This window comes from Chelonoidis abingdonii, chromosome 12 (assembly GCF_003597395.2).
Source record: "Chelonoidis abingdonii isolate Lonesome George chromosome 12, CheloAbing_2.0, whole genome shotgun sequence".
Classification (NCBI taxonomy): domain Eukaryota; kingdom Metazoa; phylum Chordata; order Testudines; family Testudinidae; genus Chelonoidis; species Chelonoidis abingdonii.
In genome coordinates, this window is record NC_133780.1 from 4,534,306 (window position 1) to 4,603,888 (window position 69,583).

The 69,583-nt window shown below is 49.6% G+C and overlaps 3 protein-coding genes, 1 long non-coding RNA gene and 1 pseudogene across 12 annotated transcripts in view; 3 read left to right on the top strand and 2 right to left on the bottom strand.

The window, feature by feature from the left end:
• Positions 1-3,682: 3,682 nt before the first annotated feature.
• On the top strand, positions 3,683-14,316 carry LOC116829189 (C-type lectin domain family 2 member D-like). Of its 6 annotated transcripts, none has more exons than XM_075071678.1 (6): positions 3,683-3,924; positions 5,266-6,112; positions 8,743-8,835; positions 9,258-9,433; positions 11,490-11,593; positions 13,176-14,316. In XM_075071678.1, exons 2-6 carry the CDS (start codon positions 6,076-6,078, stop codon positions 13,324-13,326), a joined length of 561 nt encoding a protein of 186 aa, XP_074927779.1. In that variant the 5' UTR covers positions 3,683-3,924; positions 5,266-6,075; the 3' UTR covers positions 13,327-14,316. The 6 variants fall into 6 exon arrangements, with proteins under 6 accessions (XP_074927779.1, XP_032643780.1, XP_074927780.1 ...); XM_032787889.2 differs by having other exon boundaries at positions 5,494-6,112; XM_075071679.1 differs by having other exon boundaries at positions 5,521-6,112.
• A 2,832-nt stretch (positions 14,317-17,148) lies between these two features.
• Positions 17,149-26,724, top strand: LOC116829176 (killer cell lectin-like receptor subfamily B member 1B allele C). Its single transcript, XM_032787864.2, has 6 exons — positions 17,149-17,832; positions 22,455-22,553; positions 23,929-24,087; positions 25,193-25,347; positions 25,714-25,826; positions 26,556-26,724. Exons 1-6 carry the CDS (start codon positions 17,652-17,654, stop codon positions 26,677-26,679), a joined length of 831 nt encoding a protein of 276 aa, XP_032643755.1. The 5' UTR covers positions 17,149-17,651; the 3' UTR covers positions 26,680-26,724.
• Positions 26,725-29,575: 2,851 nt separating this feature from the next.
• Positions 29,576-36,241, top strand: LOC116829191 (killer cell lectin-like receptor subfamily F member 1; annotated as a pseudogene).
• A 17,622-nt stretch (positions 36,242-53,863) lies between these two features.
• Positions 53,864-55,900, bottom strand: LOC116829170 (uncharacterized). Its single transcript, XR_004374691.2, has 3 exons — positions 55,845-55,900; positions 54,114-54,309; positions 53,864-53,973 (listed from the first exon to the last, which is right to left on the bottom strand). It is a non-coding gene; the product is annotated as an uncharacterized LOC116829170 (long non-coding RNA).
• An 8,147-nt stretch (positions 55,901-64,047) lies between these two features.
• GTF2H4 (general transcription factor IIH subunit 4) overlaps positions 64,048-69,583 on the bottom strand; it is an 11,650-nt gene continuing 6,114 nt past the window's right edge. For 3 of the 4 annotated variants that reach the window (XM_075071635.1, XM_075071633.1, XM_032787846.2), the window contains 9 exons: positions 69,238-69,326; positions 68,865-68,976; positions 68,568-68,636; positions 67,714-67,797; positions 67,323-67,455; positions 66,670-66,800; positions 66,207-66,254; positions 65,724-65,802; positions 64,048-65,210 (listed from right to left, as the gene is read on the bottom strand). In XM_075071635.1, coding sequence (XP_074927736.1) covers positions 65,038-65,210; positions 65,724-65,802; positions 66,207-66,254; positions 66,670-66,800; positions 67,323-67,455; positions 67,714-67,797; positions 68,568-68,636; positions 68,865-68,976; positions 69,238-69,326 — 918 coding nt within the window. In that variant the 3' untranslated portion in view covers positions 64,048-65,037. The remainder of the gene's footprint in view (positions 65,211-65,723; positions 65,803-66,206; positions 66,255-66,669; positions 66,801-67,322; positions 67,456-67,713; positions 67,798-68,567; positions 68,637-68,864; positions 68,977-69,237; positions 69,327-69,583) is intronic. The other variant, XM_075071634.1, reaches the window with a different exon arrangement.

Genomic DNA, 69,583 nt, shown 5'->3' on the forward strand with positions numbered 1-69,583 from the left:
TGGGAGTTGGGAAGGAATCTGCTATTAATAACCGCAGCGTCTGAGCCTCCCACTGAAACGCTTTTTTCCCAGCACAGGGATCTTCACCGTGTTACAGAGACACCATGTTACAGAGACACCCAGCAGGGTTGTCTGTGGCAGAGCTGCCGCACCCGGAGTCCAACAGGCCAAGGGTTTTGTAGAATCCCGCCGGAGCTTCAGTCCATCTTCAGGCTCCCATCCAGGCTCATCTTCTCCTCTTGGCACCAGCCCAGAGACCCTGTCAGAAGCACATAAGGTGTGTATGTTCAGACCCTCTGTGGTATCCCTCGGCTGCTTCCCACCGTAGCCCAGAGCTGGGCCTTTCTCACAGTCTCTTCCCGGGTCCTCTTCTGTTCATCCTAAAAAAGGGGGAACCAAACTAGTTCTGGGAAGCAAAAGGACCCAGCCAAGGAGGCTCTGACATTTCGGCGTCCGTCCTTCGTCCACGGGGCTAGCTCAAGAGATCCACCTCTGAGCCGGGCTTTCCCCCATTTAACTCCTCTCTCCAGGCACTGATGTAATGGGTGGGGCTGACTGGGCTTCCCGACTCATACAACCCCCTTCCTGGGGAGCGTGGGGTCTGTACAGCCCATCACAGTGTCTGTTACAGACCCGTCCCTGCAGGGCCGTCCCTAGACATTTTGGTGCCCTAAACAGCCTCCCGCGAGGACGGGGGGTGGGGTTGGACGGGACGTCCCCAGGCATCTGTGGGGGAGGGGGCCTGGCCCCAGGCCTCTGCTGGGGAGGGGGCTTTAGGAGCAGGTGAAAACTGCCCCCCAGCACGAACTGGTGGAACAGAGGGGGCTGGGGCCAGGTGGCTCCACTTCCTGCCACCCAGTGAGTGCAGGGTGCCTGACCCCTGCTGCAGTCCCCTGGGATGTTGCTCAGGGGAAGGGGTAGAGTGGGAGGAGATGAGGCAGAGCAGGGGCAGGAAGAGGCAGGGTGGGGCAGAGCAGGGGCGTGGACTTTGGGGAAAGAGTGGAGTGGGGGCAGGGCTGGGGAGGAGCAGGGACAGGAGCTTTGGGGAAGGAGTGGAGTGGGGCAGGGCTGGGGCAGAGCAGGGGCAGGGGCTTTGGGGAAGGAGTGGAGTGGGGCAGGGCTGGGGCAGAGCAGGGGTAGGAAGAGGNCAGAGGGGAACCGCCCCCCGCACTCACTGGCAGCGTGGCTGGGACTGGGTCACTGTACTTCTCACTGCCGGTGAGCGTAGGCCTCGCCCTGCTGTAGTCCTCAGGGGCGGGAAGACAGGGCTGGGGCAGAGCAGGGGTGGGGGCTTTGGGGAAGGAGTGGAGTGGGGGTGGGGCTGGGACAGAGCAGGGGTGGGAAGAGGCAGAGAGGGGGCCATGTGGAAGAGGCGGAGCAGGGGTGGGAGCCCCTCTCCTGAGCAGCTCAGCCAGCTGGGGGATCAGGCTGGCCGCTGGAGCAGCACATAGTTGCCTAGAGCACCAGGAAAGTTGGGGCAATTTGGTGCCCCAAATTTCCTGGTGCCCTACACAGCTGCGTACTTTGCATATGGGTAAGGACGACCCTGCGTCTCTGCTGCCAAATGGGAGTGTGTGTGTCCACAAATGTGTGTGTTCCTTCACGCCCCCTCAGTGTGTGCATCCTAATCCCCACACTCACACAACGCTCCAAGACACGTGTCAGATTTCCACCCAGTCTGGTGTGTCTGAGTTGTTCCATAGTGCGGGTGTGCACCCGTTGCACCCCCCGATCTCTGTGCCTGTTTTCTTGCCTGGGTGCCTATTATAATGTGACCTCATGCTGGGAAGAGGCTTAGGTTTCAGGAGAGACCTATATGTGAATGTGTAAGATGAGGGACAATAGATGACCCCTTGCGTGTGTATGTGTGTCTATTCTACTCTGCACTCCATTCCTTCGAATGATAAATAATGTCCACTGTTTAACTATCCGTCTAACACGCTGTGTGCTGGCAAGGTCTTCACTCGCTCCGAGACCTGCCGCCGAAATGCCCCAAAGACCTGGAGCACAAGGACCCCTGCCTCTGAAGCCCCCAGGCTCTCTGAATCCTCTGGGCGGCCCTGTCCACAGTGGAGGTGGGGTTGCTGCCGAGTATCACATCCAGCTCTTTGTAGAACCAGCAGCTCGTGGGTGCAGCACCAGAGCGGCGGTTTGCCTTGTGGTAGGCGTTCTGCAGCTCCTTCACTCTGACCCTGCACTGCACCATGTCATGGCCCCTTTCTGTCATGCATTGTGAAATCTGTCCATAGGTAGCGTAATTCCTATGGCTGGAGCCCAGCTGGGACTGCACTGCCTCCTCTCCCTAAATGCTGATGAGGTCCAGCAGCTCGGCATTGCTCCAAATAGGGGATGGCCTGAGCATGGAGCAGGCATGGCCACCTGGAAAGATGTGCTGAAATCACTGCACGCATCACTGAGCAAACAGGAAGGGGACTTTCAAAATTCCCAAGGAATGTACGGATGACGGTTGGTCACCTGAGGGCAGGGCAGTAGAGTTCAAACCAATGGCCAGAGAGGTGAGAACAGTGAAGTGAGAACAGTCATTATGGGACACCTCCCCGAGGCCAATCTCAGTGCTGTAATCACCACGGTGTCTACACCGGCACTGCAGCCCTGTAGCCCCGGTGTAGAAAGCCGTACACCTCTCGTTGGGGTGGTTTTTTTAAAGTGCTGTGACGACACAGTTTCTGTGCACTGAGTGGCTTGGCAGTGTGTACGCACCTCGGGAGTTACAGTGCAGAAAGCTGCTTTACTGTGCAGAAACTTGTCAGTGCAGCCAAGGCCTTGGCCTAAGATTTCGAAAGGGGTCTGCACCGCCATTCAAAATTGCTTAGGGGTCTGCAAATGAAAAAAGGGTGAAAACCACTGCTGTAGGCCAATGCATTTGCTGCTGCCCCATATTGGTGGGAGAAGCCAACAAAGTCCCTTGTACGTTGGGGTGGAAGGATTAGATTTTTGTCCTTACATGCCAGGAAAGTTTAGCTTCACCGCACATACACTCAAAAGGAGCAAAACATATTTCCATTGATAAGAATTTGAAATTGACACAGGGGCAGTGGAAGCGCCCTAAAAAGGGGGGGGGGGGCGGTCACTGGTGCCCAAACTGTAGCCCTGCCCCCACACCTCCCCTTCCCTCTGCAGCCGCACCCCCGCACAACCACTTCTCTCTAAGGCCCCTCCTCTCCCCTGAGAGCAGGGCCTTGTTGGAGGAGGCGCAAAAAGAGTGGGGCCTCAGGGGAGAGGACGGAGTGAGGGTAGGAAGAGGCAGGATGAGCGTGGGACCTCAGGGGAAGAGGGCAGAGTGGGGGTGGGAAGAGGTGGGGTGAGGGCGGGGCCTTGGGGTGGAGAACGCCTGGGGAAAATGACAAGTCGGTGCCTATGTGCCCAGGCCACCACGGCTCAGTCACTCGGGAGCTCATTTACACCCAGTGCAAAACACAGCACAAAGCTCTGGTGCAGCAGCTGTTGCGGTTCCAGGGTCGGGCTAACAATGAATCAGGCCCATCGGTGCTAAAGGAGGTTGAGGCAGAGCCAGCAGTGATCAGAAGAGATCTGGGGAAGAATTTTCTCCAGTGTGTTAGCTCCTGCTTTTCAGTTTAGGAACTAATATTTTCCTGCTTGCGCTGAGTCATGCCTGTCCTACCCCCTTATCTCCCATATCCAGCCTATGCCTGCAGAGGTGAACGGGCTTGTGAGATAGTCATACTAGGCACCACAGCCTGGGAAACCTGCAGTCAGGAGGGAGAGACGCAGGTGTCTCTGCTCAGGGGAGCTGACGGCGAGGGAGTCAGAAGCCGTGATGGACTCTAGAGAGGAAACATGGGTGCAGTTGCCCTGAACTGTGACAGTGGGGGAAAATACATCTGCTGATCTCAAACCTATAAACCTGTCTCCCATCTGCATGTACAGGCAGCCCAACAGGCGGTGAGTGAAACCTCTTGTTCTCCCCAGGACCACATTCATTTAGAGGCTCTTTTTACTGGTGGTAGGATTCTGGGTTCTAGGGGGCCCTGATCTCAGCTGGGACAGGGACTGTCTCTCGCTGTGTGTCTGTGCAGTGCCCGGCACAACGGGTCCCTGATCTCAGTGGGGGCAGGGACTATCTCCTCCTGTGTGTCTGTGCAGCACTCTGAACAGCAGGGCCCTGATCTCAGCAGGAGCAGGGACTGTCACTCGTGTGTCTGTGCACCGCCTGGCACAACGGGGCCCTGATCTCTGCTGCAGTCTCTGGATTATGTTGTAACACAACCAACTGTTATTAACTGATACATTTGCAATGGGGGCAAAGGAGGTGCTCAAATATTATAGCCACAGGAGCCTAGATCGATAGAATTTGTAGCAGCAAGAGGTGCTAAGGGCTTGAGTGAGGGACAGGGATTCAGACCGCAACGATCTTCATTCCCAGGTGCCTGTGCAAGGAGGAAAATCTCATTGACACAGCTGAACAGCCCCCTACCCCCATAGCCACCGTGGGAAGGGAAATATGTGGTAACCGCTACATGAAGGATACGTCTCCAGAGGAGATCACATGGCTCAGATACTTAAAAGGAGCCTGTGGAGGTTGAATGTGGTGGGAGAAGAGCCCACTTTAGCTTTACCCTATCTGGCAGCAGTAGTAAGCTGTTATCCTCTGGGTGGCCAAATTGCTGGAGGGGGATGTGACACGCACTCTGCCAGTACGCTGCATGCTCCTGGCCCAGGCTCAGGAAAAGACTGGGCTGTTCAGGGCCACCCAGAGGGGAATACAAGTGGGGCAATTTGCCTTGTCCCCACAGGGGCCCCCACGAGAATATAATATTCTATAGTATTGCAACTTTTTTCATGGAAGGGGCCCCCAAATTTGCTTTGCCCCAGGCCCCTCAATCCTCTGGGTGGCCCTGGGGCTGTTTTCTCAGCCTGGGGGTGGGGGGCAGGTGGTCGTGGTGGACAAAGCAATGCACCATGTGCTCTCACTGTGATGCTGTGTCAGCTATGATGCTTGGCCATGCGGGCAGGGGAGCAGCGAGTACAGAGATGATTTATGTGTGCCAACGGTGTGGGGACTGTCAGGCATTGGATGCTGTTAAGGCCGGGGTAGCAATGACTATGGGAATTGCATGGCAATACATGCATTTAAAACACCCATCTGGATGGGGAGAGGGTTCGGATGGGGCGATGCATGTTGCATTAAGTCTATCACACAACCCACTCCTGATGGATTTAAAGGGAAAGTGCACAATTAAAATAACTGCCCTTGAGTGGCACTCTCTTTTGCTTCCTGGTAAGTGGAGAGACAACCATGCCACTGCTGATTCGCCACAAGATGACATAAGAGAGGCCACAAGCAACTAGAGATCCTGGTAAATATTTTGGTTTTGGTTAAGAGAGGTTTCAGAGTGACCTGGTGAAGTGATTTGTAGAGGGACCAAAAAGGGGGGGTGACCCCCTTTTTGATGAGCTAAAGGACTGAAAAGAGTTTGGTGTGTTTGTTTCATGCTTGTTTTTTTACATTAGCGAATCAGATCTTTTCTACTCTGGAAGGCTCTGTGACCAACTGAAGAACTCTGTGACCAACTGAAGGCCATCAATCTGGAAAACTGTGTGCAGTATCCGTCAGTCCCTCTCAAAAATGAATATGGGAGAACCAGACTGGCTCAGTGAGGGTGAAGGCCTGGGAAAAGCCTCCTACGAAGAGTAACTGAAAAGATTAGGGTTGTTAGCGAGGAGACTGATAAGAGGGGACAGGATAAAAGGCTATCCAAAAAGAGGTGGGCTAGAGAAGGCAAATCAGGACTGTCTGTTCTTCCTGTCTGCTAGTACAACAAGGGGATGTTCAGTGAAATTAAAAGGTGGCAAATTCAAGGCTGATCAGAGGAAATACTTTTTCAGACAATGGGTGATTAAACTGGGGAACTCACTGCCACAGGAAGTTATTGAGGTCAAAGACTAGAAAGCATTCAAGGAGGGATTGGATGTTTATATGGCTAACAAGAATATCAGCAGTTATCTCAATTAATGATAAAGATTTTGGAAGAGATATAAACCCTCTCTCATTTCACTTCTCCTAGCCCTTGGAGTTTTCCAACCAGGCAAAGTATGGACTGGCACAGTGTGTGCGGGTTGAAGATGCCAGGTATGTGGGAAGCCAGTCACTTGGAGACTTGGAAGGGAGAGAAGCAATGATGGTTGTATTAAAAACAGCTCTGCAGACATGGAGGGAGCGGGATGGGTGCTTGGGCATCTCACAGGGTGTTAAGCCCTGCATGGAGCAGAAGGGAAGATACTTGGCTGTAGAACGGAGGTTGCCTTGCAGTAAGTGGAGAGGTGATTGTCCACATGCTGTCTGTCCCGAGAGCAGTGGAAGATAGGATAACAGACACAAGTAAATAATTCTGTGGATTACAGTAGCAACCTAAGTTGAGCTCCATTGTGCCAGACGCTGCACAGACACAGAGGGAGATACAGTCCCTGCCCCAGCTGAGATCAGGGCCCCGCTGTGCCGGGCGCTGCACACACGGTCCCTACCCCACAGAACTTGCAATCTAAATAAACAAAAGGTGGGAAGGAAAGCAAAGACCAAGAAGGGAAGTGATTTTGCTACAGTGATAACACAGGTCATTAACAAAGTCAGGAACAGAAGCCACATCTCTTGAGTCTGAGGACAATGCACCATCCATGTTAGCCCTCTCTGGCTTAAATATGAGATTTCACAGATGCCTTGGAAAGGAGAAAATAAATTGAGGTTTTGCACTTTTATTTGCTTCGTTAATATATACTAAGAAGGAACTAATTTCTTTATGATGACTAAGAATTCAGGAGATTTTTCTACTCTGAAAATCTCTATGGAGAACTGGCAGGATTAAGACACCACAAATGCTAAGGAATTTGGTCCAAGATTTCCAAAATGACTAATGATCTTGGGTTTCTACTGGATGCTCCATGTAAGACTACAGCTAGCTGGGAAATGCTGGTCTTCTCCCCCTGCAGAAAAATTGACTGTGAACAAAAAAAAATTGTCATTAAAATTCCAGCTGAAAATTTTGATTTTACATCAAAAACTGAAAATTGTTGCCAAAACCCCAAACATTTTGGCCCCCAAACTGCCAAAACTCAAAACTTTGTTTTCCAGTTTTCTAACAATTCCCCACCTCCCGCTGCCCCAAGTAAAGCAGACACTGTGTGAAAATTTTCATTTTGGTCAAAACCCCAAACCTTCGATTTTCCTTTGAGAAAAAGGTTGGATGGAAATTTTCCCCCCAGTTTTGCATAGCTGAAACCCTGTAGAAGGTCTTGATTATCAGAAAGTGCTAAAAAATATACACACAACAGGCCACTTCAAGAGGTCTCCAAGTTGGAAGTCCAAAAATTGAGGTTCCCCAAGTAACTAGTCATTTTTAAAAGTCTTGGGCTTGAGCAATTAGACAGGAAGGGTGGCTGCTCCTGCTTTTAAATCTAAAAGTCCCAGGTTCAATCCTCATACATGATCCAACTGTGGATGCCTTTGAAAAATTGGCTAATTCATCATGTGCCTAAATGGGAGCTGAGCGATTGAAAATCTTGTCCCTGTGGTGATTTTATACCTTCTATAATAGAGCTGGTCAGAATTAGTCAATGGAACAGTCTGTGTTGGAAAATGCAGTTTCATTGAAATCAACAGATTTCACAAAACTCTCTCCATTTTCACAAAATGTGATGTGAAAGTTTGAAAATGCTTTGTTTTGCCTTTATTGTTCTATTTTTTGGTTTGGCTTTTATATTATAATAATTTCAATATTAATTAGATAATATATTAATTTATTATACATAATATTAAAACATTATATGACATTTTGATATTATCAAAAGAAAACATGGGAAATGTTGATATTGACGTTTCATCCCAATTCAGGAAGATTTTTTTTAAATACCAGAATTTCCCACGGAACGGAAATTCCTGTTTTTGAGCACTCTGCTCTTCTAAGACAAATCCTGGGCTGTCCTGGTAGCTCTCAACTAACTAAGGGTATGCCTATACTACGAAATTAGGTCGATTTTATAGAAGTAGATTTTTAGAAATCAATTTTATACAGTCAATTGCGTATGTCCAGACTAAGTGCATTGAGTTGGCGGAATGCATCCTCACTACCGTGGCTCGCATCGACTTACAGAGTGATGGCCATGAAAACCATTCTCCCCATCAATGACCATATGGCCCCAAAGTCTCCAATCTTCAAAAGGTAGTTAGTGGAGCTGGCTGAACGTTTTTTCATTGAAAAGTGGTCTTTTAAAAATAAATAAATTTTTTCACAAAAAGTTATCCAAATTCATCATTCGTTGTGTTTTCATTTTCAAATTTTTGCCTTTTTTTAATTAAAACCATTATCTAAAAAAACTGCAGGGGGGATGGGCTGTGAGTTTACCAAAAACCCAATTCTTTTTTTTTTTCAATAATCTTCAAAACAGAAAAAAAAGATTTCTTTAATTGAAAAAATAAAGTGGGTTTTCAAACTCTTCCAAAATGAAAGTAACTTCAAAATTGTTTGCAAAACTAGCTGTTGACGATTCACCCACCCTTAGCATCTGGCCCTAAAAGATAAGCAGGGTGTTTAAAGCTGTGACATTTGAACAGGAGACCAGTCAGTCTTTGCAGGAGAGGTGGTGAAATATACAGAGCTAGATTTAGCCTCTCCTGCCAAGAGGCACGTACCAATCATTACAATTCTCACCCTATGGCTATTACGTTTTCTGCCTGCGATAATCTCCTTCAATATTGTTATTTTTCAGCTCTCAGCCTACAGTGCATTCGAGATCAGAAGATTCCAATTGCTGTGTGTGTCATCATCGCAGTGCTGGTCTCCGTTATAATTGCACTGGCTGGTGAGTGCAGATCCCTGACCCCCCTGATCTCGGGGGCTAATTCTCAGTCACTCCATTTGTGGCCTCACTGCTAGACCACCCATTTCCCACAACCTCCTATCCCACGGTCTGACTCCTCCATTGAAGAAAAGTCTCTCCAGACTCTTTCCTTTTCTCCCATCTCAGACAGAGAGGAAGGGCCTGGATCTCCAGCACCTATAGTGCCAAGCAATGCCCACAGGACAGGCTGGGCACTGGGCCTCCCCAGGAGAGGACTGGGGACAGGGGTTGCAGAACCTAGGGGTCAGACAGAGGTTGAGGGGGATGTAGGGTGTGTGTCTCGGTCGGGTGGTCTGAGTCCCTTCTCTGGCAGGGACCCCCATTCAGACACAACTCCAGGAGCAGGACGATCTCTCACCACAGCACTACCTGCTTGTTTTCAGTGAGAACCCCCCAGACTTGCCCACCCCCCATCAACACCGCGTGCCCGGACGGCTGGATTGGAAACCGAGGCAAATGCTACTTCTTCTCCGAGACGGAAGGGAACTGGACATCCAGTCAAAACAACTGCTCTTTGCTCAGCGCCTCCCTGGCTGTGATTGACTCCCTGCAGGACCTGGTGAGGGAGAGACTCGTTTTTTGAGCGTTGCAAACACAGCTGAGGGGTCCAGACAATTCTTCAGTGCGAGCCACTGACCCACACTGCCCAGGGAGTGCAAAGCAAGAGGATGGCGGCCCTGAACGGCCAGCGTTCGGGGAATCTCTGCTATGTAGGTGGCATGGTCCCCATGAAACAAGAGTTCTGCTAACCCCAATGCATCATTGGCATGAAGTCACCCAGGGATACTAAGCCAGCAGCATAATTTAGAGCAACTGCCTTCACTTACTTCTAGGCTCAGCCAAACTCAATTTTTATTCTGACAGAGAATATCAATATTTTTAAGCATTGTTTTAGATGATCAATTTACATTTTCGCAGTAATGGGGAAGTGGCAGGAGGCTCAGACAGTAGAGGGTGTTAGCAATAATTCTTCAGTGACAGTAGAGTAGAAATAGTCAATTATCTTTTGTCAGGGTCCACACATCTTGGTCAAGGTCAAGGGCCAGACTCCAGAGAAAATAATAATTATCATTTAAAAGATTTCTGAGTACGTTCAAAAGTGTCTGGTAATCTGGATGGGCCCTCAGTCTGCAATATTGACCACTCCTGCAGTAGGGGTTGAGATTGAAAAAACTGAAGCTTTTTGACCTTTAAGAGTCTGGCTTCGGGGAACTTGCAGATGTAAAAATAGCTCAGCTGAATGTGTTCACGGGCTAAAACCACCAAAATACTTCTGGTCAATTCCTGCGGGACAGACAGACAAGTTCTCCCACAGCCCACTATGGACAACGCCCCAGAGGGTGCTAGGAACCCTAGAAAAGGATAGTAAATGCCCACAGAACCTGCAGTTCTGACTTCCGTTCAGGCCTGTGTATCGCCACAGGGACACACCCGCACCATTCAGATGTCTGGGTTTCCACTCCAGCACGGGCTTGGAAACACAAGTCCCAAAGACCTTCGCTTAGCGTGCGATGTAAACATTCCCAAATTGTCCACATCGTATTGCAAAGGACAAGGTTAATAGCTTTAAACCACCGCTAGTAAGTTCCCAAGCAGCATTTTTGTTATTTTGCTCAGTTGTAAATTTCAATTATTGATGGAAATATTTTTTCATCAGTCTGTGAGTGGGTGTTGATGAAACAGACATTTATTGACATTTACCTTTAAAAATCTAATCCTTCCAAGCCAACTTATTTAGCTGGCCCACATTCCCGGAGTACCTGAGCATTTAACCTCACAACTAGAGGTATGTGAATAATTGATTTGTTGGTTTGGTGGCCAAAATGAAAAATCCAAGGGGGGAAAACTTGGTTCATTTTGAACCAAAACTGATTTTTGGTGAGTTAACTCAACCAAATGAAAGACCACAAGACATTTAGTTTGGGGTCAAACTAAACATTTCCCATGTCAGTTCAAAAACCAAAGGTCAAAACGAGTTCATTTCAAGATTTTCACAATGAATCATTTTTGACATCTTGGTTTTCAGTGTTTTTTGGGCAAAAACTATTCACCAAATCCAACTTGATTATGGTATATAAATACTTTCATGGGGAGAAAATGCCAGGTAGTAAAGGGCCATTTAGCTTAGTGCCGAAAGTCATAACAAGAATGGCTGGGAGCTGAAGACAAATTCAAGTCGGAGATTAGGCACAAATGTTTAATGGTAGGGTTCTTAATCACTGGTACAAGCTACCGAAGGAAGTGACAGGTTCTCCATCTCTTGAGGGCTTTGAATCCAGATCAGGTGCCTGGCTGGAAGATCTGCATTAGCCAAACACCAGTTATTGGTCTCAATAGCAGGAGGAACTGGGTGAAGGTTAAGGCCTGCGTTAGACAGAAGGTCGGACTGGAAGGTAGAATGGTCCCTTCTGGCCCCAAACTTTATGAACCTATGACATTTCTCCTGCTTAATTTGGGGCAAGAGGGTAACTTTGAGGACATGCATCAGAGTTAAGAAGTGGATACCAAAGCATATGCTTCTAAGGGGGAGAGCGGCACTTGGGGAATCAAAGGTGGAGGGTAATTGAGGCCGGAGAATGAGGTGCATGGTAGATATTTTGCTTTGCTTTCCGTAGGTTTTCATGATGCGCTATAAAGGGCCCCCTCACTACTGGATTGGCCTACGGAAGGAGCAGAACCAGAGCTGGAAATGGCCCAATGGAACCGAATTCAACAACATGTGCGTCCTTTTCTCTCTCTTCACTCTCTGGGGTACTGAGAACTGTAACAATTCATTAGCAGGAACAGAATCTTGGACCTCGGTATCTAAAAAGCAAAACCTTCTGTTTACATCAGCTGAAGGGTTAAACCTACTAAGAAAGATGTAGGCACAATTCTTACATGATATCGCCACTAGAGGGGGACAGAGAGCAAGGTGACATCAGCATGGAGTATGCAAGGTTTAGAGATGAGCCCATAAGACATGACTCCCCCTAGAGGTGAGAGATTGCAGCTCCTATGTGGCCTCCAATTACAGAGAGGCAGGGCTAGACAGCTTGTGGGAGAAGCCACTTGATAGCCAAAGCTGGGACCTCACAAAGTACAGCCAGGTTACCATGCTTCTTCAAAAAAGAACTAAATTTCATGGAGGATAGATCCGTCAATGGCTATTAACCAGGATGGGCAGGAATGGTGTCCCTAGCCTCTGCCAGAAGCTGGGAATGGGCAACGGGATGGATCACTTGATGATTCCCTGTTCTGTTCATTCCCTGTGGGGCACCTGGCATTGGCCACTGTCGGAAGACAAGATACTGGGCTAGATGGACCTTTGGCCTGACCCAATATGGCCACTGTTATGGTCTTATGTTCATGCCTTGGGGAGCGGGCTTATAGCTGGTGCTGGGAAGAAGGGAATGTGTGGGAATAAATTGGGGGCTGAAAGAGGAAATGAATGGGAAAGGCTGGGAGGTAGGAAGGACCTGAGAGATGTGGCAGGGAAGAAATGAGAGGGGAAGACTAGGAGACCGAGAGGATGGGGGACAGAGAATAGGAAAGGCGAAGCGGGGGGAACTACAAGGAAGCCACGGGTAAAGGGGAGACAGTATGGAGATCCTGTGCTTTGAAACCACAGTCCACACTCCCCATGGACATCCCTAGACCCATGGATTCTCCCACCAAATGTTGAAACAGCTTCTAGTTGAGTGGTTTTTCCTTCCCACTCCCAGAGGTCGAACACGGTGCATCCCCATCAACCCATGGAAAGCCCTGCAAGAAACACCAAGAGGAATCTCCTGCCTTTTATGGGACAGCGGCTTAGGGTCCCACTGCAGAGTGAGCCCCACATCCACAAAAACAACATGTGGCTGGGTGCAGGATGGCTGGGCCTTCCCCATGGTCACTCCTCCTGTCGAGTTGCCCACATGGGTTTCCCATGGCCTAGCCCTCCAGGCTGGTTGTCCAAAAAGTTCAGTCCCCTTCCAGGGCATTGAAGTCTGGCTGTAAGTTGGGCAGAGCCCAAGCTGGCATCCCCCAGCTGGCCTCTTCAAGTCCCTTCAGCCAGCTCGCCCCTAGGCCGGCAGCAAAGTCCTTCCAAATCAAACGGAACCGCAGTCTCCTTTCACAGATTAGCAGGTCCCGTGGCTTCTGTGGAACTCATGGTCTATACAGACAAGACAAAGAATAAAAGGGGAAACAACCTTGTCAGAGCAACAGAGCCAGGATTAGAAAGCAGGTCTCCTGAGCCGCAGACCCGATGGCTTCTCTGTATGGACTAGGGAATGCCTGTTGGTTTCATTTACAGTCCTCCTTCCTGCCTGTTGCAGGTTTCCAGTGAGAGGGGAAGGGCAGTGCGCTTTCCTGAATGACGCCGGTGTCAGCAGCTCCAGATGCTACTCGGAGAGAGGTTCCATCTGCAGCCGGCCAGATGACTGCACTAGAAGGACGCCAGGCGCCGCCAGAGGGGACACTGTCTAAGCTTAAAGGACCGCTGCAAACTCTTCAGTGATGGCAGAGCTTGCACCATGGTCATTTTTAGGGGGCATCCTACCTCTGCAGCCATGGCTCTGCGCAGACGCCTGCAGAAAACCCAGTGATAAACACTAACCTCCTGCAAGATTACTCCATTACCACGCTGGGTTTTAAACCCTTTTGGTTTTTAAAAAAAGGTGAACGTTGGGGTCTCCTTGATATAATTCTGTGACCTTCATAATGAACTCAGATTCTGCAGAATCTCAGCTTTTATTTATTTTTTTTTAAAGTGTAAGTTTCTAGCCCTTGTGGTTTCGAAGATAACTGTTCTAATACGAACAGAGCTTGAGTCTGCAAAGACTCAGAAAAGTGCCTTATCATCAGGGCCGGTGTAACCACTAGGCAAACTAGGCAGCTGCCTAGGGCACCAAGATTTGGAGGCACCAAAAAGCAGTCCCCCAAATTTTTTTTTTTTTACACTATTGCTGGAAAATGAATGAAGAAAAGAGAAACATCCTTGAACTTGCATTTTAACTTGTCGCTCTTCTCTCGTACGTTATAGCTATAGCCTATGCCAGCTCTGCATTGCAGGCACAAGCGTACTGCTTCACTACAGTACAAAGTGGCAATGATGTCATTTTTCTCGTCACGTGCAGCCAGTACCCGTTGTGACAGGCTGTTTATAATGCTAAGTCTACTAGTGTTCGGAGGCTGTTGACTGAGGCTAACCATTTTTGTTGAGTTGTTTCAGATCTAAGACGCTGGCAAGTTGCTGCTCTATCATTTCGCTAATACTTTATGTCACTATGTTAAAGTATTTGGGTGTATATGTTTATCATATGCGAATATGCATGCATAGGTTGTTGAAATTTGTCATATTGATATTGTCAGTTGTTGTTTATGACAGAGTAGTTATTTTAAGATCCATGCTATGTTGTGCAAAGTGAAAACAATAACAGTGTCAACACCATCAGGTGTGACAAAGTTCCTCCTCTACCTTTGTGGGTCCTGCGCTTATTGGCAGATTTGCTCACTGCACAGATTCACCCTGTGGGTTGGGAGACAGCCCAGCGACCTTCCCCTCTGGTAGAAGCCACAGTCCAGGTCAATTCTTCCTGTGTCTGATCAGGAGTTGGGAGGTTTGGGGGGAACCCAGGCCCACCCTCTACTCTGGGTTCCAGCCCAGGGCCCTATGGACTGCAGCTGTCTATAGTGCCTCCTGTAACAGCTGCAGGATAGCTACAACTCCCTGGGCTACTTCTCCATGGCCTCCTTCAAACACCTTCTTTATCCTCACCACAGGACCTTCCTCCTGGTGTCTGATAACACTTGTACTCCTCAGTCCTCCAGCAGGACACCCTCTCACTCTCAGCTTCTTGCACACCCTTGCTCTCTCACCACTTCTGTCCTCTGGCTCCTCGACGCTCCCTGCCCTGACTGGGAGTGAGCCCTTTTATAGCATCAGAGGGACCTTAATTAGAGTCAAGTGCTTAACAGCCTACCTGACTCTTAGCAGGTTAATTGGCAGTCAGGTGTTCTCATGTAGCCTGGAGCAGCCCCTGCTCTGGTCATCGGGAAATCAGAACTGCTTCTCCGTGGCCCAGTAATATACTCGCCTTTCGACTACTCTGATCTCCAACTGGCCTGGGTCATCACACAGATTATGCATTTATTTTCATTAAATATGTAGACCCTAAATAATGAAAACAATTACATACATTGTCAAGCCAAAATGTGTATTAATTCCTAAGGAACAATGCCACATTACCAGTAGATATATAGGGTTTGTTATACAGTGATAGCTCGGCGGGCAGGGACGATTGGTCACCGGCAGTCGCCTCCAGCCGCGATGCTCCAAATGCTGGAGACTGCGCTCTCTTCACAAAGCAGAGTCAGGACTTAGCGGAGAGCCTCGCTACTCCCTTGGAGCAGACGTTGTTCAGGGCAAGAAGCTCACACATCTTCACCTCCTGGGTCTCTCCTTGGAGCATTCAGCATCCTCTCCCCCTCCGTGCGCTTCCCACCGCGGTCCTGGGGAAGCCAGAGGGTCCTGCACCCCCACTTTGCAGTCAGACGTGACTCTCAGCCAGCCAGTAAGACAGAGGTTTATTCGATGACAGGAACACGGTCTGAAACAGAGCTTGTAGGTTCAGCGAGCTGGACCCCTCAGCTGGGTCCATTGAGCCAGACCACCCACATCTGCACTTCACTCCTCATCCCCAGCCAGCTCCAGACTGAAACCCCCTCCAGCCCCCCTCCTCTGCTCAATTCCTTGCCCAGCCAGGAGGTCACCTGACCTCTTTGTTCTTCCCCCACCTTTAGCATCCTCTTGCAGGGGGGATGGGCCTGGCCATTAGTTGGTAGGTGACAGAGGGTCAGCCAGGAACTGAGGCCCCCCTACCCCACAGTATTCAGAGGGAACATTAAAAACAGCCCCACTTCATCACATCTCTCCCCCCTTCAAGACTGAACTGAGTGGGATCACTTCAGCCAGTGACCCGAGGAAGTTCAAACCCACCAACGTTCCCATATCTAGATTTACCTGAGTGGAATCATAGAATATTAGGGTTGGAAGGGACCTCAGGAGGTCATCTAGTCCAACCCCTTGCTCAAAGCAGGACCAATCCCCAGATTTTTACACCGGTTCCCCCAAATGGCCCCCTCAAGGATTGAACTTATAACCCTGGGTTTAGCAGGCCAATGTTCAAACCACTGAGCTATCCCTCCCCCTCTCTCATACCTTGCTGGATGCTTCACCCCAGTTCCCGTTAGGCTGAGAACCAGTGTGACCATGAACAACAGCAGAGGACAGAAACAGTGTGAGAACTTTCCGTTGAGTAGAGGTGTGATAACATCTTAGATGCAAGGTGTCTAGAGATCTGTTAACCACACACTTGTTTGCTCTCTGGTTTTGCTAAAACACTGGCCATGTTTCCCTTGCCCCACCCCTCCCAACACCATCTGGCTCACAAAACCCATTTTCATTGATCTCACAGATTTTATCCATATAACAGGGTCGGCTGCCCCCTGCATATTCTCTCACAGCCAGGTGTGGCGCCTCGGTGTCCTGCCTCAGTTTCCCCTCTTGGGCCCTCAATACATTCCAACAGTCCACAAGACCAATCAAAGCCCTTCTTGGGGGTACCATAAATTCCAAAACAAACAAGAAAAGGTCTTCCAGCCCAGCCTTAACTTGGTCTAGACCCTGGACCTCCTCCCTGACTGTTCTCTGGACAGCTGGCGGAGATGCAATGGTTGGTCTGCTTTCTTCCCAACAGAAACCAAAACTTTCAGCTGGGTTTTTCTACCCAACCACAAAACCCTTCCTCCGGGACCACTGCAGCAGCCTTCACTTCTTGTTCCTCTCTGGCGTTTTATACGGACCAGCTACCCTCTCTGGGTGCCTCTACCCTGCAATGAAAGCCCAGCAGCATAGCTGCGGCTGGCCCAGATCAGCTGACCTGTGTGTTTCTTTAATGCCTTTATTAATGATTCCTGGCAGCACCCACTACGTGCTTGGAATTTTCCAAGAAGCCAGGACAGGGAGTTCAGGATTAGAGATAATTTTTAAAAAACAAACAAACAGAATTTCCATCCATGAGAAATTCCCATATTTTGAGATTTTTGTTTCATCCCATGTGACATAATGTCAAAAGACTGATATTTTTCTAGGAGCAAAAAGTTCCAAACCATTTTTGGTTTGGGAAAATGTCTATGAAAAGTCCATTTTTTAAAAAAATTTTTGGTGACATTTTCAGTGGAAAACTTTGACTTGTTGAAAATCAAACATTTTCAGAGAAAATCGGGGGGGGGGGGTGGAGGTGGGAATCGGTGTTTGGGTTTCCGATGGAAAAATCAAATATTTCTGAGGCACGCGGAAACGTTCAGTGGAAATGGGCATTTAGCCAAAACACACGAATTGTCCCTCCAAAAAACATGGATGGAAAATTCCCCACCAGCCCTACTTTCTAAGTCCGTTTCTGAGCTGTTGGACACGAAACAACAAGACGAGCGTTGAGAGCTGACGGCTGTGGGTGGCCGTCTCACTGGGTCCGGTTTTATTACCATTTATTCCTATCATGCAGACTAAAGCCGTGGGAAACAAGTGGTGATCCCAGACACATTGGCTCTGTATGGTGCTCCAAGCTGGGTTCTACTACCTATCTGAGGTAGGATCCCCACAGATTTTCAGTAAAGTTGGGCACCTACCTCCATTAGAGGCCTCTGGAAGAGCAGCCTAGAGCACAGTTGTGTTGGGGGAGAAAGTACAATATATTCAAGCCATTCCTCTAAGCCCACACAGTAAGGAGGGGGATGGGACTTCAATCGAGATGACATTTCCTGGTATGGGGGGTGTTGGCCATTTTAGTTCACACATGAGCTGCCATTATACAGTACAACCCTGCTCACCTCCTCCGGTGACAGCCATGGATGGGGAAATAGTCTACGCTGATTTAAACATCGCTGGAGATCCTTCCTCCAGAGGCAAAGTGGCTCCATCTCAGCATCACGGTGAGTTTTGCTTTGTGGTGTTTTAACAGGGCTGGTGGATTTGGGGGGCTGGGATTTTGTTGGCTGTAGCAGGTTTTTAACCAGCAGCTAGAGCGATGCATGGGGGTCGGAGGGTCAGGCCCCCAGATGGTGGACATGGATATAGCTCCACTGAATTTAGTGGGGTCACTCTGGATGTATCCTGGTATAACTCAGATGAGAAGCTGGTCCTAACTCCAGCGATTTCACTGAGGTCACTCAATTTTCAGTTGGTAACAGGTCAGATCAGCATCAAGCCCTGACTCTGGGAGGGGGAGAAAATACCTAACATGTCGTTAAAATCAGTGTAACCTAACCTGGGACCAGTGAAATCTAACTCTGCATGTCCTGGGCTTGTTACGATTGGCTTTGGGATAACTACAGCCCCCCTGGAAGGTTTTGAACCATAAAAACCTCATACATGCTCTCAGCCTTTCCATCTTCATGTATGTTTTTGCCTTGAACTAAACAGAGGACTATGTGCTTAGCTTCGGGTTACCATCCGTCCGGGTTTTCCCAGAGATGACCTCTTTTTTGGTCCTCTGATCTCCGTCCGAGTGGGCTTCCGAAACATGAACAAGTGACTTCAGAACTGGGCAGCCAGAGAGCAGTGGGTGCTGGATGGCCACCCAGCTCTGAAGGCAGCGCTGCTGCTGGAAGCAGCGCAGCAGTAAAGGTGGCATGGCACCTGTGACATTGCACCTCATAATGCTCTATAGATATAAGCTTATGTGTGTAAATATGACATAACTGGAATACGTTGTATGCTACATAGGCCATGTAACATATTTCTGCAAAAGTTATGTTCTACTGAATATATTCATCCTATTTGTATGCATGTGTCATTTTTGTATTCGGAGTTATGAATAGTGGCTGTGTACTTGTTTGATTTTAAGTAGCCTCAGTGAAGCACTTGGTCAGCTGCTTGAGAAAAGACTATTCTCAATAAGTGCCCAATCAAGAAATACTTAATCTTGCAATAGACTTTGATAGGTGCCAGTCCACATCTGAGCTTTCCTGGGAACATTCCTGTAGAGAACTAAGTCATGCATGGACATGTGACTTGCCCAGGTGACACCAAAACTCCGTCTTGTAGAGGGGATTCTACACAGGGGGAGGGAGGAATTTCTACCCACAAAAGGGAAACAATATAAAGTCCTGGGAGACCCCTCCATTTTGTCTTCAGCTGGCTCAAGAGATAGCCTCTCCACCCCCAAAGGATAACTGAAAGAAACTGGAACAAAGGACAGTAACCACTGGGGTATGAGTGATTGCTGGATCCAGACTAGAAGGAGGCTAGTCTGTAAAAGAGGTTTACTGGAATGTCTCCGAGGGTGAGGTTTCATCTGTAATCACTTTCTTACTGTACTAGGCATAGATTTGTGTGTTTTATTTTATCTGGCTTGGTAACTCACATTGTTCTTTCTGTTATTACTTGGAACCACTTCAATCCTACTTTTTGTATTTAATAAAATCACTTTTTACTTCTTAATTAACCCAGAGTATGTATTAATAGCTGGGGGAGGGGCAAACAGCTGTGCATATCTCTCTATCAGTGTTATAGAGGGAGAACAATTTATGAATTTACCCTGCATAAGCTTTATACAGGGTAAAATGGATTTATTTGGGGTTCGGATCCCATTGGGAGCCGGGCATCTGAGTGCTGGAGACAGGAGCACTTCTTAAGCTGTTTTCAGTTAAGCCTGCAACTTTTGGGGGATGTGGTTCAGACCTGGGTTTGTAGCAGGCTAGCGTGTCTGGCTCAAACCAGGCAGGGCACTGACGTCCCAAGCTGCCAGGGAAAATGGGCTCAGAGGTAGTCTCAGCACACCAGGAGGCAGTTCCCAAGGGGGTTTCTGTGTCCAACCTGTCATAGTACCCCTCATCCCCTTCCAGTTCCCCTCCTCCTGGCAGTGTCCTGTTCTCTATTCGGGACCTTGAAAGATGGTAACCCTACCTCAGCTGGTATAAATTTGCATATTCTATGCACTTCAGTGGAGCTATGGCCGCTTACAGCAGCTGGGGAGGTGTCCCTAGGTTCCTCTAGCTCCTAAAGACCTGTCAGTATAACATGAAATGCTTTGACTTGCTTGTGAGAAAGCATCACTGACCTCATTACCTGTTACAGTCTGACTGCCAGATCCCCAGCAGGTGCACAGCACGGTAGCTCTCTTGCAACATACAGAGCTTTGCTGATTCACAGCCACTGAGGATCTGGCCTTGATGGCTCCATTTCCCAAGGTGCTCAGCACTCACAAGTGGCGCCAGGGCTTCGGAGGATCTCAGCTCTCATTTCGGCACCAAAATAAGAGCCTAGATTTTCAGGAGGGCCCAGCAGGTTGGGTGCTGAGTGAAATTGGCTGGGAATCTTCTACCAAAATGCCTTTCCACTGGAAAAAATGAAACAAAATGTCAAAGTCAGTTTGACTTGAAGCTATGCCTAGTTGAGCTGCTGCAGTGCCTCATGGGAGTTGTAGTTCACCTCCCTCCTGTCCCCATTCTCCTCTATGGACTGGAACAGACTACATCTCCCATGGTGCACAGCAGCCTCCCCTCTGGCTGAGTCACCACAGTGCACCAGGGGCGTGCAACACAGACATGACCACGTATGTCCAGGCATGCCCTGGCAGGTGTATTCCATCTGCGTCTGAGCACCATCTAGCTATTTCACCAAAGGGGGTGGCGTGGGTTTCTGAGTTATTGTGCAATGTTTGTGTAACACTGACAGACTCTGGTTGTCGGCGGGCAGGATTGAACCTGGGGCCTCTGCAGCTTAAGGCATGAGCTAAAATCAAACTGGCTGTTAGCCAAGGCTGTAGAGCAGACTAATTTTGTCTCTCTCTCTCTCTAAGTGGTCTTGGTGCTATTAGCAGGGACAGAACAGCCCACCCCAAGGTTGTGTGGGTTACATTTGCACAGGAAACAGTTCAAGAGTTATGTAACATTCACAATATTGGTTTCTAAAACTGGTGGAGAAGAAACTTTTCACCTGAGGCTGGGTGGGTGTCAAAACTGACTCAATCAACACTGAGAACAATCAACATCCACAAAGATGTAGACAAATTGAAAGCAACAAACGTGATTGAAGGTCTAGAAAACATGAACTATGAGGAAAGATTGAAAAAAACAGGCTCGTTTAGTCCGGAGAGGAGAAGACTGATGGAGGACATGATAATAGTTTTCACATACATAAAAGGTTGTTACAAGGAGGAGGGTAAAAAATTGTTCTCATTAACCTCTGAGGACAGGAGAAGTAATGGGCTTAAATTACAGCAAGGGAGGTTTAGGTTGGACCTCAGGAAAAAAACTTCCTAACTGTCAGGGTGGTTGAGCACTGGAATAAGTTGCCTAGGGAGGTTGTGGAATCTCCATCACTGGAGGTTTCCACAGACAACCTGTGGAACTCTTTGCGAGGGGATGTTGTAAAGGCCAAAACTATCACAGGATTCAAAAAAGAACAAGATAAATTCATGGAGGATAGGTCCATCGATGGCTATTACCAGGGTGGGCAGGGATGGTGTCCTTAGCCTCTGTTTGCCAGAAGCTGGGAATGGGCAACAGGGGGTGGATCACTTGATGATTCCCTGTTCTGTTCATTCCTTCTGGGGCATCTGGCACTGACCACTGTCGGAAGAGAGGACACTGGGCTAGATGGACCTTTGGTCTGACCCCATATGGCCGTTCTCATGTTAACAGGTTAGACAAACACCTATCAGGACTGGTCTAGTTATTACGTAGTCCTGCTGTGAGCACAGGGGACCGAACTAGATGACCTCTTGAGGTCCCTACCAGTCCTACACGTCTATGATTCCTTGTGTTTTCATTCTGGGGCAGATGCCAACTTGATTTTGACAAAGATAAAGCTCTGGAACTGTATAAGAGAAGGGAAGCAGGTACAAGTGTTACACGGCAGCAACAGTTCTGCCAGCAGGTGTCTCATGAAAAGTGAATCCCAGCTCTCTGGAAGAAAGGACCATTGTGTGAGAAATACCTTATTAGCCAGGAAAGGACCATATTAACAAGTACAGGCTGCAGACTAACATTTCTGATTTTCTTTTACCTATAACTGTATGTTTCCACATTATTTTACTGGCTTTAGTTTTGAATCTGTAGCTCATGCACCCTTAAAAGAAACTTCAATTTAGTTTACTAGAGACTCGTCTAAGTGCCGTGTGCAAATGAGAGTGCCAAAGTGACATGAAACCTGTAAACTGGGGTGCGGTGCTTTCCCAGAGCAGAGGATCGATGTGCATTGCAGGTGTCCAGAAGACAAGGGATGGGGCGCCCGAGTGTAACAAAATGGGGTCTATAAACTACATAAAGACAGGGCTCATGGAGCCCAGAGCAGAATGCTGCTGGTGTTGCCGACAGCTGGTAGCTTTGGGAGGGTTTTCCCTGGTGGGCACAGACAAGGCTTCCTCCTGCGTTTTACCCTGGACTCCTTGGGTTTCCCCGAAAAGTGTCACAGGGAGTCTCTTGTTTGAACTGGGAAGTGGAAACATGGAAGGCCAAATCGTCCGAGGGTAGAGACCCCCTTGTAAGCTCCAGAGGCCTGTGAGTGAAGCACATGGTATTAGCTCAACAGTGCACATTGACTTTTGCAGGTCACCCGAGGTGCCCACGCTGGCATCGGCTGGCTCTGGGCCTCACATTGGCTGGGAACGTCGTGCTGCTGGGAGTTGTGACGGCGCTGGCTGTTTGGGGTGAGTGTGCCAAGACCGTGTGTTTGGGCTGCACACCATGAATGCAGCACAAGTTGCTCAGTGCAGGAAGGGCGAAGTGGACTTCTCTGGCTGTGTGATACAGGAGGTCAGACTAGACCAGAGGTGGGCAAATCATGGCCCGGGGGGCTACATCTGGCCCACTAGACATTTTAATGAGGCCCTTGAGCTCCCACTGGGGAGCGGGGTCTGGGGCTTGCCCCACTCCACATGTGCCATGGCTCCGCACGGCTCCCAGAAGTGGCAGCACGTCCCTCATCCAGCTCCTAGACGTAGAGGCAGCCAGAGGGCTCCCACGCACTGCCTCTGCCCCAAGCGCTGCCCTGCAGCTCCCATTGGCCGGGAACTGAGGCCAATGGGCAGGGGTGGCTCCAGGCCCCAGCATGTCAAGCGCGTGCTTGGGGCAGCAAGCCACGGGGGGCGCTCTGCCAGTCGTCGCAAGGGCAGCGGGCAGGCTGCCTTCCGCAGTTTGCCTGCAGAGGGTCCTCTGGTCCCATTGCTTCGGCGGACCCTCCGCAGGCAAACCGCCGAAGGCAGCCTGCCTGCTGAGCTTGGGGCAGCAAAATGCCTAGAGCCGCCCCTGCCAATGGGAACTGCAGGGGCGGCGCCTGCGGATGGGCCAGTGTGCAGAGCCGCCTGGGCACGCCTCCACATAGGAGCCGGAGGGGGGACATGCTGCTGCTTCCAGGAGATGCTTGAGGTAAGTGCTGCCTGGAGCCTGCACCCCTGACCTCCTCCCATGCCCCAATCATCTGCCCCAGCCCTGATCCTCCTACCCTCCAGACCTCTTGGTCCCAGACCGGAGCACCTTCCTGCACCCCAAACCCCTCATCCCCAGTCCCACTCCAGAGCCCAGACCCCCAGATGAAGCTCTCACCACCACTCCCAGCACGCCTTCCCCAGCCCAGAGCCCCCTCCCACTCCTCATTTCTGGCCCCACCCCCAAGCCTACAACCCCAGCTAGAGCCCAGACCTCCTCCTGCACTCCAACCCCAATTTCATGAGCATTCGTAATCCACTGTACAATTTCCATACCCAGATGTGGCCCTTGGGCCAAAAAGTTTGCCCACCCCTGGACTAGACCATCATATTGCTGCCTTCTGACCTTGGAATGGATGAATCTATGACACTTCTGCATACCAGGCCACATTATAGCTGCTGCAACTAACTGGTCTTGCTCCATTCATTTGCGCCAGCTCGGAGTCTGCGCTCATTGACTCCAATGGGACTTTGGCCAATTCACACCAGGTGTAGATCTGGCCTATTGACACCAATGGAGCTCTGGCTGATTCACCCCAGCCCTGTTTTTTCCAATCTTTGGCTTGCAACAACCATCCACAAAACAATTTTCTCCAAGGTTCTCTGAACCCATCACTGACCGGAGCCATCCCCAAAATGATGGAGAACAAAACCTCAGCTCAGCCCAGTCCTAAAGGAAGAGGATCCAGCGACTTGGAGAAGTTCCGCTCTCACCTGTGGCACCATTTGTGTTATACACAAAACAACAAGTCAGCAGGTAACCTCAGCTCATGCTGCCTCCTGCAGTCACCATTACATGCACTGATGGTTCACAAAGCAGAGCCGCTCTCGCACCTCCGCTTCTATCCTGTCCCTCAGATCTGTTTAATATCTGCAGTGACAGTGAGTGGCCAGTGCAGGTAACTGCAGGCTTGAATCATTCAGGCAATTATAATAGAATCCTGTAGTTTAGCTGTCATGGGACCAAGAGATGCTGAGATGCTCCCTGCCCCAACAAGTTCATGGTGTTAATAGACAAGACACTCAGAAGGGGAAACTGAGGCACAGGGCAGGCCATGACAGAAAAGCTGTGTTCTATTCCAGGCCCTGATTCCTAGGTCAGGGTCTCAACCACAAGACCAACCTTCATTTCAATGACCACCAGAGTTCTGCACCTCTATTTTATCCTTCACCTGAAAGATGGCACCTTCTGGGGAACAGTATTTGGTATGGAATCAAGAGCCCCCCACTACTGAGTCATACACCACTCCTCCTGCTGCACAGCACCCCTTAATTCAGTGGAAGTGGGATCAGCCCTGACTGTCAGAGGAGAGCGCCCCCTACAGAGTCTCCCATCCCACTCCCTGCAGCACAGCTAGGCTCACCAGACAGCAAGTGTGAAAAATCAGGACAGTGGGTGGAGGGTAAAAGGAGCCTGTATAAGAAAAAGCCCCAAATATTGGGACTGTCCCTATAAAATCGGGACATCTGGTCACCCTAAGCACAGCATCCCCCAGTGCTAGGGCAGTGGGGTCAGCCCTGCGTGTGAGCAGCCACCAACCCCCATCTCATTCCCTACAGCGCCCTCTAGCCCCACACTGGGGCATTGGGGCCAGCATGGACTGCAGAGAGAGCCCCCATCCTGCTCCCTGCAGCACAGCGCCCCCTGCTGCTGGGACATTGGGGTCCAAACCAACTGAGGTTTTAGTCTCGCCCACATACTGATCCTGTCTTGCCCACATACTCACCCTGTCTCTGCCGCTGGGCCCCAGTCCCGGGCTGAGTAAAGCCCTGAGCACGAAGGCTCCATGCCTCTCTGTAAAGGTGGTCAGCCCTGTTCAGAATGATCATTAACGACACCTCTCTTCCATTTCCCCCTCCAGAGGGTTCCAGCTGCAAACTCTGCCCCAAGGACTGGCTGCTGCATGGGGACAAGTGTTACTGGGTTTCCAAAGGGATTAAAGGCTGGGAGTGGAGCCGTGAGGACTGTTTAATGAAGAGAGCACAACTGCTGGTGATTGATGACTGGAAGGAGATGGTAAAGAACATGCTATATTCAACAACAGGATGTGTGTTGCTATTAATTACAGCTGGTCCAAAATCACAGGTTTTCTCCTAGTAGCAAATGAAATAAACATTTTTGTATTTTTTGCAGAAAACTTTTGCTGTGCAAATGAAACCAACTTTTCATTTCAGTTGCCTAAAACTGAAAAATGTTGATTTTTTTTCTCATTCCCCTCACTTTTTCCCCCTACTGAATCCAACAGACTTAGTCATGTCCCTAGGAGATTTGACTGCCCCTTGACCTTGACCAGGGTGGAGATGAGGCCCTATGTGCACAGCAAGCAACGGAGCCAGCGAATCAGAGTATGTTCTGGTCACTGATGTGTCATCCATTTCACAGGCCTTCGTACGAAATAATACACAAAACCAACATCAGGTGTGGATTGGACTTAACATCACATCTCCAGGCAGGACGTGGACCTGGCAGGACGGATCCCCGTTAAATCAAACACAGTGAGTGATTCCTCTAGGATTTTTATCAATCTACAATAAATAAACCAGTTAACAAGCATTTTGTCATGGATTTCAATGGGGCCAGGATTTCACACACACGATCTTATGATATAGGCCCTAATCCTGAAAATGCTTCTAGACGTGCTTAACGTTAACTCTCCTTGAAGCCAATGGGATGACTCACGTGAGTCAAGTTAAGCGAACAGATAAGTCTTTGTGAGATTGGGGGCTCCATCTGCATGTCCCATCAATCCTTGGCAGAGCTGGCTGTGAAGCAGGAAAAATAAAAAAAATATCACCCCTCTCCCCATTTTTCATCAAAATTTGATATTTGATCCGTTTCAAAATTCAGAAGGTTCCAACCAACTCTACCATTGGTCAGATAAGATTAAAACAATTCACACAATTTAACTAATTTTGTGTGACCATTTTCCCCCAACATACAACAATGGCTGCAGTTTAAATGGAAATTGCAAAATTTGAAAAAATATTGAACCACTTTGATCTTTGGCCTCTCTGCTGAACTGTGCTTGTTTCTGTAGTATGGACACCCCCACACACACACACACAAACTGGCTTTAAACTTATCAACTCGTTCCATATACTTGACTAGAAAGGCTAGAAGTGCTGGATAAAACTGCAGCACACTCTGAGGAGACGCACAGCTACTATCGATCCTCTTCCCCAACTCTGAACACATGGACAGCGACTGTCCCCTTTACTCTTTAGGTTCCCAGTTTTCGATCCTGCTAAAGAGAACAACTGTGCCTCTGTGAAGAAGAACAAGATCCATTCTGAAATCTGCCAAACTGAGTTGAAATGGATTTGCTCAAAAGCAGCTGTCCTGGTTTAAGGAGATGGATTTGTGAGCTCTGTTTGCACAGGTGGAATGTAAAAAGCTCTGTGTGTTTCGTCTTTATTTCAGTTATTAAAAACGATGGTTGAGATACTCAGCTGGTGTAAATCAGAATAAACATCAATGGAACTACACCAATGAATGATTGATTGGGGGGCGGGAACCAGCAGGATGGTTGAGGGGAATCAAAACTATCCAATCCATGTGCAGTAGAAAACAAAATTTAGAAGTGAAAATGGCCTATAGAAGTGGCCATGAAAAATCTTAACAGAAATGGTTCCTTCAAAAAATGAAATGACTTTGGAATTCTCTTGCATATTTTGACCAGCTCCAGGCCTGCTACGTTGTGGGATAACGCCACCAGGCCGGGTTAATTGTGGGAAGAAGGGATCCAACTCCCATCATTCCCCCTGCTGTATCCCAGCAATCACCAGGCGTGTGGAAGATTCCCAGAGGGATTATATTACAATAGTAACTAGGCCGGGGGTCTCAACCTTTTTCTTTCGGAGGCCTTCCCAAGATACTATAAAGCTCCAGGGCCCAGTGGGGGCAGGGTTGTCCCTACCCATATGCAAAGTACGCGGCTGGATTAGGCACCAGGAAATTTGGGTCACCACATTTCCTGGTGCCCTACACAGCTGCGTGCGGCTCCAGCTCCTGCTCTGCCTCTTTCCCATGGACCTCCAGCTCTGCCCCAGCCTCGCCTCTTCCCACTCCTGGTCCTCCTCAGCCCTGCCCCCACTCCACACCTTCCCCAAAGCCGCCGCCCCTGCTCTGCCCAAATCCACCACTTCCCACCTCTACTTTGCCCCCAGCCCGCCCCTACTCCTGCCCTTCCCCTGAGGACTGCAGCAGGGGTCGGGCGCCCTGCACTCAGCAGGCGGCAGGAAATGGAGCGACCCGGGACCAACCCGCTCCGCTCCGCCCCTCCAGCTCGTGCTGGTGTGTAGGGCACCAAAATGGCTAGGAACGGCCCTGAGTGGGGGGGATGAGTGGAGGGGCTCCAGGCTTCAGCCGCTGGGCAGGGCGGGGGCAGGGCTCAGGCTTCTGCCCTGCAGGGCGCCCAAGCTCCAAAGGAGCCCTGGCCCGATGTGGCCTGCTCTGCTTGGGCTGCAATCCAAGGCCCCTCAGCTCTTCTCCACACCACACCCCATCCTGCACCCACTGGCAGCCAAGCTCCCCCATCCCCTGCCTGTTCTCCACCTCTTCCCCCAGCGTGCCATGTTCCCACAGCACTTCCCCCACTGCCAAGCAGTTGTTTGCTAGGGCTCCGGGAGGAGCAGGGTGGCAGCACGCCCGGGGGAGGAGGCTGAGAAGAGGCGAGGGGCCTTGGGGAAAGGGGTGGAATCAAAGCAGGGCAGAGCAAAGGCAGGGCCCCCACACTCCCCTTACACATACCCCCCCCCATGCCATGAGCCGCTCAGGGCAGGGGATGAGACAGGGGGCTGGGAGCACCCCCACAAGCCCAGCACCCACCCCCTACCCTGACTCCTGCACCTCCCTCACACACCTCCAAGACCCCAGCCCTGACTCCTACGCCCCACCACACATACTCAGCACCCCGCACCTCATGCCCTGACTCCTCTATCCCCCTTACATCCCCACCCCCACCCTGAGCACCAAATGGGAGCTCCTTCACCCACCCTCCCACATTCCCACCTGCACCCCTTGCACCAAATGGGAGCTGCCTCAGGTAAATGCTCCGCACCCCAACCTCCTGCCCCAAACATCGAGCCCCTTCCTGCATCCTAAGTCCTGGCCAGACCCTACACCCCAATCCTCAGCCTGCTTCTGCACCTAACTCCCTCCCAGGCCCTGTACCCCCAGCCCTGAGCTCCCTCCCACACCCTAAGTCCTGGCCAGACCCTACACCCCAATGTTTTTTTACATTTTTTTTTATAACGCGCTTTTATCCAATGCGCTTTCCAATAGTTAGCTAACAGTACAAACAATATTTGGAAAGATCATTAAGTGGTCTGCCGAGACCCTCATCAATTTTCAAGCGGTCTCTGGAAAAATAAGTTAGACTCAAGAACAATCAAGATACCTCACTTTATTTTCATGTATTTCCTATTACTTCTAGGAGGAGAATGAAAAAAAAAGAATGAAAAACGGGGGCTGGGGGGAGATAAGAGAGAATATTCTGAATTGTGACAAACAGTCAAAAGGCAGATATTTTTCTCAGAGCAAAAAGTTCCAAAATATTTTTGGTTTGGGAAAATGTCCATGAAAATTATATTATTTTTTAGATTTTTGGCAACATTTTCAGTGGAAAACTCTGACTTGTTGAAAACCAAACATTTTCAGACAAAACCTGGGTTGGGTGGGGTGAGGAGGGGATGGGGACATCAGTGTCTGGTTTTCCGATGGAAAAATCAAATATTTCTGAGGCAAGCAGAAATTTTCCGTGGAAACGGGCATTTAGCCAAAACACGCCAGTTGTCTCTCCAAAAAACATGGATGGAAAATTCCCCACCAGCCCTACTTTCAAGCTCTTTTCTGAGCTGCCTTGGACATGAAACAACAAGACGAACGTTGAGAGCTGACGGCTGTGGGTGGCCGTCTCACTGGGTCCGGTTTTATTACCATTTATTCCTATCATGCAGACTAAAGCCATGAGAAAAAAGCAGTGATCCCAGACACATTGGCTCTGTATGGTGCTCCAAGCTGGGTTCTACTGCCTAACTGAGGTAAGATCCCCATGGATTTTCATTAAAGTTGGGCACCTACCTCCAGCCTAGAGCACAAGTGTGTTGGGGGAGAAAGTACAATATATTTAAGCCATTCCTCTAAGCCACACAGTAAGGAGGGGGATGGGACTTCAGTCGAGATGACATTTCCTGGTATGGGGGGTGTTGGCCATTTTAGTTCACACACAGGCTGTCTTTACACAGTAAAACCTCGCTCACCTCCTCTGGTGACAGCCATGGCTGGGGAAATAGTCTATGCTGATTTAAACATCCCTGGAAAGCCTTCCTCCAGAGGCAAAGTGGCTCCATCTCAGCATCACGGTGAGTTTTGCTTTGTGGTGTTTTAACAGGGCTGGTGGATTTGGGGGGCTGAGATTTTGTCAGCTGTAATAGGTTCTTAACCAGCAGCTAGAGCGATGCAAGGGGGTCGGAGGGTCAGGCCCCCAGATGGTGGACATGGATACAGCTCCATTGAATTTAGTGGGGTCACTCTGGATGTACCCCGGTATAACTCAGATGAGAAGCTGGTTCTAACTCCAGCGATTTCACTGAGGTCACTCAATTTTCAATAGGGGGTAACAGGTCAGATGAGAATCTATCCCTGACTCCAGGAGGGGGAGAAAATACCTAACGTGCTTAAAATGAGTGTAACCTAACCTGGCACCAGTGAAATCTAACTCTGTGTGTCCTGGGTTTGCTATGCTTGGCATTGGATAATTATAGCCTCCCTAAAAGGTTTTGAACCATAAAAACCTGATACATGCTCTCAGCCTTTCCATCTTCATGTATATTTTTGCCTTGAACTAAACAGAGGACTGTGTGCTTAGCTTCGGGTTACCATCCGTTTGGGTTTCCTAGGGATGACCTCTTTTCTGATCCTCCAATCTCCATCCGGGTGGGCTTCCGAAATATGAACAAGTGTCTTCAGAACTGGGTAGCCGGAGAGCAGTGGGTCTGGATGGCAGCCCGGCTCTGAAGACAGCGCTGCTGCTGGCAGCAGCGCAGCAGTAAGGGTGGCATGGTACCCCTCCTCCCCTTCCAACTCCCCCTCCTCCCTTCCTCCTGGCAGTGTCCTCTATTCGGGACCTTGAAAGATGGTAACTCTACCTCAGCTGGTATAAATTTGCATAACTCTGTGCACTTCAGTGGAGCCAGAGCAGCTGGGGAGGTGTCCCTAGGTTTCTCTAGCCCCTAGGGACAGGTCAATGTAACGTGAAATGCTTTGACTTGCTTGTGAGAAAGCATCACTGACCTCATTACCTGTTACAGTCTGACTGCCAGATCCCCAGCAGGTGCACAGCACGGTAGCTCTCTTGCAACGTACAGAGCTTTGCTGATTCACAGCCACTGAGGATCTGGCCTTGATGGCTCCATTTCCCAAGGTGCTCAGCACACACAAGTGGCGCCAGGGCTTCGGAGGATCTCAGCTCTCATTTCGGCACCAAAATAAGAGCCTAGATTTTCAGGAGGGCCCAGCAGGTTGGGTGTTGAGTGAAATTGGCTGAGAATCTTCTACCAAAATGTTTTTCCACTGGGAAAAATGCATCAAAATGTCAAAGTCAGTTTGACTTGAACCTGTGTTCCAGTCAAGCTGCTGCAGTGTCTCATGGGAGTTGTAGATCACCTCTCTCCTGTCTCAATTCTCCTCTACGGGCTGGAACATTTCTAGAGTTATGTAACATTCAGAATACTAGTTTCCAAAATTAGTGGAGAAGAAATTTGTCACCTGAGGCTGGGTGGGTCTCAAAGCTGACTCAGTCAACACTGAGAACAATTGACATCCACAGACACAAGGATGTGGACAAATTGGAGAAAGTCCAGCCGAGAGCAACAAAAGTGATCGAAGGTCTAGAAAACATGAACTATGAGGAAAGATTGACAAAAAAATGGGCTCGTTTAGTCTGGAGAGGAGAAGACTGAGAGAGGACATGATAATAGTTTTCATGTACATAAAAGGCTGTTACAAGGAGGAGAATCAAAAATTGTTCTCATTAAACTCTGAGGATAGGAGAAACAATGAGCTTAAATTGCAGCAAGGGAGGTTTAGGCTGGACCTTAGGAAAAACTCCCTAATTGTCACGGCAGTTCAGCACTGGAATAAACTGCCCAGGGAGGTTGTGGAATCTCCATCATTGGAGGTTTCCATAGTCAACTTGTGGAACTCTTTGCAAGAAGATGTTGTGAAGGCCAACACTATCACAGTGTTCAAAAAAGAACAAGATAAATTCATGGAGGATAGGTCCATCAATGGCTATTAGCCATTGTCAGAAGCTGGGAATGGGCGACAGGGGATGGATCACTTGATGATTCCCTGTTCTGTTCATTCCCTCTGGGACATCTGGCACTGGCCACTGTGAGAAGACAAAATACTGGGTTAGATGGACCTTTGGCCTGACCTCATATGGGCATTCTCATGTTAACAGGTTAGACAAACACCTGTCAGGACTGGTCTAGTTATTACGTAGTCCTGCTGTGAGCACAGGGGACTAGACTAGATGACCTCTTGAGGTCCCTCCAGTCCTACACATCTATGATTCTATGACCCAGCCCTGTGTTTTCAGTCTGGGGCAGATGCCAACTGGATTTTGACAAAAATAAAGCTCTGGGACTGTATAAGAGAAGGGAAGCAGGTACAAGTGTTACATGGCAGCAACAATTCTGCCAGCAGGTGTCTCATGTGATCCCAGCTCTCAGGTGATCCCAGCTCTCTGGAAGAATGGACAAGGCTCCCTCCTGCTGGCAAGTAGCAGCGATTTGCCCTGGACCCCTCGGGTTTCCCCAAAAAGTGTCACAGGGGGTCTCTTGTTTGTAGTGGGAAGTGGAAACATGGAATGCCAAATCCTCCGAGGGTAGAGACCCCCTTGTAAGCTCCAAAGACCTGTGAGTGAAGCACATGGTATTAGCTCAACAGTGCACATTCACTCCTGCAGATCACCCGAGGAGTCCGTACTGGCATTGGCTGGCTCTGGGCCTCACATTGGCTGGGAATGTCGTGCTGCTGAGAGTTGTGATGGCGCTGGCTGTTCGGGGCGAGTGTGCCAAGACCATGTGTTTGGGCTGCACAGCAACGCACCATGAATGCAGCACAAGTTGCTGGGCTCAGTGCAGGAATGGCTGGGGGGACTTCTCTGGCCTGTGTGATACAGGAGGGCAGATTAGACCAGGGGTGGGCAAACCACAAGGCACATCTGGCCCGCCTGATGTTTTAATCTGGCCCTCGAGTTCCCACCGAGGAGCGGGGTCTGGGGCTTGCCCCACTCCAAGAGGCTCCCAGAAGCAGCAGTATGTCCTCCTCCAGCTCCTATGCATAGGGGTATCCAGAGGGCTCAGCACTCTGCCCCTGCCCCAAGTGCTGCCCCCGCAGCTCTCATTGGCCGGTAACTGTGGCCAATGGGAGCTGCAGGGGTGGCGCCTGCAGATGGGGCAGTGCACAGAGCATCCTGGCCGTGCCTCCACATAGGAACCAGAGGGGGGACATGCTGCTGCTTCCGGGAGATGCTTGAGGTAAGCGCCGCCAGAAGCCTCCACCCCTAACCCCTTCCCACACCCTAACCCTCTGCTCCGGCCCTGATCCCCCTACCAGCCTCTGGACCCCTTGGTCCTAGACCAGAGCACCACCTGCTCCCCAACCCCAATTTCATGAGCATTCATGGCTCACCATACAATTTCCATACCCAGATGTAGCCCTCGGGCCAAAACTTTTGCCCACCTCTGGACTAGACCATCAGAATGCTGCCATCTGACCTTGGAATGGAGGAATCTATTGCACTTGTGTACTCTAGGCCAGATTATAGCTGTTGCAACTAACTGGTGTTACTCCATTCGTTTACGCCAGCTCGGAGTCTGCCCCCATTGACTCCAATGGGACTTTGGCCAATTCACACCAGGTGGAGATCTGGCCTACTGACTCCAAAGGAGCTCTGGCTGATTCACCCCAGCCCTGTCTTTTCCAATCTTTGGCTTGCAACAACCATCCACAGCACAATTTTCTCCAAAGTTCCCTGAACCCATCATCGACCGGAGCCGTCCCAAAAACGATGGAGAACGAAACCTCAGCTCAGCCCAGGCCTAAAAGAAGAGGATGCAGCAACTTGGAGGAGTTCCGCTGTCACCTGCGGCAACATTTGTGTTATATACAAAACAACAAGTCAGCAGGTAACCTCAGCTTACGCTGCCTCCCGCACTCACCATTACACGCACTGATGGTTCACAAAGCAGAGCCGCTCTTGCACCCGCTCTTCTATCCCATCCCTTCAGATCTCTTTAATATCTCCAGGGCCACTCAGCCTCAGCAGTGACAGTGCGTGGCCAGTACAGGTAACTGCAGGCTTGAATCAATCAGGCAATTTTAATAGAATCCTGTAGTTTAGCTGTCATGGGACCAAGAGACACTGAGATGGCCCCTAGTACCCCAACAAGTTCACAGTGTAAATAAACAAGACACTCATAAGGGGAAACTGAGGCACAGGGCATGCCATGACCTGTCCAAGGAAGCAGCAGGCTAGTGACAGGGCCCAGAATAAAACATGACTCTTCTGAGTCTTAGGTCAGGGTCTCAACCACAAGACTAACCTTCATTCTAATGCCCAGTAGAGCTCTGCGCCTCTATATTATCCTTTACCTGAAAGATGGCAGCACCTGGGGAACAGCATCTGGTATGGAGTCAAGAGCGCCCCCTACTGAGTCACACACTCCTCTTCCCTGCTGCACAGCACCCCCTCATTCACTGGCCCTGGGGTCAGCTCTGACTGTGAGGGGAGAGTGCACCCTACTGCAGGGAGTGAGTCCCCCATCTAACTCCCTGCAGCCAGGGCCGGTTGTGGGGGGCCGGGGGGGAAGCCGGTCCAAATTACTGGGGCCCGGCGGTCCAGAAGGGGGCCTGGGGCCCGGCTTCCCCCACCTCTCGTCGGCCCTATTTAGCCAGTCCACCCATGCTGGGGGGCCCAAAAAATGTTTTTCATCAGGGCCTGAACCGGCTCTCGGCGGCCCTGCCTGCAGCACAGCATTCCCCAGTGCTAGGGCATTGGGGTCAGCCCTGCGTGTTAGCAGCCACGAACTCCCATGTCATTCCCTACAGCGCCCTCTTGCCCCACACTGGGGCATTGGGGCCAGCACAGACTGCAGAGAGAGAACGCCTCCTACCGAGCCCCCACCCTGCTCCCTGCAGCACAGCACCCCCTGCTGCTGGGACATTGGGGTCCAAACCAACTGAGGTTTTAGTCTCGCCCATCTACTGATCTTGTCTCACCCACATACTCACCCCGTCTCTGCCGCTGGGCCCCAGTCCTCGGTTCAGCCAAGCCCTGAGCGCAAAGGCTCCATGCCTCTCTGTAAAGGTGGTCAGCCCTGTTCAGAATGATCATTAACGACACCTCTCTTCCATTTCCCCCTCCAGAGGGTTCTGCCCCAAGGACTGGCTGCTGCATGGGGACAAGTGTTACTGGGTTTCCAAAGCAATTAAAGGCTGGGAGTGGAGCCGTGAGGACTGTTTAATGAAGAGAGCACAACTGCTGGTGATTGATGACTGGAAGGAGATGGTAAAGAACATGCTATATTCAACTACAGGATGTGTGTTGCTATTAATTACAACTGGTCCAAAATCACAGGTTTCCCCCTGGTAGCAAATGATATACACATTTTAGTACTTTTTGCAGGAAACTTTTACTGTGAAAATGAAACCAACTTTCCGTTTCGGTTGTGTAAAACTGAAAAATGTTCTTTTTTCCTCATTTCCCTTCCTTTTCCCTCCTACTGAATCCAACGGACTGAGTCATGTCCCTTGTAGATTTGTCTGCCCCTTGACCTTGACCAGGGTGGAGATGAGGCCCCATGTGCACAGCAAGCAACGGAGCCAGCGAATCAGAGCATGTTCTAGTCACTGATGTGTCGTCCATTTCACAGGCGTTTGTAGGAAATAATACACAAGACCAACATCAGGTGTGGATTGGACTTAACAGCACATCTCCAGCAGGACGTGGACCTGGCAGGACGGATCCCCATTAAATCAAACACTGTGAGTGATTCCTCATTAGGATTTTTATCAATCTACAATAAATAAACCAGTTAACAAGAGTTTTTTGTCCTGTATTTCAATGGGGCCAGGATTTCACACACACTGGTTTATGGTATAAGGCCCTTATCCTGAAAATGCTTCTAGACGTGCTTAATGTTAACTCTCCTTCAGGCCAATGGAATGACTCACGTGAGTCAAGTTAAGTGAGCAGATAAGTCTCTGGGGGACTGGGGGCTCAATCTGCATGTTCCATCAATCCTTGGCAGAGCTGGCTGTGAAGCAGGAAAAAGAAAAAAAATATCACCCCCCTCCCCATTTTTCATCAAAATTTGAAATTTGATCCATTTCAAAATTCAGAAGATTCCAACCAACTCTTAAGATGAAAACAATTCACACAATTTGACCAATTTTGTGTGTCCATTTTCCCCCGACACACAACAATGGCTCCAGTTTAAATAGAAATTGCAAAATTTGAAAAAATATTGAACCACTTTGATCTTTGGCCTCTCTGCTGAACTGTGCTCATTTCTGTAGCATAGACTCCCCCACACCCACCCAAAAAGAAAAAACTGGCTTTAAACTTACCAACTCATTCCATATACTTGACCATCCGGGGACAGGCTAGAAATGATGCATAAAACTGCAGCACCCCCTGAGGAGATGCACAGCTACTATCGATCCTCTTCTCCAACTCTGAACACACGGACAGTGACTGTCCCCTTTGCTCTTTAGGTTCCCAGTTTTCGATTCTGCTAACGAGAACAACTGTGCCTCTGTGAAGAAGAACAAGATCCATTCTGAAATCTGCCAAACTGAGTTGAAATGGATTTGCCAGAAAGCAGCTGTCCTGGTTTAAGGAGATGGATTTGTGAGCTGTGTTTGCACAGGAAGAATGTAAAAAGCTCTGTGTGTTTCATCCTTATTTTGGCTATTAAAAATGATGGGTGAGATGCTCAGCCGGGGTAAACCAGTGTAAAAGTCAGTGGAACTAGAGCAATGAATGAAACTCCCATCATTCCTCCTGCTGTATCCCAGAAATCACCAGATGTGCGGAGGATTCCCAGAGGGATTATATTACAGTAATAACTAGGCCAGGGGGTCTCAAACTTTTTCTTTCTGAAGCCTTCCCAAGATGCTATTAAAATCAGGGCCTGGGTGGGAGGGGGGGAATGAAGTGGGGGTTGTAGTCCGCAGCCACTGAGGCCAGAGGTGTGGGACAGGGCACAGGCTTCTGCCCTGCAGGGCTCCAAGGCGTTGGCCTTGTGGGGCATCAGGGCTCAGGGCTTCGAACTTCAGCTGCGGAGCACCAGGGCTCAGGGCTCTGAGCTTTCTGTCCTGGGCCCAAGCAGTCTAATGCTGGCCCTGCTTCACTGATCCCTAGTTCAGAACCACGAAACTTGAGGACCCAGCTGAGACAGGCCCCGTTGTGCCGGGTGCTGCTGAACATACCAAGTGGAAGGAACAATTCCTGTCCTGAAGAGCTTCCGATCTCAATAAGGCATGAGGGGAAACAGAGGCACAGAGATGTGAAGTGACTTAGCCAAGCAGGGCAGTGGCAGAGCTCCTGAGTGACAGTCCAGGGCCCTCAGCTTCTGGACTATGCGGCCCCTCCAGTCCCAGATGGCCGCTGCGATCTCATCCATCGCTGAGACAGAAGAGCAGAACCAGAGCATTTGGGAGTCCACAGCCTGGCATCCCAAGCAGCAAGAAGAGGATGATTTGGCAGCCGTCCAAGCAGAGATCCAGAGAAGCAATTATCAGACAAAGGAAAGGGGCTGTCAGAATCAGTAGCATGAGCCAGGAGCAACCGCAGCACCTCGGAATCTAGGCGTATACACCTGCAAACACTAATCTAACCTTACGGCACTGCAGACGTGTTTAACCACACACTGACCTACAGAAGCGCACAGGAAGCTGCCTTTGGTCAACAAGCTGTTTTGATGCCCCACGGTGTGAACAGGTTGCAACTCCCCCTGATGCCTCTGATCAATCCACCCCATTGTCCTCACAGTCTCTGAGAGATGTATTGTGCTGTTATGTTGGGCAGGAGTCCTCAAGAGGGGAGGGGTGGATGGAAGGTGTTTAAACAGTGTTTTTTATTCTGTTTTGCCCCATTGGTCTGAATTATCCATGACATCCATACCGCATCACATCAAGTCCAAATCATTAGAGGAATGCTTCTGCTTGCACTGACCGGAGGATGTTTGAATTCTGATGTCAGCTCAGTTCTGCAGCCTGATGGGAATCAGGTGTTGTCTCCAGTGTACATAGAAATCTTCTTTGCAGCCAAACTAGATTCATAGATTCTAGAACTGGAAAGGACCTCGAGAGGTCATTGAGTCCAGTCCCCTGCCCTCATGGCAGGACCAAATACTGTCTAGACCATCCCTGATAGACATTTATCTAACCGACTCTTAAATATCTCCAGAGATGGAGATTCCACAACCTCCCTAGGCAATTTATTCCAGTCTAACATGCATTTTGTTAACTGGAACTGGAGCAGCAAAACAAAGAAAACAAATGCCTCATTTTCCAACTTAGTGGGTCAGAGAACTGTAAGTGAAAATTATAATGCTGACAGCCTTAAACCAGCTCCCTCAGGAATCTGCCAAGAACTTTAGTGAAAATATGTTCCTCATCTTAGCAGCGGAGCTAACACTTATCACACACCTGCTCACCTTTATTGGATCCTTCTGAACCAACAGCTCAGGCATTGTCAGTTTCGTCCAGAACAATTTACAAACTTGGAACCTAATCCTGTAGACTCTTAATCATTTGATCAATCCCACTGAAGACAATGGGACTATTTGCATGACTATGGACCACTTCTGTGGACTGGTAAGAGTTTCAGGAATCTGTTCCTATCAAGGAAGTTGAATCCCCCATTGAAATGCAATGTTTGGGTACAATACCATAATGCAGTTTAGGATCCAGTTCTACGTAAAATTTGTCTTTTAATAAGTCCTACATATGCTGAAATGGCTCCTTACCTAACTCCCATATTCCATCTAAATAGACAGAATAGTACATATTTGGGGGGAAAGTGAGTAGTTAAGCATGTTGACGTTTGTATATACAAAGGGCAGTGTCAGACCGGACGGGGAGGGTGGGGCCCCTGGCTGGGGGCAGGGCAGGGAGGAATCACATGTGCCCCCCCGTGTCCCTCCTATGAGGGCAGTACCAGCAAGAAATTATTTCTACTTGCACCATTAACAAGAGGTCAAACCAGGTGAGCACAGAGGTCCCTTCTTCTGGCTTTGTAAGCTATGAATTTTGGGAGTTTGGTGCAGTTATAATATACTGGGACTCCCCCTGTGATACTGAACTTCCTGTCCCACTCTGTGGGGAGCAGTGGATGCAGAAGGGGAAAGATACTAAGGCCAGGTCTACACTGCGACTTTAAATCGGTTTAATGGCCGATATACCGATTTAACGCTGTATCCGTTCACACGACGTCGTCATTAATATCGAGTTAAACGGCTCCTTAAATCGATTTCGGAACTCCTCCCAAACGAGAGGAGTAGCGCTAAATTCGATAGTGATAACTCGGATTAGGGTTCGTGTGGACGGAAATCGACGTTATTGGCCTCCCGGCGGCATCCCAGAGTGCAGCACTGACCGCTCTGGACAGCAATCTGAACTCGGATGCAGCGGGCAGGTAAACAGGAAAAGCCCCGCGAACTTTTGAATTACATTTCCTGCTTGCCCAGCGTGGAGCTCTGATCAGCACGGCTGGCGATGCAGTTTGAAATCGAAAAAGAGCTCCAGCATAGACCGTACGGGAGATACTAGGTCTGATCGCTGTATGGGGAGACAAATCTGTTGTATCCAGCTCCGTTACAGAACACGAAATGCCAAAGCGTTTGAATAAAAAACTCCAGGATACACAGCGCTGTGTGACAAGCGTAACGGGAAGCCAGAGACTCAAATGGACGCTCATGAAGGGAGGGAGGGGGTACTGAGGACTCCAGCTATCCCACAGTCCACAGCAGTCTCTGAAAATTATTTGCATTCTTGGCTGAGCTCCCAATGTCTGTAGGTTCAAACACAGTGTCTGGCGTGGTTCAGGGAACAGCTCCTCAGTTTATTTCCCCCCACCACCACGTGAAAAAAAAAAGGGAAAGATTGCTGTGCTATGGCGTTTGCTCAATGCACTCCGCGAAAAAGGCGCCAAAGGGTTGTCTGCTGCCTTCACAAAGGGAGGGGTGAGGCTGTACCCAGCACCACCCGGGGCAATGTTTTATGCCCCATCAGGCACTGTGCTCTCAACACGGAAGTGGGAACTATGGGATAGCTGAGGAACAGCTACCCACAGTGCACCGCTCCTGAAATCGATGGTAGCTTTGGACCATGGACGCAAACAATCGATTTCGGGATCCCACTGTGGACGCGCTAAACCGATTTTATTAGATCTGTTTTGTAATATCGGTTTAAGCTAATTCGAAATAATTGTGCAGTGTAGACGTACCCTAAGTCTCGGTTGTGGATTGATCCTTTCACTCTGTTCCTGACCCATCTGTGCCAGAGGAGTGAATCTCCCCTGCGTTCTGCTGCCATCTCAGAGCTGCTCCCCATTCAGAGCCGGAAAGGCGGAAGTTGCCTGATTCACTCTCCAGCTGGAGCAGATTCTGTCACTGACACAATCAAATCCTCCTCCAAGGGCTCAGCTCTCCCCCTAGTGGTCGATTATCTTTCTGCAGCGAGTGTGACTAGATCAGTGGTTCCCAAACTTTAACAACCTGTGAACCGCTTTCACTAAAATGTCAAGTCTCGCGAACCCCCTCTTAAAAATGAATATTCCCGGGAATTCTCTCCTTTACCTGAGTATAAATTATAAAAGCAGTGATCTTGGAAATATAACATTTGTTTTTATGACTTGCTTATTACACACTATTAATTAATTATTATTTATCATTACAGTATTTTTATTACATTATGAATAAGGCAGCACTCTTCCCAGATCTCACTTTCATAGCGTGTATCACTGTGAATAAGCCTGATCTAAGACAAGGCTCCTATGTTTCATCAAGGAGTATCAGATGTGAAACAGCATGTTTTTAAGATGCCAACTCAGAGAGTTCCTCCTACACAAGCATTCAGGGCTTGAGCAATCCAGGCAAACAACGCACGTTACAACAAAGCTTAAAATTTTAAAATTTTAAAAACAAGACTAGCTGCCTATTTGATTTTAAAAACAGCAAAAAATATCCTCCTCCCTTTCCATTTCTGATAGTCTTGACATTTCAATCTCCTCAGTGTGATAGATCTGCTCGCTTTGATCTGCTTAGCTCTTGGAAGTCCAGGGGCTCTGGGCTGCTGGTCCTGTGGTGCCCAGGATCCCTAGGGGCAGCTCTGTCCACCATTAGGGATTTTTTTTTCCCCCAAGAACTCCCTGTAACATTTTGCAAACCCTCAGGGGCTCACAGACCCCAGTTTGGGAATCACTGCTCTAGATCCAGACACAGCTCACTCCCAACTCATCCTGTCTGCCTGACAATCCCCCGAGAGTTTAGTCTGCTGCCTACGTGCTGGGCTGTGACTGATTCACCTCCCGGAGGCATTACTGGGAGCTGGTGATCCAGGGGGAGGGAGTCTGTGAGTGGGGAGGGATGCATCAGCTTTAGCCCTGAGGAGGGGATGAGGGCTGTGGAGTGGAGCAGGGGCCAGTACTGGGATCTCACTTCCCCTGCACAGGTCCCCCTTACACTGAGCTGCGACTCCATCAACATCCAGGTTTATCTGGACTACGAAGCGAGACAGGCGGCATTTTTTGATGCTAATGCTTGGGAGCCAATGTTCACTTTACCTCTGGCCTCTTTCCCTGGGGAACAATCCACCCATTGTTCTGGGTGGGATTCAAGGGACTCCCTGCTTTGTTCATGACTCTGAGCCAATAACTGGGGCTCATACTCTGTCCCTGAGACATGCCCCATGAAACACACTCTTGCAGCCTGCAGCATCCTACTCACTATGACCCTGGAGGACCCAGCCAGCCTCTCCTCATGCAGGGCCGGCTTTAGCAAGTGTGGGGCCCAATTCGAACAGTTTCAATGGGGGCTCCAGCAGGGATGACTGAAAAAAAAAACCACGTAAAAAAACACGTGGAGCTTGTACTCACAGGGCAGCGCTCCTAGTCTTTGGCGGTGGGTCCTTCGCTCACTCCGGGTCTTCAGCGGCACTGAAGAACCTGCTGCCGAAGTGCTGCTGAAGACCCGGAGTGAGTAAATGACCCGCCTCACAAAAGTGCCGCATCACAGGAAGGTGTACTCCCTCCAAAAAATTAAAAAGGAGCCTCTAGCCAGGGAAGGGATTCTCGGCCACTTTCCCCCCACCTCCCCGGCGGTGCTGCCACTGGGCGCGGGGCCCTTTTAGGCGCGGGGCCCGATTCGAGGGAATTGGTGGAATTGACCAAAAGCTGGCCCTGTCCCCATGGAACTGAAGCCATGACCCAACCACAAAGCCATAGAGATAGTTATAAAGAGGGGCTGGGGAGCATCACTCCAGCCATCTCTCTGTGTCTGGGGGAGCTATGTGAAGGGCAGAGAGGCCCTCGACGCTGGGCCTCTGTGCACTTGGAGGCCAACTTTGTCAGGAGTGAGAAAATGCTGCTTTTAGCCTATTTTTACCTTCAACAAAGCTCACCCCATGTACTGGCCAAATTACCTCCTTGGGTTTGTCCACAGTGAGAAAAGACATTCTGTTTTAAAAAAAAATAAGTGTGTTTTATCTAATCTAAAACTAAACACGACTATTCAGCTAGCGCACACACGGACAGTCCTGTTTAAAATCATGCCAGCTGGTCACTGGGCAGAACCAGCTCAGACATTTTTAAATACAGTTATTAGTCTCTATACGAGATACGTATGCTGTGATTTGCAAAAGAACCTGAGACTTGAGACTCATTGAGTTTCAGTGGAACTTGTGCTACTAAGTAACTTGGGGTGAGATTTTCAAAAGCATCTAAGTCCTATTTAGTGTTGTGTTAGTTAACCCATTTTCTCAGGGTAGGTAAACTCCTGGTGTTCACATTAGAGTCCCCCAGTGACGATTGGGGCCTGGTAGGACCACCCCGTTTGTAAGCCTAACTGGGGGAAATGGATAAAAGTGTTACAATATCCTATAACTATAAATGTTGATGGGTTAAGGTGTAAAAGAAAGACAGACAGACTTAGTCTACACAAAAAGGCCTATTGATATAACTCAAGGATGGTGTTAAGATCATGCCTGGTGAACAAGATGTGTGGAGCCAGAAACCTATGAACCAAAAGTGGTATGTCAGAAATGAGACCTAACTGGTGGACAAAATAATGAGGAGATGGGATATGCTACCCACTCTTCCCTTTTGAGCTCCGTAAAAGAAAAGTCTTTAGGAGGAAAAACAATGGCAACATTGCCAAAGACAGGAGAACAGTAAGGAGCAAGATTCACCATCACATCGTCTCCTGAGACCCTGGGGATCCACAGTAACCTCATTGGGCTTTTGTTGTCCTGATCCTGAGAGATGTCCAGACTAGTGGGCCGGACAGAGGGACCCAGATGACATTTCTAGGTCTACCGTCTCCAGCTAATTCCTAAACTGCAACGTGAGACTTTGTCTCCCCACCTCTGTGTGTGTCCTTTTACTTCCCCCACCTTACTTCTTTTCTTTCCCATCCCTCTTCTTTCGCCTTCTGTTTAAAGCTGTGTATTTTGCAACACCGCTGTAAGCCTGTGACAAGAAAGAGGCAGCTAAAATCAATGCCCTATCCCAGCCCAATGCTGGTTCAAATTTGCCAGGTCTTGGAGTGGCTAATAAGACCGGCCTGTTTCTCCAGCAGAGGTCACACGTGAGAGACAAAAGCTGCATTTTCTTTCTTTGCTGTTCTTTATTTTTACCTCTTGTGTGTGTTTTATTGTTTTGTCTTTTAGGAAGGAGCCACTCAGACGTTGGCAGTAGCTCCAGCCTCTCTCAACTAACCTTTCCTGTAGTTGTCCCAAAACAGGATAGTTATTAGCTTCTTTAATACCATACGAAGACTGTCAAGCACGGGTGATGCGTTCTTTATAAAAAGACTCTACAGCTAAAGGGAAAGGGAACAAGCAAGGCTGTTAAAATGAAGCCTTAATACTTTACATTTCAAATGCTTTAAGTGGTTTTCCTTCTTTTTGGTACCTTTCATAAAAGCTTAAAGGGATTTTTAATTATGGGTTTGCCATGGTACTAAGCAGCTTGAGATTTTTGTATGCCAAACCCCGAACCTTGTTTAGTAAACTGTTTAATGTTGGACAATGATAAGCCCTTTTTAATCAAGGGTTCACATATTTCATTTAAATTAATATAACATTAATTCTATGGGGAATTTGTCTCAAAACCTTCAACAAGTTATGGTGTGCTATCGAGCTGATAAAATCTCCAGTTTCCCATGACACCATTTGATAACTAATATCCGCAATGCTGTTAAACTGTAATTGTTTGAAAGCAGGAAATTTAGGAGCAGATCATATAAACTGAATTGAATATAAAACTAAACATCCCCAGGGACGCTACTCCCATGACAAAGATGGTAAGATGACACTCTTAAAGGCACAATTCCCCACAGACACGCGGCTCTGGTCAATGGACTCCTGGTTTGGGACTCAGGTAATCTGGATTCTATTCCCAGATCTCCCCACAGACTCACCATGTGACATAAGCCCCCTGAGGAACTGATTCAGGCCAACTGTGTCCTTCCAAAAGCGAAAGTAGATGCAGTCTGAAATGGGAGGGAAAAGGAATCTCAAAATTATGGAGCTTTTGTAATAAATATTTAATAGATAGAAGAGGGACCAAATATAAGGGGTTTTATATCAACATTGTAGAATCAGAGGGGAAAAGGGGCAAAATGTCAGGAAATTTGATGTCAATATTTCAATAATTAGAACAGGGGCGAAATCTGAGGGGATTTTATATCAGTATTTGAGAATTGAAGGGGGAAAAGCACAAAGTCTGAAGCAATTTTACATCAGTATTCAATTAATCAAAAGAAAAGGTCATCTGGTGGAACTCATTGCCAGGGAGTTTTGTGAAGGCCGAAAGTATAACTGGATTCAAAAAAGAACTAGATATGTTCATGGAGGATAGGTCCATCCATGGCTATTAGCCAAGTGATGCAACCCCATGAAGCTGGGGGTTGGCTGACAGGGGATGGATCACTTGATAATTGCCCTGCTCTCTTCATTCCCTCTGAAGCATCTGGACTGGCCTCTGTCGGAAGACAAGATAGATACTCAGTTGTTGGATGGACCATTGGTCTGACCCAGTATGGCCACTCTTATGTTCTTAAAATCTGAAGGAGTTTTCAGCCCGTATTTGAAAATTAGAGGGAAAAGAGGTCAAATCTGAACAGATGTTTTATCAATATTTGGTCATTGGAGAGCAAAGGCATTTAATCTGAAGTGACAGTTATTCACGGGGGGTTTAACCCCTTACCACATCATCTGTCCATGATGTGGGGCAATAGTTCAGGCCAACTGTTTTCCTCCAAACCCAGAACTGCCTGCAGTTTAATAGGAGGGGAGACCCCCAGACTGAGGGGATATTTTCATCTGTATTTGAGAATTAGAGGGGAAAGGAGGCAAAATTAGAATGAATTTGAGATCAATATTCAAAAATAGACAAGTGTCAACAGCTGAAGGGATTTTAGAGAAATGTTTGAAAATTTGAGACGTGTCAACATCTGAGGAGCTTTTTCATCAATATTTGATCATTAGACAAACTAGTGACAGGATCTGAGGGATTTCAAGTCAATATCTGAAAATATGACAGAAGTGTCAGCAGCTGAGGGGATTTTAGCGCACTAGAGAGAACAGCTGAATCAGAGGGATGTTAGATCAATATTCAATGGCTTGGAGGAAGGGGTTAAATCTGAGAGCACTTTACATCCATAATTGATAATTGAGGGCTCAAAGGACCAATATTTGAGGGTTTTCGGTTGATAATATGATGTCTCTGTGGCAGGGCCCACTCACTAGGGCACAGACTAGTCTGGACTGCGTGGTGAGTCTAACGTCAGCGTTCAACCTCCTTTGCGCAGCCTTTAGACATGTGACTAGGCGCAGTCTCAGCCGCTGTAACGATTGGACGTGTGACTAGGCGCAGTCTCTGCCGCTGTAACCATTGGTGCTCCTGCTCAGGAATTGCCGCAGTAGAGAATGGGGAAGGAGATGTTGTTCCTGAGTAGCCTTCGTGGTGGCCATGCTAAGGTTTCTACGCTGTGCCCGCAGAGCAGCAGAACGGTGAATGTCTGTTACCCCCCGGCTGGGGCAAGGGGCGCGCGGCTCTGAGGGGAGAGACCCAGCCCCGGAGAGCCAGGGGGATATTGGGGGGTCAGGGGGAGGCCCAGCCCCAGAGACACCCGGGGGACAGGGGGCTATTTGGGCTCAGGAGAAGGGGGGGCTGGCGGAGACCCAGCCGGGGTGCGGAGGAAAGGGAGTGGGGTGGAGGGAGCTGGGAAGAGAAGAGACACGGGGGCGGTGTTCGTCTCGTTGGTAAAAGAGAAACCGACTCACTCCGACTCTATGGGGGTGGGGTGGAGGCAGATCACGCTGGTCCCAGGGTAATTTCTGGGGGTGCTGATTCCCCACTCAGCTGGGGACCGAGCTGCCGATGGGCTCAGCTCTGGGCTGAGGACACCTGGGGTGGGGCAGATGCAGGGGCTGTGAGTGTGTCAGGCTGGGGCAGCTGCCTGGGCAGAGGTGCTGGAACTAGGGGTTCTCGGGGTGCTGCAGCAGCCCCTGGCTTGAAGAGGTTTCTATTATATACCAGGTTGCAGTTGGATCTCGTGGCACCTTAGAGACTTAACAAACTTATTTGGGCATAAGCTTTTTGTGGGCTACAGCTCACTTCTTCGGATTTTAGTCCACAAAAGATTATGCCCAGATAAATGTATTAGGGTATGGCTACATTAGAAATTTCAAAGCGCTGCGTAAACCACATCCCTTATGGGTGTAGCATGCAGCGCTCGGAGCCATGCTTCCAGCGCTGCTGCCCTGATTACACTGACACTTTACAGCGCTGCATCATGCAGCGCTCAGGGGGGTGTCTTTTCACACCCCTGAGCGCGAAAGTTGCAGCGCTGTAAAGTGCCAGTGTAGCTAAGCCCTTAATCTCTAACGTGCCACAAGGACTCCTTGTTTTTGCTAATACAGACAACATGGCTACCGCTCTGAAACTTGTTGGTTCTTGCAATGGCTCTCAGCACTAATAGGGCCACAACAGGGAGTTTCGCAAGGGAGTTTGGAAGGGAAGTGAAAAGGGGGTAAGGTTCACTTGCTGTTCTTTAAAAGCTTATAGTAGGAAGATATAAAAAGCAGTACATGAAAAGATGGGAGTTGCCTTGCCAAGTGGGGAGTCAAGACAATTCAATTCAACTGGGCTGTTATCAACAGGATGAAAAAATCACTTTTGTAGTGGTAATCAGCGTGGCTCATTTCAAACAGTTACTAAGAAGGTGTGAGTAACAGTAGGGGCAAATTAGCACAGGGAAATTAGTGGGGGGGGGGGGGGTTAAGTTCTTGTAGTTACCCAGCGACTCCCAGTCTTTATTCGGGCCTAATTTGATGGTGTTCAGTTTACAGATTAATTTCAGTTCTGCAGTTTCTCCTTGGAGTCTTTTTTTGTTGAAGAATTGCCACTTAAGACTGTTATTGAGTGACCAGGGAGGTTGAAGTGATCTCCTACTATTTTTTGAATGTTATGATTCCTGATGTCAGATTTGTGTTCATTTATTCTTTTGTGTAGAGACTGTCCGGTTTGGCCAATGTACATGGCAGAGGGACATTGCTGGCACATGATGGCATATACCACGCTAGTAGATGTGCAGGTGAATGAGCCGCTGATGGCATGGCTGATGTGATTAGGTCCTATGATGGTGTCACTTGAATAGATATGTGGACAGAGTTAGCGACGGGGTTTGTTGTAGGGATAGGTTCCTGGGCTGGTGTTTTTGTTGTGTGGTGTGTAGTTGCTGGTGAGTATTTTGCTTCAGGTTGGGGGGCTGTCTGTAAGCGAGGACTGACCTGTCTCCCAAGATCTGTGAGAGTGAGGGATGGTCCTTCAGGATAGGGTGTAGATCCTTGATGATGTGCTGGAGAGGTTTTAGTTGGGGGCTGAAGGTGACTGCTAGCTATTAGAATGCCACTAGCCATCACCAACAACCTATCCTGTGAGAACGAAGCTGGCATTTCATGATCCTTGAGAATCCAGAGCTATGCTGCATCCATGTGGTGTGAGCGGGAATTGTGTGTTTTCCGGTTGCTTTTAACACTCCTGGTTACAGTTTCGTTAGCGTGCTTTCAGTACCCGAACTACTGAAGAGGGGAGGAGCCATGAGGACTGCAAGCCTCCGAGGCAGAAGAAGTGAAGCAGCAAAGTGTGCTTGGGGAGGAGGCGGGGCAGGGGTGAGCTGGGGAGGAGCTGCTGGGGGGGCGGTCCTCAGGGCAGAGGGGGTGGAGCTTCTGTGGGGGGCACGGCTCAGGGACAGGGGAGGGCGCAAGGTGGAAGTTTTGCCTAGGACATGAAACATCCTTGCACCGCCCTGCCGAAACCCTGATGTAAGAGACACTCTTTACTTTTCGGTTTCTGAACCTTTTGGCTGGAATGAGGTCATATTTTGTATCCTCTGCATCCACTAGGGGTAGAAAGTCAATTTTATTTTTACTGAGTTCAGTGTAAACTGGTCACTTTCCGTGCTTCTTTTTTTAGCAAAGTGTTGTATATCCCTTGTAGAGCACACACAATGTGAAGCAGCTCTTATGGTGGGGGCTGCCCTTGCCAGTGGGCTCCTCCCATCTGGACCCTTTGGGGACACTGCTGGTAGCCGTATGCCAGGATGCTCTGTGCATTGTGCTGCAGCAGTAACAGCCTGCGTACTCTCCCTGTTGGACCCCTACAGTCACTGCAGTGTCAGCCAGTCCTGGAGCTGCTTGTGGGGCTCAGCAGCGACATCTAGCCTCTCCGTGCCTGCATCTTCCTGCTTCTGCTTCCTCCTCTCAGGCTGTGTGATGAAGCAACAACAGAGCAGAATCATCCACTGTGGAACATCCACTGTCTTCTGGCTGGCTCCTCCCCCTGCAAACTGATTAGCTTAGAGCTATGGGGCCCTTGGTGATTGGCACCGCCCTCCTCCAATGGAGGTAAGCAGGGAAACAGGGCTGTGTGGCTAATCAGGGCCCTGCAGCTAGTGCCCCTCATGAATCAAGATAATGGGAACATGGAGAGAGGGCTCATTCCGTCCCACAACCAGAAGCCCTCACAGCCTTGCTATGCTCAATGAAACACCCCTAGACTGACTAGGGAAGGGGCTCTGGCATCCCAAAAGTTGTGGCGACTGCATGTGAAGTCTGGTGGCAGCACTTGAGAATCACTGGCCTAGATGATCGAACTGAGATCAGGGCCCTTGTGTGCACTTATCTTCCACTAAAATTAAAGGAAGATGTGTCCAGATCTCAAAGATTTGAAACGGGGGGGGGGGGGTTTAAACCATGGATTTGGCATTTTTTGGAGGAAGAGGAGGACTCCTGCAGCTGTACCTTTTTCTGCCTTATTAGTGCCCCAGATATCCCCACTCAGTCTCTTTTTCACTACATTTAACTTCCTGGAGGGGGAAATCACTCAAATTTTCTGTGAGATGACATGGGGAAGACAAGCTGGAAGGAGCAGTATTTATATCCCCCTTTTCCCCTGGGGAAAGATAAGGGAGAGCAAATTAAAATGATTTGACTTCTGCTAAAGTGAGTGCTTGATTGGCAGTGTGGAAGAGTTGCTGTTTCACTTGCAGGTGATTTAAAAGACATATGGGTCTCCACAGTGAGAGTGAGGCCTTGGGCTCTGTTCTGGTTTCTGGGGTGGGCATTGGAGCACATACTTTATGCCCAGCTCAGGTTTGGGGAGTTGTACAATGGTTAAAGTAGAGGATGAGTCAGGATATCCAGTTCTAGTCCAATGTCTGTTACTGCAGGAACAATGTGAAGATGGCAGGGGGTTGGTTACTGCTTCTACCTTAATTTCCCTTTCTGGGAAATGGATGTAAGCGTGCTCACGTTATCCAGACATCTCAGCATGGTTGGGTTTAAGTGAAAATAGGAATAAAACATTAGTGTTGTAAAGCCATTGAACTCTTCAGATGAAGTTATATAAACCAAGCTAATTCTGGCCTTGATTAACCAGAGGGAATGTAGTGCTGGCACCTAATGTTTTACAGCATTGCAGCAGAATGATGAGGGCGGAGGCAGTACAGACCAGATGTCACTCACTGCTTTACATTGTTACCCTGCCATCAAGAAAAGCTAACTGGAGAGGAAATAAGCCGGAAGAGCAAACCTCCAATGTAGTTAATGGGCTGTGCTGGCCAGCTGTAGGCCCTGTGAATGGAGCTAGGTGGCAGATATCTTGCAGAACTCTTCAGGCAAGCCCAGTTGGCTCAGTATTGCCCATGAGCTCATCCTACAGACCAGTCCAATGGAGTTAGCAGGAAAAGAGTAAAAATGGGACCAAGAACTATAGAATGGGGCAGCAGCTATAGGGACCAGAGTTACATAATTCTGCAGTTTACAATATTTTATTTGGTTGCTTAAGTGTATAAAGGGGAAAATCTTAAATGACTGTAACAGTCATGCCCCCTCACCCTCCAATAAAATAAATGAATGCATGTAACATTCTTCAGTGAAGGTAACAATAATCCTGAGGAAATGCCTAATTCTGTGGCAGGGTTGCTGGGCCTCCTCTTCCCCTGCCCTTCCAGCAGTAGAACGTCCACATGTTTTCAAATCTCATAGGAGCCTCCTACCCTATGAGCAGCTTCTCATAATAGATACCAAAGGCATTCAGCCAGTCAGATTTTAATGCCACTACGCAGTTATCATCTAGTCCAGTGTGCGGAGATATAGGAAGAAGGGGACACACATCAGGGCCCAAATTGGGCTCTGGGTGATTGCTACTTCCCAGCACAGATGTAATGAGGTTAAGTGGTGTTCATATAAAGAAATTAAAACTGACTATTCCTCAAGATGGGCTTTCAATGATTTACGGCTATAAATGCAACACAGACAGAATAGGAAAAGAAAAATTAAAGACCAGCATTGAATAAGGAAGAATATAAATGACATTTATATTGCAGACAAGTACAGGTAATGTTATGCGTTAGCTACTTATTACTATAAAAGTATGTCCTTAACATTGGCAGCTTTTACTGATACCAGGTATGAGTACATGCAAAGCTATTACTACTTATTAACTATTAATCTTACAAGTTTTATTCCTGCCCTTAATGACCATAAGTACAAACAAAGATACTATAAATTAACACTAGTACTAAACTTTTACTACTATTTAAACTTCAGCATTACTATAATCTGAGATCAAATGATCCCAATTCTTAATACTACAGTGTCAGCACAACTTGAGGTCAAAACAACTTGAGCAACCCAGACTTTTTTTTACTCCATTACCTTATTCTGCATGCAACCAGACTATTTTATCTTAAAACCTTACTGAGGAGATGTTACCTTCTAGTTGACTGCTCTTTGCACTGGCCAGGTGCAGATAGTCGGTGCAGTTCAGGTTTCCTCGGTTCAGGGGGTGTGGGTCAGATGGATCAAAGAGAATAACTTCTTTGACACACACCCACCCACCCCTACACCTGAGGCTCTACACACTTAATCTCATTTGCCCGTCGTCTTTTGAAGCAGATCAGCCAATCAGGTTAGGCCAAATCTTTAATGTGATTAGCGTTGTCGCTTTGGCTGTATAATTTATGCTTATTTTTTTGTTATGCCCAAGAGGATGGGCTATATAGAAATAAGTTATTGTCTCAACTGTGGTTTTCCTTAGTTTTTTAGGTAACTTACCTCTAAATGGGCTATTGTCTTGATTGTGGGTAAGGTTATTTTGATGACCTATGCCTGAAGGCCTAGCCCATCAAAACCACATAGGAATCAGTTCTTTGACTACAGCGTCTCTTAACCAAAGGTGGTCTTAATAAGCCGTACCCGTGGGCATGACCTATTTTACCATATAGGAGTCAGAATAAAATATTGTCTGGTTGTGGGTGTCTTTTGATCCGCAAGTTGCAGCTTAATTTTGCAAAGCTCACGCTATAAAGCTTCCGCAAGTTTTAGGCCTAACGTTGGCAATATTGTTGTTCATCTTCAGCTTGACAACACTCTCGCTCAGATTAATCACACTCTGGTTCTCAAACACATTTTTGCTTGGGCTGTGAAAATTGGCCAGAGCAAATTCACAGTGGCTGCTGCTTTGACACTTAAAATGGCTGGGTTAGTGACATGATTATTTGGAAGTATCATGTGAATAATAAATCTCTTCAATGTAAAGAATAATATGTGTTAATACCACAAAAGTGAGTTACTACTCCATTTTAAAAAAACTTTGACAAAATGTCTCTGGCCAATCAGTGCCCTGCCAGTATCCCATGTCAATCAAGGTAAAGGGGTGGGGACAGAGAGCTGGTTCCCTCCCCCGGCCAGAGGCAGCACCCCTATTACACTCTAATGCATGGGTAGGCAACATATGGCATGTGTGCCGAAGGCGGCACACAAGCTGATTTTCACTGGCACTCACATTGCCTGGGTCCTGGCCACCAGTGCGGGGGGCTCTGCATTTTAATTTAATTTTAAATGAAGCTTCTTAAATATTTAACCTTATTTACTTTACATACAACAATAATTTAGTTATATATTATAGAAAGAGACCTTCTAAAAAAGCTGAAATGTATTACTGGCACATGAAACCTTAAATTAGAGTGAATAAATGAAGACTTGGCACAGCACTTCTGAAAGGTTGCCAGCCCCTGGTCTAATGAAACACCACCAGCCCCACCTTGGGCTTGGGCTGCTCCTGCTTCAGGGAGCAGAGCTGGTGGCCACAGCTGGGAGCTGGAGGAAGGGGCTCCAGGACTCCAAAAATCCTGGTGGCCACATTGGAGAATCACTGATCCAGTCTTACCTTTTGCATAACGTAGACTAGAGACTTTCACTCATGCTTGTCACTGAATGGTCACATAAATGAACTGAACAGTAATTTCTAGATCAAGCCTAAGAATATCTGGTTACAGTAAAGTGCATCTTTTGGAAAGGCATCTAATCTGATGTACAGACCCCCTAGTGACAGAGAATCCACCACATTCCTTGGGAAGTTGTTCCAATGGCTAATTGCCCTCACTGTTTAAAAAAGAAAAAAATTGCACCTCACTTCCAGTTCGAAGTTCTCTAGTTTTAACTCCCAGCCATTGCTTCTCATTCTCTCTGTCTGCAGCTTAATACTCGATGTAAACACTTTTAGACAACAAGCAAGCTGCTTAGTCTTATCTTCAACAGGCTAAATAGCCTGAGCTCCTATAAGAGAGGTTTTCCACACCTCAGGTGCTTGTGATTCTTCCCTGAACCCCCTCTAATTTTTCCAGCATCCTTTTAGTGTGGATACCAGAAGTGGAGATAGGTGGTCCAACACCATATTCAGAGCCAATATCACCCTACTCCAATTCTATATTCCCCCTGTTTTTACATCCAAAGTTTCTGTTGACCCCCATGAGCACTGCAGGGGGAACTCATTTTCAGTTTATCTACCTGACCACTAAGGCACAAGCGTGACTCTCTTGTGACATAATACAAATCCTAGCTTCTGATAAGACAACTCTAGTACACTTGTTTGACCTCTGCCCAACCAACCACAAAGTTAATACACACACATTTTGAAGAAACTGGTAGTACAATAGAGCTTCAGAGTAACGAATACCTCCAGAATGGAGGTTGTTCATAATTCTGCACAAAGTGTTATGGTTGTTCTTTCAAACAATTACTTAATATAGCTTTGAAACTGTACTATGTAGAAGAAAAATGCTGCTTTTAACCATAATTTAAATGAAATAAGCTCAGTTTCCTTACCTTGTTAAATTCCCCCTTCCCTCCCTTTTTTTAGTAGTTTAACACTGTATTGTGTTTTCTGTCTCTGCTCCTGCCTGATTGCGTACTTCTGGTTTCAAATGATGTTTGGTTGACCGATCAGTTCATAACTCTTGGTGTTCTACTGTACTAAGAGTAAATTGATGTTTTCATCGTGAAACAAGGAGAAACTCTTTGGGTCAGAAAGTAGAGTGGCAAAGTTACAGTGAAAAGTGAATTAAACCTAGAAAACAACGCTGAATATTAACCCCCCCTGGCACTACCCTCAATCCTTTTCTCCTCCCTCACTAGCCAGGAAAGTGTATGCTGCGGGATGTATGGAGAGATGCTGTAGTAGCAGGACCTCTTTACAAGGGTAATCAATAAATTTGGACCTTGACACAAAATAATTGGTCAATAATTGGTCAGAGAAAATAACTATAAGAAATAAATAAATAGTTTGTAGTTCATTCAAAAGCATCTGGCAGTCTGGCCTTGGCCCACGGTCCAGCTGTTTACCCCTGATTTTTACATTCTTCTATTCTGATTTGGATTCCTTCCTCTCCTCCTGAAGGCTGAGTACAGGATACACTGGCTCTTGATCCATCTTTGCTCAGACAAATCTTTGTACAGCAACAATAATCGGAATGAGTAATAGAGCCCACAAAGCTGGATCTGAAATCAAGCCAAACAGAACAGGAATCAGGTTAAACCATTCCGAGAACAGGTATCTACACAGCCACCACTGCCTTCATTTGGTTGGAAGGCTGCAAAATACCAATATTCATGTGGGTTAACGTGGCTCCATAACAAACCTTATTGTGCAATATTATGGGGACAGGGAGGAGTTCCTGCTGGATTTTCAGTAAGCTAGTAATTAGCCTTGACTTCGGAGTCAGAGGATGAACAGCACTTAAATTTAGCTGATGTCATTGCCCTTCAGATAAGACCACCTTCGAATCCCAAGTTAGTTGCTTATAACATCCTGCAGCAGAGAAGTTCCACAGGTTGCTTTTTTTAAAAAAAAAAAAACACACTGTAAAATGAGCAGTTTGAGATTAGAGCAGATCAACATCCACCCGAGTAATTACTTGCTGAAACATGGGTCATGAAGGACTTGCTGATAGGTGCTGTGCAAAAGTGAGAGCAGTGAGCATGCCTGGAGGGATTTAAAAAAAAAAAGCCCTTCATTTTTTTGCAAGATTGCCTGTGACTCCAAAATGACTTCAAATTTGGATCACTAACCCTGCCCTGCACCTCCATGAGGCACACCAAATTTTAAGACAATCCAGGTACGCATGTGGACTTCAGAGCACTAAGAGAAATCTTCCTTTAAACAGCAAAAGTCTTCTCACGCTTAAATGTAGCAGAGCTGGCTCTCCATTATAATACAGCAACTCCTCACTTAGTCTTCCTGGTTAATGTTATTACGTTGCTGATCAATTATGGAACGTGCTCGTTTAAAGTTGTGCAATGGTCTCTTATAGCTGTTTGGCAGCTGCCTGCTTTGTCCACTGCTTTCAGAAAGAACAGTGCGTTGGAGCTAGCTGGTGGGGGCCTGGAACCAGGGTGGACCAGCAGCCCCACTCCTCTAAGTTCCCCCATTTACATTAATTGTTAGGGGGAAATTGGATTTGCTTAACATCATTTTGCTGAAAGTCACATTTTTCAGGAACATAACTACAGTGTTAAGTGAGGAGTTACTGTACTTTATTAGATTAATCATCAGCAACCGCTTTGCTCTATCCAGACCCCCAGCACAGGATGATGCTGAAAGGGGGACATATTCGGAAGGATAGAGGTGGGATGGGGAGAAGGAGGCTGATCTCAATGTGACACACTCAGTTGAATGAGAATACCCTAGGGAGGAGAATACAGCCTGAAACAACAGCTCAGACTAACTGCTCCCTAGGTGTTCCCGTCGCCCTCTCCCTAGTGGTGGAGACCCTGTGATAGGCATCAAGCACACCCATCCTCAGTGCCTCGCCCCAGTGTCAGTGGTGTGTTCTTGCTGCGTGCTCCCAGCATGCTGATCGATACTCAGCGCCGCAGCCAGAGGGGAAGGACTGCTCCAGGTCTTGGCTTACATAAGGGAGGCAGGGATGAGGGTCAGACCCCACAGCTGAAACCTCCAGATCTCAGCACACATACAATGGAAGGAGGAAACACTCAAACCTCGGCCCCCCTCCCCCTCGCCAATCCTAAGGTGCGCGCACAGCAGGGAAGAATGTTGGACTGACAGGCACACCTGCTACCTGCCACCAGGTTCCCCTTCCCAATGTCAGTCCATTTCCACTAGCCCTAATCTGAGCTCCCCAACCCCTCTTTCCCTACCTTCCTCTGGCTGCAGTCCCAAACCTCCGTCACTCATATGCCCTGATGGACCACTATACCAGGGTAATGAAGGCTGTGTCTACACTAATGTTGTTTGGTTTTTTTTTGGTCGGGTGTGAAAAACACCCCCACAACTGCAATAAATTTCACTGACAGAAGCACCAGTGTGTACAATGCTAGAGATGAGCTTTAGAAAAAGAATAAGTGCTTACATGCTGCAGGAGCTTGGTTCCCAGGTATAACCGATGGAGGTGTCGTAGGAGCTGGAAGACCGAGGAGATCAGGGTGAGGATCATCTTGCAGGAAAGGGAAGTTCTGCAGACTCCCCCAGTTGCCACAAGGCTTCTTCCAAGAGTGTCTATACAACAGGCAGCTATTCTCAATACAGTGCAGCCCCTCAACTGATCACTGCTCTTAGCCACCCCCCTCAGGAGGCCTTGGAAATGCACAACATTCTGCCCCATCCCAGGGGTGGGAGTTTGGTGCAGCTGGTGATTTGTTGTTTGCTAGCACATGCTAGCTGGTCCATTACTCCATCGAAGCAAACCCTCATACCCACTGCTGATCCGTGGCATTCACAGCTCTTTGTCTGTAAAGTGCCTCACAGTCACTAATGTGACACATGAAGTTAGGGCTCTAGGGCAGTGGTCCCAAAACTTTGTGCCCCCTTTACCTAGTCCATGGCCCCTCCCCCATTCTGCCCCACTCACCCCTCCACCCTGAGGGAGGAGAGAGAGCTTGGATCAGGGGTGTGTGTGTGGGTGCAATCAAAAAAGTCTGGGGACCACTGCCCTAGAGTCAGTTGGGGTTATCAGGGGATCAGTGTGGAACTTACCCTGCACTGTCAGATTTATAAGAGCCACACACTTCCCAGACAGGGATAATCTAACCCTGTAAACTCCTTGTGCCTCTCTGCTCATGTTCCTCACTATGAAATGCCCCTGGAATACAGTGAACCGATCTGTGAACTTGCTATTCAAAAGATGAGACTTTCCATTGTTGATAAGAAGAGCCGATTCCCAACTGGAATGGGTAGAGTTCTATTTCGCCACCTCTGTCACCTCTGATGTGTTGAGCGGAACAACCACGTTGTTGTCTCCTTCAGTCACTAATCTGGAGATATTGTGACAGTCTTTGAAATCTAAAGAACAACAGAGTAGATTTAGTTTGGCTCAGGGAGGCCTCTTCACGTCAGATACTAAGAAACTGGTAACAAGGGGTGGAAGCAGGTAGTGTTCAGGGTACCACACACTGTATTCGTGCACATAGCTATTCCTTCTGCCTTTGTCTCCCTCACGCTCTACCATCCTCTGAGGAAGCTCTCAAGATAGACCCCATGTCAACTCCTCTTGTTGTGAGCATATGAGGCTATTGAAAAGACTAGCAGAGACACAGGTTGTGGTGTTGATGACCCATAGTCTTTTATCAACCAGAATAGTCACTTGTACTGGTCATTGTTTGGACAAGACTGGAGCATGTATAAGAGAGCTGACTGGATGAGACTGAAGTGGTGATGGTTGAGGGAGGTGAGGCTTCTGGAAGCATCAGGGTCTGTGTGCCATTTGATGCTTAACTTTGCAATCTGAGGACGGGGTGTCTTGTCAAACTCCCAGCTGCTTGCTGAAGATCAGGTGGCAGGAAAAGTAAGGTTGGCTCTGTTGCTGATGTACAGCCATGATTTTACAACTGTTTCTTTATCCTCCGCGCCTTTCTCACCGTGAGGCTAGACCATCCCAACATGCTCTGCTTGGGGCCATGAAACCATCCTGAAATTTAAGCTGTTGCAGAATTTAGCAGCCCAACTGGCAAGCTTCTTTGTTGTTGTTTTTGGGGAGTGGAGGACACATTAAAACTCAGGTTCTACAGCAGGGGTGGACAAACTTTTTGGGCCTAGGGCCACATTGGGCACAGAAATTGTATGGAGGGCCAGACAGGAACGGCTTGGGGAGGCTATGCCTCCTCAGACAGTGAGGCATGGCCTGGCCCCTATCCAGGCCCCTGGAACCTCCACCCAACCCCCTATGCTCCCGACCTGTCTGCCCCCCGGGACTCTTGCATCCCATCCAAACATCCCTGCTCTGTGCCCCCTGACCATTCCCCCCCAGGATGCCTGTCCCCTGACCACCCCCAGACCCTCGCCCCCTATTCAACCCTCCCTGCTCTCCTCGTCCCATGTTACCTGTGGGCTGGGGGAAAGGGAGGCTCAGTCCTTTCCCTGTGTGTTTCCCCTGCTCATTTGGCTGCTCTCCCTGACAGTTGGGCAGGGCTCGCTCCCTGTCCGGCCTTGGCTGCTGGGGACAAGGGCCAAGCATGCTGGGAGTGGAGGGAGGGCCCTGGCTTGCTCTGCTCCTGTCCCCGGCAGCAGGACCCAAGCCCCTTGACCTCCCCCTGGAGCACCAGGTCTGGGGGTGCTATTGCCATGCTGCCCAGGCGCTGGGGGAACTGTGACTGCCAGGAAGGCAGGAGAGCAGACAGGGAGAGGCCAGGGGCTACCCTCTGCCCTGCTCACCACCCTCTGATTTAGGCTGGCTCCTCTGCAAGCCTGTCCTGACCCTGCTTCCTGGCAGGAACTCGGGGCAGAGGGAAGGGTCCTGTGGGCTGGATGTGGCCTGTGGGCCATAGTCTGTCCCCCTCTGCTCTACAGTCTGCACTAGCTGCCAGTCAGCTTCCAGGTTGATTAAGGTGTTAGTTTTGACCTATAAAGACCTAAATGGCCTGGGACCTGCCTAAGAAACTCACTCTCTGCTGCATTGCTCTAATTTGGTCAGTGGGGGCACCTGAGCTGGAGTCTCTTGAGCATAAATCAGGGGACTGTCTGCAGTGTTTTGTTAGCCACAAGCCTTTAGAATTCTCTTTTCCTCTCCACAGCCTGGTCTCTGACAGCCCAACTGTGTTCCTTTCTAGGGCACACCCTTTTCTCCCTAGCCTGTGGAGGGTGGCTCAGGCTGACCAGTAGTGGGGATTCTGCTGAGTGGAGTAAATGAACAGTTTTGTTGGTGTTCTGATCAGGTGATAAACTACAGACTAGATTCTCTGTTGAAGTGTGTTTTTTGAACAGATTGTGAAGGGCTGCCCAGAGCTTCAGATGGTCTTTGGTTGCAGATTGTAAAAGAGCATTTATTGCTCTTTGTACTAAGGGATCTGAGCCTGTGAATCACACTGATAAGTTTCAGGCCTTACACTCAGCATCTCACCGCTAATCTTTGTAGTTTCAATCTCATTTTCCTATTTGTATATATTTTGCTTGTCACTGCACCCCCTAAGTTTGTCTGCAGGATAAAGGTGCACTAATGTAATTTACATCAGCTTTTAAACCTATGTTTTCTTCCCCCTACCCCATTTTCAGCAGAGCCATCCTCACCTCGGGGCTGCCGCCCCCTCCCCCCCCAATCATGTATCCTACAAAATCTCACCTCAGCCTCACTGGGAATGGCACAAGCCTCACCCTCACCCCCGACCTCACTTCTCGTTACTGACCTAAGGAACCCCTGGCCCACACTTGCTAGAGCCTCTACAACCCTTTGCCCCACTCACTATGGACCCCAGCACCCTCCAGGTCCCCTTCCCCTCATAGCTAAAGTGTCCTCCCCACAGCACTGCCCCAGCCCAACCCCTGCAGCCCCAGTGCTCCCACTCTGGCTACAATCACCTCAGCACAAGCCTGCTCCCTATGGGCCCCACCGCAGGCTCCCCTGTGATGGCTGTAGAAGGTTGAGGAGGTCCCTGTTGGCAACCCCTCACCCACCATGCCTCCCTAAGCAACAACCACCTCAGACTCTCCAATGCCATGCTCCCCGCCCCCAAAAAACCCTCTTGCAATGGCCATGGTGCCATCCAGCCCCCGCCCCCCACAATAGCTTTCAGTGTCACCATTCACAGCCCCTCCTCAAGGGCTGTGTTGCTGCCATCCAGACCACTGCCAGTCATCATAGCCCTGGTGCAGCCTCGCAGTGGCCCCTGCATTCCCAGACCTTGACATCCCCTGCCCCCCCTGGAAACTGGCTGTGGTATCCCAGCCTCCCCTCCGTCCAAAGCACCAGACAAGTCTGAGACCCACCATGTCCCCACTTCTACAGCCTCAGCATCCCACTTAGTGAGACTTGGGGCTCCCAGTCCCCCCCGTCTAATGGCCCTAGCGCCCCCCCATATACTGTTCTTCCCCTATGTTCCCCCTCACTACAGTCCCCCCTTAACCTCCAGTCTCTCGTCCCCAGTTCCCCCCTCGCCACACACCCCCGGGGTGGGACAACTCGCACGCCCCAGGGTTACCCCTTGAGCACCGCAACCCCCCACCCGGCCTGGCCTTCTGTCCACAGCCACCGCCCCTCCGTCCGGCCTCCCCCATGTCGGAACCGGACAGTCGCCCCAGGTCCGGGGAGGGGGGCGGGCAGCTGCAAGAGGGCTACTGCAGCCCCCCACCCTTCCCAGTCTCGGCTCGGACCGCCGCCAGCGAGCATAGGGCGAGAGCAAACCCGGCTACCAGACGCGCCATGTTCGCAGCAGGACGCTTCCGGCTTCGCCGCGGGACTCATGGGAGTTGTAGTTTGTTCCTCACGCTCCCTTCGGTCTTTCTCATGAGTCGCGCTCCCTCCCTGGAGTACGTGTTCCGCAGTTTAGTCGCCGGCTCTACCAGGCAGCCCCTCCGCCAGTGCGTGGGAGAGGCTGTCGGAGCAGGGCCCGCGGTCGTGGTGAGGGTGGTCACCAGGGAACTACAACTCCCGTGAGGCCCTGCGGCAAAAGCGCCGATGGTGCGGGGTGGGGACAAACAAACTTGCGACAGCTCCCCCCCCGTTCGTGTGTCCCCATGGCCACCCAGCAGTACCCTTGCAACAGCCCTGAGCCCAGTACCACCAAGCCCCGGTCCATAGAGCCCCCCCGCGCCCCGGCATCCACCCCTCACTAGCCCCCCCTTCCCAACAACTCTCCCTGCCTAGCAAAAACCCAGGCACCCCCTTGCTGTGACAACGCCTGAGCCACCCTCCCTTGCAGATTATCTGCCCCCCACACATACGCGCGCGCACACACAGCAACAGACTCATCCAACCCCTCACCCCCATTGTGGAGCCCCCTCCTTAAATTCCATGCAATGAGGAACATTCACATCAATAAGAAAAAAAGTTTAAAAACAAGCGTTGGTGTTGAGCCCCTTTAACCTCAGCCGGACGCTGCTGTGCTACTGAATCCAAATAAACCAATGAAGAGCCTCTAAAACCCGATGCTAATAGCTCAGCAGCCCCCATCTCTGTGTCTGCTTGTACAGAACTTGGCTTGTTGTCATTCTGTAACTCAGTGATACTCAGACCTCAGTGATTCAGGAGCCCAATTAGCCACCAGCATCACCCAAAAGAGCCACAGGCGTCTGAATGATGGGGAATATTTAGGTTATAATTATTCTCAGTGAAAATAAATTAATTGGTTAATAACATTGATTGGTTAATAATTAAATCACGGTGTTTTAATATCATGTGCTGCAAAGAGCCATTCGGCTTGCACCTCATTCTGAGTTATCACAGCTCTAATTTATATTCTGTTTCTAAATATTTGGGTTTGTTTATTTTTTCTCCTATAGCACCAGCTCCTTTGTCGTCTTGTGACCTGACGAATTTCTGGTTTCTTGGCTTGTCGTCACGATGACTTCTTGGTGGAGTATTTTCCGTCTCACTCCTGCACCTCAGAGCTTTCTTCATGTCCCCACCCATCAACGAGGACAGCTCCCTTCCCAAATATTGACGCAGGTTCCCATATTATCTTTTTTGAAATTCTGCCCTGCTGGAACCTAGATGTGTGGATTTGCCCACCTAGACATACGTGCCATTGATATCAATGGGAATAATCACGTAGCTTAAGTTAAGCACTTGTTCAATTTTTTTTTCTGGATAAAAAGCCTTAGTTTACAAGGCAATATTAGAATAATTAATTCACTGTTGCTTCTTTCTAGCAAAGAATCCATATCTTCCCCCGATGTTAATATATTCCTGTAACATTTTTACCACTTTGGACTTCCAGTGATAGATAATCTTTGGTTATCCTTTACACAGAAACTCCTCCTCCTTATCATTTCATTAGCGAATTTCCCCATCCTGCAAACACTGAAGCACGTTTCTCTTAATTGTGTGTATCATATTAGTACCCAAGAGCCCCAAGTCATGGCCACTGTGCAAACACGCACCAAAAAGAGAGCTCTGCCCCCTACAGCTTAGTTACTTCATCATGTACATTGATTATTTTTCTACTGCAATGTTGATTTCTAATTGGATAGTTTATTTTCCTAACACTTTCTCTGTGCTAAGTGTTTTTGTTCAGACATTTATAAAGGGTGTCCTTCATTCTGATAAGTGTCTTTTTCTCTAACAAAGCCAATAAAGAAAAGTTACTCATTTACATTGGTGTCAAAGCAAATTCTATTCCTCTACCACAGTTTAAAAAAAAAGGGGGGGGGAGGAGGCACATAATTCAAATCCAAATACATTCTGTTCACAGTATCACACTTCCACAATATGGACCACAGGCAATAGACATCCTCAGTCGCTAATATTCATGAGTTCCTTTACTTCAGTATCAGTTGCATTTTTCAGTGCCCGAGGTTTGACTGAAATCAGCACAAAGCAACCAGATTATACCAAAAGCCTGACTCCTGCAGCCTGAAGCTCTGGCTCTGATGCTAAAGCACAGTTATTTTTAAGGGAATAACCCTGACACTGCTACTCTGTGCGGCTACCGAGGCTCCTTCGCCATTAGAGATATTTGCCAACGAATGTCTACAGATCCCAGTTAGGGTCTGATCTACACTAGTTATACTGCTATAGCTATGGTGGTTAGGGGGGTGATTCCCCCCCACCCCACCCCCCAGTTATACACCACAGCCCCAATTTGGCTGAAGCTGTACCAGGATAAAGGTGCCTCCTACCAGTAAAACTTATTTCCCTTCCAGTGTAAAGAACGGACACACCAGCATGGGCACTGTTAAATGGCTAGAAGTGTGTCTGCACCAGCATAAACTGGCAAATCTTTCTAAGCTAGACCAGGCCTGTGTGGCTTTTGTGGGGATGCTGCCGAAAACTAAAGCCTATTAAACTTAAAGAATTCACATAAGCTTTAAAACGGCCATACTTTGTTTTTCGGGCATCTGGGTTTTTTGACCAAGTCAAAAGTTCCCAGAAAGTAAATGGCTGAAGATAAAATTAATTTTACTGACAACCTAATTTTCCAATCAAAAAAATTTTAACCTGAAAGTTTCTCACCAGTCCCCATTGACACTGTTAGGCCCACAAGTTAGACCGCAAGAAAAGCAAAAGTTAAGTGATACAGATTAATAGAAAATGATCACTCCCTTGCAGCCCTTTAGGGTGTGTGACCTTTCCTTCATCCATGTTTTGCCATCCTTGCCCTAACAGCTGATGGCAGGAGTCCGTGCCTGGAAGTCCCTCCAATCACCAGGGGCTTGACTTATCTGAAAGTTTTGTGCAGTCCAAGCACAATGTGTATGTAACTAGTCCACGTACCGATCAATCAAAGGCCTGCTTTCCAAAAACTAAGGCCTCTACGTACAGCTGTCTCGGTCAGCGTGATGATGGGTGAAGGAAATAAGGACGTCCTAACATTTCATGGGAACTGGCCATAGACTGTACACAATTAGCGTCTCCTGCAGTAGGCTCTGTTGGTCGGTGGGTTCCATTGCTGGCACACCTTCCGTTTCTAGACAGCTTTAGCACACCATCCTGACATCAACAGGAGCCCCAAAGACAAGTCATTCCTTACTTTACAAAGAAGGGGCCCTGATGGGCTCTTAGCTGCACCTGCTGGTTTTCTGGACCTCCAGCCCCTCTAGTTTTTCACATGGTAGTTAGTCCTAGACATTTCTATGGCCTTCAGCTGAGCACCTCACAAGTAGTAAGGAATTTCACTCCCCCACCCTTGCGATCAAGGATATTGCTGGTTTATAGCTGGCTAACCGGGTGCAGAGGGGCACAGGGACAGCACCGATCTGTGGCTGAGGAGGAAATAGAACCCAGGAGTCCTGTGCCTTCACCCCAAACCCATCTTCCCTGCTAAAGCGGGCAGACAGTGACCTTGTCAGCATTCCCATCCCCTCCCCAAACTTTCTCCTCTTCCCAGCCACAAAAGTCCCTCTAGACCTATGTAGAGGTGAGTGCTGGCCTCCGGAGGGACTAAGGACAGGCTCCCCCAGCTGAGATTTACGTTGGGGTGAAAGTTTTACATTCTGCGTTGGCTTTTCTGCAGCCTGAACCCCTCCACCAGGGGGTGCCCGTTAGCATCTTACAACCTGGATTTGTTATCCCCCTGCATGGAGGGAAATTCAATTCAGGGCTCCCCCGCTACACCACACCTGCCTGCAGGGGGGCTCTGTGTCAGCCAGGAATGGCAACACCTCGCCAGTCAGCCAGCAAATATAAATCTTTCAAATTGGAGCTTTATTCAGTCCTCTCAACAGTTACAAAAAACTATTTACAGGCGTTGGGCTGGATTCTCCTGTTCCCCTCGTGTAAATCCAGAGAGACCCCATGGAGCCAGGGCTGGATGCTGAGCGCGGTGTCAATCCAGAGCAGCCCATCGATGGCAGCAGAGTCAGGGCAGGATTCTAATCCGGTCAGCCAGTGTGAATCCAGTCACTCCAATTCTGTGCATGGAGTTGCTACTGGTGCAAATCAGGTGTGACTTCAATTTAGTTACTCCTGATTTATACCAGATATGAGGGGAATCAGCCTCACTAAGGCCAGTGCGGTTACTCATTTACATCCATCAGCACAAGCAGGGTCAGTTGCTTTGTCTCTCAGCCCCTGGCCTAGGGCAGGATAGGAGCTGGTGCCCCATAGGGGAGAAAGGCCCGAAAGGAATCTCCTCTGGCTGCTGGAAAGCATCAAGAGTGGGGGGAAGGGGGGGCACGAGGAGCATAACCCAGCCGTGGATCACCCCACAGACGCAGGGTGCAGACCCACTCACACCTACCCCCGCCGCCACCACCACCTGCTTCTAACACGATCCCAACCCTAAGTCACATCTTGGAAGGTGCATCCAACTCTACTCCCAGCCCACGGTTCTGGGGTGATCAGTGAAGTAGCCCCTCAAAAACTGATGCAGAGGGATGGGACCAGTTAGCCCCCACCCCTGTGACAGGAGGGAAGGGGGGGAGCGTGTCATCATGGAACCCCTTCGCTGCTGGAAAGAGATCTGCCAAAGGAGAGGTCCAGTTTGGGGGAAGGGGTGTGCAGGGGTGAGGGAGAGGTGCTGCAATTTAACCCCTTCCCTGCTGGAGATCCGGTGAGCTTCCTGATGTAACCACTGGACACTCAGTGCAGCGGGATCTTCCCCCCCCCCCACCCCCGCACCGGATGTCGGATGGTGGGGAGCGGCAGCCCATTCCTCCGGGCCGGGCATGGGGTCCCCTCAGGAGCTCTGCTTCTGCCTCTTCCAGAAGCGCTTGACGTCAGAGTGGCCGGCAGGTGTCACCACCATGAGGCGCTTGGCCGGGTTCTCGAAGACCAGCACGCCCAGGTCCCGCGCGTGGTTCCGCAGCAGCTCAAAGTCCACCTGGGACAGGAACTGGTTGTACAGCACCCCTGTATGGGGGGAATGGAAACGTGAGAGACACGGAGGGATGGAAGAAGAGGGAATGGGGTAGAGAGGAGGAAGGATGGATGGAGGGAAAAATGGGAGATGGAGAAATAGGAGGAGAAAGGATGAATAGATGGAAGGAATAGTGGGAGACATGGAGAGGGGGAGACAGGCAATGGGGCAGAAAAGGGGAATGAAGGATGGATGGATGGGGGAGGGGTGGAGAGAGGGAGAGATGGATGGAGGCGGAAAGAAGTGGTAGAGAAGGAGATGAAGGACAGACAGACGGATAAATAGGAGGGAAAGAGGGAGGGAGGGAAGGATGGAGGAGGGAGATGAAAGGGGGAATGGGGCAGAGAGGTGGATAGAGACATGGGTAAGTGGAACGGAGGAGGGAGATGAGAGGAGAATGGAGCAGAGAGGGAGGAAAAAAACCCATCAGACTCCATCAGGGCACCATCCCCTCCCCACTGCTGCCACCCCCTCCCAGCATCCAGCCCTCCCCCCAAGACACTCACCCTCGGAGAAGCGCAGCCGGTCGCGCTCCAGCTCCCAGAGCCGGATCTGATCCGTGATGGTCGGGGGCAGCACTGGGGTCTGCGGGGGGAGCAGGCGAGGAGTCACTCAGCAGCTCCGGCCCCACGTCCCACCCCCAGCTCCCAAGGATGGCGACCATCTAGGCACCCATAGGGCCCTGATCTCTTTGGTATCTGCCCTCTCCCCTCTGGGTCTCTGGACCTTCCCCTGTCTCTAACACCTCTCCTTCACCTGCCCTGCTCCCTCAATAATCAGCTTTTCTTCTAGCCCAGCCCCTTTCATCTCTGCCCTGGCTAGGTCACTCCAGCCCCTAAGAGTTAGGGAAATATTATCAGTGGGGACCCAGGAGTCCTGGCTCCCAGCCCCCCCCCCACCACCTCACTCTAACCCACTAGACCCCACTCCCTTCCCCAAGCTGGGGATAGAACCCAAGAATCCTGACACCCAGCCCCCCGGCTCCTCACCTGTCTCAGCATCACGGGATGCGCTCTGGTCCGTAGGAAGTGGATGATCTGAAAGCGGAAGAGACATTATTACTGGCCGGTGCCCCCTAGCAGCCACCCACAGTCTGTCCCTGCCCCCAGGGCTGAGGGTACAAACCCATCTTGGATAATCCTTCCCCGTAACCAGACTGTCCCGTCGGAAGGGTAAGTGTGGGTCCATATGATGCCTCAGACACCCCTCACCCTGCTCTAACCACTAAACACCACTCCCTTCCCAGAGCTGGGAACAGAACCCAGGAGTCCTGGCTCCCGGTAGGGGTGCAGAAAAGGGAACTGGGCTATCCAAAGCAGGAAATGTTTGATCCGTTTCTCCCCCCAAGGGGCAAGCTGGGAGCCCCGTTGCTCAGGATTGGGGTGATCCCGTCCCAGGTGGGAGCCCTCATGGGGTCTCTGTGAACCCATGGCCCCTGCCCCTGGCTCTCACCTGCTCGGCTGTGATGCCATTGGCGATGGCCTGCTGGATGCTCTCGCGGGTCACGTGGGCCACCACCAGGTTGGGGAAGCGATACTGCATCTCGGAGAAGAGTGCGATGAGCGCAATCTGCAGCTCCGAGTCTGGGGCAGGGCGGGAGGGCAGTGGATAGGAGACAATCAGGTTGTGGCCTTATCTAGGGAAGCCCCCTCCCCCCCAGAGGCGTGGCCAGCACCATCCCATGGAATCAGTGCCCCCCAGGGAGTCATCACCCTTTGCAGCTTATGGGAGATCCCACCCATAGTTCTCCCTGCATGTACACACTGGGGTCAGGATCACTGACTCTGTGTCAGAGGGGAAAACTGAGGCACGGGAAAGGGCACATACCCCTCAAGGTCACAGAGATCTGAGAACAGAACCCAAGAGTCCTGACTCCCAGCCCGTCTGCTCTGACTCATTATCCCCACTCCCCTCCCAGAGCTGGAGATAGAACCCAGGAGTCCTGACTTTCACCCCTCCCCCCGGCTCCCATGATTTTGGCCTGTTAGGCAGCAGCTGCTGCTCTCATTTACCCCCACACTCCCCATGCACTGGCGCTGCAGTGATGAGGGGATTGGGGATCAGAGACTAGCCACATGGGCGGCCTCTGACCCTTGACCTCTGACCTGTGTAGGCGTAGACCCTGTAATTGGTCTCTACCACAATGAAGCCCTGGTTGTGGGTGTCCGTGGTTGTGCCGGAGATTCCTGAGGACAAGTTAATGGCCAGGCGGGTGGGGTAATAGCGCCGCGACTTCCTCTGCAAGGGGGGGAAACACGGGGTGTCTTCAGAGACCCTCCTTCCACGCACAGCTCTGCTGGTGCCCCTCAACCCCGACCAGCAGCCCCCAGATCACCCCAACTCCCCACAGCTCTGCCGGTGCCCCCTAATCATGACCCAAAGCCCCCCACTAGCCCAACCCTGGGCTCCCCCCACTCCCAACCCGCTGCCCCTGCTATCCCAGCCCTGGGCTCCCCCCACAGCTCTGCCGGTGCCCCTCAGTCCCTCTCCACATACCTTCCTCTGGAAGACCAGACCAAATTCCCGAAGGTGTTGAAGAAAATTGAGCAGCGAGTCGCTCATTCCCTCCACCGAGTAATCCTGGGAGGTGAGGGAAGCAAAGTCGCTTTGTTTCCAGACACAAGGAATCCCCAGTGAGGCTCCCATATTATCAATCCCCTCAGAATCGCTCCCCACAGCTCTGCCCTGTCTGATCCTACATGTTCCCAACCAGGGGCTCCCAGCCCTGCCCCCTTGGGGGGATGATTTCACAGCCCAACACCCATCCAGATTCTCCCCCCACTGCCTGAAATTGACCAGTAGGGTCAATTTCACGCAGCTCCCCTTAACTCAACTCCCCTCCCCTCCTCTCAGCAGCAGCAATGTTCCTGTAGAGGTTTTCTACCATGTGTTGCAGGAGCAAAAGGAAGGAGGGTCTAGTGGTTCAGGCACTGCGCTGGAGCTCAGGAGATCTGGTCTCAATTCCCTGACTCCCTGAGTGACCTAGAGCAAGCTGCTTCACTGCTCCCTGCCTCAGTTTCCCCAGCTGTGCAATGGGCGCGATACCCTTTCCCTGTGAGGCTCTCCGACGCTATGATTGTAAAAGGGAACAAACAGCCAGCAGGTCTCCCATGGAGAAGTTCATGTCAGAACCTACTGTGTTTTCCTTCTTGCCTTGTTCAGCTGATCCAAACCCCAGTAAAATCAATTTGCTCAAGAGGTGGGCCTGGGTTCTATCCCCGGTTCTGGGAGGGGAGTGTGGTGTAGTAGGTTAGAGCAGGGGGGCCTGGGAGCCAGCACTCCTGGGTTCTATCCCTGGCTCTGGGAGGGAAGTACAGCCCAGTAGTTAGAGCAGGAGGTTCCCAGCCTACCTTGCCAAGGGTGGAGAAGCTGAGCTGGAAGAGGAAGGACAGGATCTCCACTAGGTCCATGCCCCGGGTCTGCAGGGGAGACAACGAGGGGTTAAAACAGCCTGTGGGGGCAGGGATGCAAGAGGCAGAGCTGCTGGGGAGGTAGTTTTAGGGGGAGGGGCAGTGGGGAGGGGGGGGAGAAGGGCATTACTCCAGCAGCAGACAGAGGGGGAGGCAGTTGGGGGCTCTAGGGCCTGGGGGGAGAGACAAAGGGGGCAGGCACTGGGGAAGGGCAGTGGGGCGGGCGGGAGATCTCACCTCAGCGGACTGCAGGTACTGCAGCATGAAGTACCAGAGCTGGGAGGACGTGTCCAGCAGCAAGAACTGGAAGCCGGCGGAGGTGATGCAGGGGGGCTCTCCGGGTTCGCTGCTGGGGGGGGGGAGACAGGGATCACGACTTAGCACCTCCCGCAAATGCAGGCTGGGTCACTACAGCAGCCACGAGGGGAGCTGGGGGGTCCCTGGCTTGTCCAGTCCTTGGCCTCCCTCCGTAGGGTGGCCGGAGGGGGGGGCTGGTTTCAGGGGAAAGGCCCTGCGTTCCATTCTCCCCCTAAGCCAGCCAGAGCCCAGCCCTGGGGCTGGATCAGAGCCGGCGCCCCCTAGAGGGGAAAGGCCCCACATCCCCACTCACCTCTTCATCAGCCCGGCTTGGATGAGGAGCTGGGCGAGGTCCTGGCTGACCGCGGCGCTGGGGGAGCCCACCATGAAATGCAGGATCACCTGGGCAAGCAGGAGATGGACACAAGGACGGGTCAGCAACCAGGAACGCTCCAGACACACGCCCTGTTTGCAGGTGCTGCCCTTTTCCGTCACCAGGGAGCCTCTCAATCCTGTTCCACTAGGCCAGAGGTGGGCAAACTATGGCCCGTGGGCTGGATCCGGCCACCGGGATCGCCACCCCATGGCGCTGCTGGCCCCATGCCGCTCTCAGAAGCGGCCGCACCACCTCCCTCCCCTGAAGCCCTCATTGGCTGGGA

Bases quoted from the DNA above. Each gene is read 5' to 3' on its own strand.
- LOC116829189 (XM_032787888.2), top strand. From the start codon at position 3,902: ATGTACAGGCAGCCCAACAGGCG. The intron at 6,113-8,742 runs GTATGTGGGAAG...GTTATTTTTCAG, and splicing joins GTGCGGGTTGAAGATGCCAG to CTCTCAGCCTACAGTGCATT. The intron at 11,594-13,175 runs GTGCGTCCTTTT...TGCCTGTTGCAG, and splicing joins GGAACCGAATTCAACAACAT to GTTTCCAGTGAGAGGGGAAG.
- LOC116829176 (XM_032787864.2), top strand. From the start codon at position 17,652: ATGACATTTCCTGGTATGGGGGGTGTTGGCCATTTTAGTTCACACATG. The intron at 22,554-23,928 runs GTGAGTGTGCCA...ATTTTCTCCAAG, and splicing joins GACGGCGCTGGCTGTTTGGG to GTTCTCTGAACCCATCACTG. The intron at 25,827-26,555 runs GTGAGTGATTCC...TTTACTCTTTAG, and splicing joins TCCCCGTTAAATCAAACACA to GTTCCCAGTTTTCGATCCTG.